We start from the raw sequence: 72,089 nt of genomic DNA on the forward strand, positions 1-72,089 counted from the left end.
ATTTTTATTTCAAAGCATAGTTGCTCAAAGGCACTTTCATTTGTTTTGCAAAGAATGAAAATGATTGTAAATAAAAATGCTGTTTTTGCCAGCAACATTCAATTAAAGATATCATTTGCAAATGCTTATTCGTATTTAGCAGATTACAAACAAGAAACACAGTGCGAAAGCAACATTACAATGGCGTCTTTGAAGCTTTGGTTGACACTCGAATAAGCCAATGAGAGGGCCTGAAATTTTCCTATGACCGAACAGGAGTAAAGGTAGCTTATATGCGACCCGGCACATCCCTACTCACAAACACACATGCCTACACACACACAACACACTCGTGATTGCGAAAAACATAATTTGAATTCAAGAGGTCAAAATTCAAATTATTTTTTCTTTTTTTGCTCATTCTATCAGCTTCAGTAGCTAAAAGTAGTACTTTTGACTAATGGAATGGAAACAACCTCATTGAAATTTCACTCACGAACCAGATTCAACGACGCAACAGCATAAGAGACATTTTGTTTTCTAGCACTCGTCCGCCAAAAAGCACTTATGCTTCGTCTGCCAAATCAGCGATTATTTAGCCAAGCTGTGGGCTGGAAGCTCCACAGGGCTTTGACGGTGAGGGTGTCTCTCCCGATTTCAAGCAGCGATACATTTACAGCTTTTTAAACTCTCGTTTTAATGAAGCTGTTATGATGTGTGGATTTAGCATAGGTAAGGGCGTAGACACTATTAAGAAATTTATAGAACATGGACAATACTCAATACTGGTAGCTTCAATAACAAGCTCATTTAATGCAATAAGGGTGATTCTCAGACAAGGTTTCTTCATGTGATTTGTTTATAGGAAAACTATGAATAAATGATTAATCAGAGAGGAAGAAAGCATGCTGAATTCTGATTTTTTTAAAGTATATAGTAAAAATTTGCCAATTGTTCGGCTACAGTCTTTGCTTTGTAATAGGAAGTATAAAACCGTTGGAAAATGATGCAGCAAGGATTGTTGTGCATACATTTTGCGTGATTAGTTTAGTAACATTATATAAAACTTCCTCTTGAGGCGTGTCAATGTCTTTGTGAATGTACATAAGAGCTAGGCCATTTAATCGTTCTTCTAAAATCGCTATAGGGAAGTTTAAAATCCAAGGGGAGAGTGTCATAAGCCTTAAAGGAGAAATATTTATTTATTTTACTTAAGTAGCTATTTATAACTTTCGTATAAGTGCATGTTGGTCGAAATCAAGATAATTCGCAACTCCAGAGGTCAAATACGCTACCCTTCCGGTGATTAACAATACTATCGAAAAAAGTAAATCATTCCACTCCACGTGTTTTCTTTAGGGTAAATTACTGGCTTTAGATAGTTTGTGGTATAATGTGATTTCAGAAGAAAAGAAAAGAAAGCTTACTAAAAACACTACAAAAAAATTTCTGTCATTCACTAAGCTTCAAAGCAAGTTTTATAAGTTACGGAAGTTGTTTGTTTTATCCTTTTCATCCGCCATTAGACAGTGGCTGCAACGCCCCTAGTTTATTGGAGTTGCGAATAGTAAGGTCACTTTGTAAAGCAGGATAATGACGGTTTCGATCGCTCGTAGAGAATTGGAAAGCTACCACAGAAAATCCGGTGCGGCAGGCATCAACTCGCTTGGTTTCGCTAAAAATAATTTGCGTAGCACTTGAAGGGCTCAGTAACCAGCATTCCCTTTTCAGTTTCAATAATGCCCTTTTAGCCCTCTTACTGTGCCATTTGGGGTGCTCACTAGAGTGGTTAAAAAAAAACTTTTTCAGCTAGAGTTCAGGACACCCCCTATTTTTTTTTAGACTTACTAATAGTGTTATGCTGTAAAAGTTTTGGCTTCTTACTCAAATTTTTTGAGGGTGCTCAGTGACCCCCTCAATTTAACATTAGGCGTAGCATAAAAAATGTCAAGTTTAGAAACATTTAATTTCCCCAGCAGTTTTTTTGTAAATAATTATTTTATTGCAATGTATATGCATATTATTCGTGTATATTATAATATGTAGCATTGTTTTCTCAGTTCAATGTATTTTTTAACCCCCCCCCCCCCACCCATACTTATGAGATAGGGGTTGAGTACCCTCTTTCAGTTGAAATAGGAAGCTAAAATTCTTCCTATACATTACTATCCACAGTCTAAAAATATTGAGGGGTGTCCTGTTATCTAGGAAAAAAAAATTTTACATTTATTTTTGAACCAGCCTATTGTTCACCCCAAACTATTATTTGAATGTTTAAGTATTGGAAAGTCATTTGTAATTGCTTCCTGATTCCTGATTGCAGTAAGCTGTTTTTGTTAAAACCAATTACGTTTAGGAAAAGTTTAAAAACCGCCCCCCCCCCTTTTTTGTGGGGAAATACGAATGTATTGGTGTTCTGGGGCGAGGTTTTAACCCCAAAATACCATCCGTAGCTGCTGCACTTGTATATACAGTTGACTTTCGTTACAACAACCCCTGCAGACCGGACAAAATCGGTCGCAGTAAAGAGAGGTTGTTATAACGCAAATGTGTATGTTTTTTAGTCAACTTGAGAAGAATTAGAACAACTTTTAAAAGTTATGCTTACTTAAAAAAGATAATCGGAAACTAATAATTTAACAAGTAATTACACACGCTAAGGAATTAATACTACACATAAATTGCACATAGCTTTAAAGAATACATTTAATGACGAAAATCACTGAAAATAACTTACAAAAATCACTTGAATTTTAGTTTAATAGAGATCATGGTTTGATGGTTGCCTCTGCATGGTTTGATATATTTTTCCAAAATGTCAGTTTATCCACCTAATTTAGATATTGTAAAAACGTTCCGCTTTTTCGGCTTTTTCTGGGAAAAATATTTCATTATGTCTATCGTTTGTGTCCGTTCGCGTACGGCTTTCTCCAGTTCTTTACCCCTTTCATCATCAAATAACTCCTTTCTGTCAATATATTTTGCTTTTAGAAAAATGAAATGGTTAGATATTAGTTTTAGAACAAATTGTCTCAAAAATTACAAATTAGTTGACACTTATTTGAAAGGATTGTTGACAGATATTTGTACGTATTTTATCGTTATATTGGAATGAACGATTCATTTTGAACGTTCTAACGGACGTTAAAATAACATTGCATGTATAGGCACGGGACTTCATGTATCGGTCGCTCTAAAGAAAGGGTCGCAACAATGGGGTCGTGTATATACATGTCAGGGGTGTCCACTCCCTAAAGGCAAGGGCTACCCCCTTCCGATTTCCGCCCCTATAAAAGTGAAAAGTACTCCTCACAACACCCCCTTCAAATTTCAACGGCGCAGCCTGTACTATGACCCCTACCCCTCGGTAGGCACTGGGCAACCCTGCGTATAGTAAACGTATAAAAAGAAACTAATAAAAGCGAGTTAAGGAAAAGACCCGTAACAGCTCATTGCGGCCCATTTAGGTCCGGCTAAATGTTTTAGTGTCATCTTTACTAATAATAAAGCAGAAAGTCTCTCTGTCCGGAGGATGTCTGGATGTCTGTAGGATGTTTGGATGTCTGTGACTGCTGTGACGCGCATAGCGCCTAAACCGTTCGGCCGATTTTCATGAAATTTGGCACAAAGTTAGTATGTAGCATGGGGTGTGCACCTCGAAGCGATTTTTCAAAAATTCGATGTGGTTCTTTTTTTATTCCAATTTTAAGAAAAAAACTATCATAAATAACGAAATTATCATAACGTGGAACCGTAACATGGGCACAAGCCAATTGGCGAGATACGAAATTATCATAACGTGGAACTGTAATGGCGGTACAAGCCAATTGGCGAGAAAATTCACCATACATTATTTGTAAATATACGAGCGAACCAAAAGACCTTTAATTTTTCTATTACGGGAGAAGCCGTGCGGGTGCCACTAGTGCTTCTATAAGAGTCTATGAAAAATCTACAAGTAGAGACGTGTTTTTACAATCATTGTAAATAAGAAAACGGTAAAAAAAAAAAATCCCCCTTAAGAAAAACCGCTCATAATTTTTGAACGATTTTATTTTTATTTTTTTATTTGGGAATTATATTCTCGTCTCTTTCTCAGTTACAACACAGACTTGTTTCTCTTATTATGTAAAATCATGGCCCCACTAGACGGCGCTGACGCATAAGTTGGGCCATGGTAAAATCTTCAGAAGTTGAGAATTTTAACTTTGATTGACGAGGGTTTTACTTTGTGACGGTTGTACGCAGAATCATGATACTTAAAGCAACGAAAGCGTTCGGTTTGAAAACCACTAATTAATAAATTTCAAAATGGAACAAAAAATAATTCCTTTTTTTAAAAATATTTTTAATGCTGATGATTTCAATTTGTCTTTCTATTCGACAGTATTTCTACGGAAAAGTCTTTTCCCCGAATCAAAGTTATCAACTTAAACAAGCAATTTGAGGAAAAGTAGTTAGAAAATTCAATTTTAATTTCCAATTTTTTGAGAACGAGCAATTAGTAACAAACTGAGAAACAAGTGAAATTTAGTTAGGCTTTTTTTGTAGAGTGTGCGCATTATTATTTTTTTCTTTTTCTGGTTTTTGCATGAGTTTTTGTCTCGTTCATACATTTTATACTCTGACACTTGAAACAGACTTTGAAGGTTATTAATGTGACATCCCTTGCTGAAAGAAATCTCTGTCAGAATGGGTCTATGAAGATAAAGTTAAGTTTTTGCATTGATAAAAAAAACTGTAGTTGTTGAAAACGCTCACATTAAGGGAAGGGTATTAATGCTTCGGGGCTGAAACTTTTATGGATGACTCTCAGTTAGAGATGCAATAAACCCACAATTTTTAAACTACGGGAACAAACCCGGGAATTTTGGGGAATAAATCCGGAACTTTGGATGAACATGCTTTTACATGAAAAATATGACTAATCTCATTGCTACTATCAAAGTGTGATTTATGTACAAGTAAATCATCTAAATGTTTAATTACATATTAGTAGTGTTCTTAAAAGTATTAAACATTCAAATCAATCAAATATATTTAATTGTGAACCAATAAAAAAAAATCACTTAAGGGTAGCTAAACAGTTTGTTTGGCATAATTTTTGTAGAAAAAAGTTACATAATTTGCATTTGCAACAGTAGCACTAAAATTTTGAAATCGTGTGAGGAAAAGGTTAAAATATAAACGAAGTTTTCCATTAAAAAAAATAACTTTAAAATTCTCGGAAATATTCAAAATTTTCGTCCCAAAAATCTCGGTTTATTCTGGGGAATAAACCCATGTTTTCCCTCCCATTGCAACAGTACTCTCAATCCATGCCATTTTACTCTTCCTCCAGAGTCTTGAGGCATCGGCCGGCCAGTGCCGAAAGGACATTTCAGCTATCATCCACGGACAGGTGCCTGTACCGTTTTTCATCCATTCGACCACCTGCAGTTCGTTATCAGCAAACCAAACGCTCATATCCACCCTTCTGATTTGTGCAAATTCTGCTACTAAACCTGTCACGAACACATCGTCAATCCACAAGTACGGCACTCTGCCAAACATTGCTGCATCGTACAGTTTGGACAATGTCTTTGACTTTGTCAAATAAGCCAATCCACTGCAATACTCTGGATAGCTGTTACGTGGGTATTCGTCTGCAGTTACGCCCCATTTCCCTGTTCGTCTTGGTGAAGAACCATCAGGGATGGTTTGGCACATTAGACTGTTTTTGCTTGGTGGGCTTGATTCAAGTTTATCTGTTACTCGCTTCATGTCCACAAATGCATCGTCATCCACTTTCATGACGTACTGAATATCGGGACAGTTCTTTATGGCCCATTTAAGTCCGGCTAAATGCTTCAGCGTCATGTTTCTGTAAGAATCTATCAGCTTTATCAAGACGATATCGCCGTGAGTCTTGGCTTCTTGCATGATTCGTTTCTCTATCATAGGTACTCCGGACTGTCCAACTATGAACACTGTTCTGAGGTTGGTATTCAAACGAAAGTCTGACTTCCCCCAAGTTCGACGTATAGCGGATCTGTGGGCCACGTGTGCCGGAGAAGAGTGGACAAGTACTAAAATCTTGCCACTTTTCGAACGACATGGTCCCGCTGTATTTGGCAAAAAAACAAATTCTCCTACTTTGGAAAACAACGGAGATGTTATAACTGGGTACTTTTCTACAGTATTTTCATTAACGATTTCATAATTGAGAAACAGGTCTTCTTCTCGGGGATTTCTGAGAACGATTGATAATCCACAAATTATGAGAATTGCTGGAATTATAACTACTTTCTTTATTCGAAGAGGCCAATGGAATGTGTGGAATATCATGAAACTCTTTTACTTACAAGGGCCTTTGCAAGTATACTGGTTTTTTTTTTCTTTGTCCTTTTTTTATTGCCGAAAGAATTTTGTCCTAAATCCTTAAGTATTCGTATGACCAGTCTTCTTGAATACAAAAAAACTTTAGTGACCTGTAAAATAAAAATAAAAAAGATTTCATTAAAAAATACAAAAAATGCAGTTGTAAAATCTAACATTTTGCTATAATTTGAAGTAATATTTTTTATAAAACAATTAATATTAATTGTTTTATAAAAAATATTACTTCAATATTTTTTTAAAATCAATTGCAAAAATTAAATAGATAAATAAAAATAAATAAATAAACAAAAATAAATAGCTAAATAAAAATAGCCAAATAAAAATAAATAAATAAAAGTATAAAAATAAAAATAAATAAACATAAAAAAATATAAATAAATAAATAAAAGTAAAAAATTTTTTGAAAAAAAAAAATAAATAAAGGTAAAATTTCACTTTGAACACGACGCTACATTAATTAACAGACACAGCACATATCTGAATCTAAAATATTTTCTTTGCTACGTTAAAATGAATTATGAGAGTTTCGTATTGACCAAGTTCCATTTCTATTTTTGAAATTCAGATTTTTACCTAGAGTAACCATGTTGAAGGCAAAACTACAAGTAAATAGCAAGTTCGAGCAGCAGAGGCTTGCTGTAGATAAGACAATCTAAATTTTCTTACGGATCGTCTCCACTTTCCACAGCACACTCCCACATTTCAAAAATAGATTCTAGGGAATTTCTAGCAAATGACATTTCAAAAAGTAGATTCTAGAGTTCTTAACAACATTCGTTACCAGTTTTGAAAATCCCCGAAATAAAAAAAAAAATATTGAGCCATTTCTGATAAGAGACAAAAATAAACACCTTTGTGCAGAAGGAAGAAATGAAAAAACAAAAAACAAAATACTTGGATGTACATGTCATGTGTTACAAAGTCTTTCTGTCCAATTCATAAAAAAAGATCCTAGTAATCTTGAATCACGTTGATTTAACCATTTCAGTTCACCTTATAAAACTTTCATAAATATTTTAGCAAATGATCTTAACAAACAACGTAAACTGAAACGTATCTGGTAATCTAAAATCACTGTTTCTCGTTTTTACTAGTTTTTTTCCCCCCTTGTCCTCTTGTGGCGTTAAGATCTTTGGTCGCATCATTTTTCAAAATGAAACCTCTCACGTTAGGAAAATAAAAATTGGCAAATGTGAAGCAAGCGGAAGAAATTGTGTTTTATTTAATATTCGCTAAAGAGATACTGTCTGACCACGGATTGTATGGAAAGACAAACATCCGTTTTACAGCCGGAAATGGACGAATCTATTATTTTTTTTACCGATATCAGGTTTTGCAGAAGCAGAATCTCATTCAAATGAGCAGAATACGCGCATCAAATTTTTACTTCTCCCCCTTATTCACATAGATTCGTCTTATCTGGATGTTTGAAAATTCCATGCAATCCGTGGTTGGACAGTAAAATATGAATACTGTATATACTATTTTTTAAATACACCCAAACCTGTTTTTATGCGGTGGATAGGGACCGCATAAAAAAAATCGCATTCATAAAATTGTTCGGAACTTCACGAGTAGCTTTAATATATATATATATATATATATATATATATATATATATATATATATATATATAAATATATATATATATATATATATATATATATATATATATATATATATATATATATATATATATATATATATATATATATATATATATATATATATATATATGCGAAGGATACAGAAAAGTCTCACATAGAAAATAAACCAAATGAATAATTTTTGCCGACTACTCGAACAAAATTTCCTGAATAAGGAAGTTTTTTGGAGATCAGAGTGACTTCACATCGGGGTGCCTATGTCGTCACTTGATGATATTACCTCGCACTCATTTTAAAAATAATTTCGTCAATTGAATCCCAATCTGGTTGAAATTTTAATATGCCGCACAAAAAAAAAAAAAAAAAAAAAAAAAAAAAAAAAAATCTCACAAAAAAACAAAGTCGCACAAAGAAAAAATAAATAAATAAATAAATAAAAACAGGTTTGGATGTAGTACCAGGCATTAGCGGTTTACAGTATTCCCCCCCCCCCCCCCCCCACCTTCTTAGCTATACCATTATCCAACCAATGAGGATCCTACCGATTACCAGATCGTACTATAAATTATAATAATCTAACAAACCTCACGGAGTTTAGAGCCAGGACTAGTTTAGAGCGTCAGTCCAACACTACTGCATCTAAACTTTTAATGATAAAGTGCCAGCGCGAAACGATCATTGAGGTAGTGAGAAGCAAAGAGATGCAAGTGGATATTTTCAAGTTTTGAGTAAAACACATTTAAAGATCAGATCCTAGGTAGGCTTTTATTGATTTTTTTTCTAAATCATGCTGTATAGCAAGATCTACCAGTGCTACTAGTACCATCTCTTGCCTCAAGACAGGGGAGAGGTTCACCTACCATGTGTACTGGTTATCTCCAAATTTTTAATTTTGCCACTTACATCCCTTTGCTTCTCACTGCCTCGTATATAATTCGGTTGAAAAACACTGTTTTTACTGTGACAAAATATACACCCTTGTGCGGATTAGTGAAATCAAGTTGGGAATTTTTAATTTTCCAATTTTTTAGCTTGTTCAATTTTTGTTTATAACAGCTGTTTAGCCTACCAGTTCATTAGGCGCTATAACCCACGGTCTTTTGTAATAAATATTGTGTTTTGTTTAAGTGTTATAAATTTCTATATATTTTTGCTATTTTTTCTCAATCCGGTCACTTTTTATCTTTTTGTTATCCATGGATATTTCTCCACGGAAGAGGCAGGCCATTGTGATATTCAGTGAAAATCTGATTGCAAAACAAAAGAAAAAATGATTTGTGCTTTGCTAAAAACATGGTTTAGAGATCAAGAATTCAAAGAAAAGTGCAAAACTCCAGTTGACTCTATGTCCGGTAGCGTGAAAATGGTGCTGCACAAAAAGGGGTGGCAAACTAAACGATGATTTTAATTTTATAATTAAATGATGTAAATAAAGGTCATTTTGTAAAAAAAATGGCTCGATTCCATTAATTTTCACAAGGGTGTACGTTGACCGTTGGCTTATTTATGGATTTGTTTTGATTATTGCCCACATTACCAGGATTATCCGGATTTTTGTTTATCCGCATTGCTTTTGGTTTGCCCAGTTAGTCCGGAAAAACGAATTTGTACTGTACATGTGGCCTCTTTTCAGACGAGTGAATCAAAGATGGTTGGTCAAACGAAAGGTCACTGAAGTATGAACAATTGTGTTCGCTACATTACGAAGGAAAAATTCGCAATGCAAACTAGGAAACGTAAAATAAGTGGGAGAGAAAAAGAAGATGAGGAATAAACAAAAAGAGAGGGGGAAAAATCATCATTGCGTTTAGTCAAAGGGCGGAAAAGCAAGAGCAGGACTTAGTCTATTAAAGACTTCTTTCCAAAGTAAAAACTACATTTCGACTCTTTTTAGTCATAACTTATCAGTTTTGAGTTGCTTATTAGTAAAAGGTAACTTTTTTTTTGCATTAATCATTTAACTTTTAAGTTAAATGATTAATGCAAAGAAATAATCAAGTGTGTATTATTAAATAAATACAGTACACTGTAAATAATACAGTGTGCTTTTAATTACGCACTGTCAAAAAATTCCGAAACGTTACTGAATATTTCCGTGTAAACTTTCGGGATTTCAATGGGTTTTTTTTCCCACTTCCTGGAAAAATCAAGTAAACTTGTCAAAAAGTTTCTGGAATTGCTACAAGTTGCACGAATGCAGACTTCTCACTGTTGTGAAAAATATTTTTGCTCCCAGTTTAAAGATTAACTGAAGAGTATTTTATTAATGTATCGGCTTCAATTCGATTTCTCCCCTTCCAGACTGGTTAAGCTCCGAAAGGGAGCGAATATGTCGATGGACTACTTAGCTTTACAAGAATTGCAGCCGAGTAAAATTCTTGATTCTTACTTGCATTTCTATCTTAGCTTTGGCCATGTTTGCAATACTGTTATTGGAACTTCCTTCATAAATCAGGTAGGTGCCAAGTTATTATGTTATACCTACCAAAGTTAACTTTAAAGTTCTAGAGACACGACTGGCTTTAAACAGGAAGATTTCTGAATTTTTCAGGAGGCTTCCAGGATAGTTTCAGGAAGGTTACTGAATTTTAGCGGAAAACGTTCCTGGATTTTTCAAGATATGTTGCTGGCAGAAATTAGGCACATCGGCAGCTCATTATTTTCCGGGATTCCAGGAACGTTTCTGAATCCTTTTACAATGCAGGTAAATCCTAAAACGTAAGTCAAAAATGAAGTGGCAGGTAGAGGGAAATAAAATGGTCGCGAACGCGCTACAAGCACACAAAGTCAGATACTGATGGATACGAAACGGGTCACAAATGTATTTCATAAACACGATGTCAAATAACGGTTTAGCACTCAAGAATGCGCTGTAAAAACAATTCAAAAACGTTCCTGGAAAATAATGGGTAGTCATTGTGCCCAATTTCTGCAAGTAGCATGTCTTGCAAAAAACAGGAATGATTTTTGCTAAAATTCAATAACCTTCCTGAAATTATTCTGAAGAATTCGAAATTTCCCTGGTTAAAATCAGTCGTGTCTTGGGAACCTTCAGAAGAAACTTAGGTAGGTTTACTATGATAGCTTTTCACCTTCCTGATTAAGCAAAACGGCTCCAAAAGCATTGTCCCAAACCGCAGGGTTCGAAAATATCATGATATTTTCGAAAATATTGAAAATATTCGATATTTTGATATTATAAGGGTGAGTTCGATCGAATCTGCCATACGAAAGGGGGTGATAGATGAGCCCAAGTGGAGCATAGAACCACCCATTATCGTGTCCAATCCTTAACCGTAACCGAGTTTTGGTAAATTTAAGGAAAATGAGTAAAAAAACAAAATTCTGAGAAAACGGCCGATTTCTGAAATTCTTGTAGGACATACAAGGAAAATAAGTACATATTTGAAAAGAGCAGACTAAATCCTACAAAATGATACCTTTCGCATTAAGATAGTCGCATTTTACCGAGAGCTACAAGCTTTGAAATATTGGACACACTCAGAATTAAAATGGTGCCAACATTTTTAATCGACATTTTCAAAAACAACCGTAAGAGCTACAATCGGGCAAATCTACCAAAAACTGGCCCATTCCATTAAATTTCAGATGATACAACAACAAATCATATTGGGCTTCATGTTCAGCTGAAATTCAGGCTTTTGTTTGAAACAGTGTAAAAATCTGCATTCGTTAAAAAAAGGAAAAACAGCGAAGAGTCGCACTTTTCTGTTTTGAATTTTCTGTTTCACGATAGCATGTTGCTTTCTTTGTTTAAGAAAATTATATTTTTATATAAAAATAATAGTTTTAACAGTTTAATAAAAAGAAAAAGCACACGAGATAACGATTCGTAGAAATAAAAGAAGCATTACTTTCCCGTGCTTTTCACAAAGGGGAAAATCAAGAACAAAAAATGTTACACCAACTTCAATTAGTACATTTAATAAACCTTCAAAATTTGCAATAGCTGCTGAAATTGGTCACCGCCACACCTGATACACGCTCTTGCCCTTTTGCGAACGGAAACAACCGTTGCTCTTAAAGAAATTTCATTCCTTAGTTTCCCTACTGCTTCAGCAAGCCGGTCGCTCAATCCTTGCAAACTTGCTACTTCTGTTTTGTAAACTTCTTGTTTTAAGAATCCCCAAACAAAGAAGTCCACTGGCGTCAGGTCTGGGGATCTAGGGGGGCAAGGGATGGGGCCCATACAACCAATCCATTGCGGATACTGTTCAGTTAGAAATTCCCGAACGGCATTTGAAGAATGTGCAAGGACTCCATCGTGTTGGAAAATGATTTCCGCTCTCTCCTGAACAGGAATAGTATCAAGAAGGTCAGGCAAATGATGTTCAATGAATTCTAAATATGAGCTTCCTGCATTATACGACCTTAAAACGTATACAGACCCATCAAAAGACTTCCGATTACGATTTATGATTGTGAAAAATATCGTCTGAAAATAAAAAGCATTTGTTTAACAAAACAATTAATGATAAAAACTAAACAGAATTATTCATTTGTCATAATATTTTATGTATCGTTTGCTTCTTTCTGATATTTTGTAAATGTGTTTCGAAAATTGCTAGAATTATGATTCTTTTTACAGTAAGTCAGTAGAGAGTGTGTTTTTAGTTTTTGAAAGTTTTCGTTAAAGTTTCTAAAGATAAGTTGCTATATTCTTTTCTCGATTTTTGGGTATGTCTCGATTTTTTAACGAAGAGTATGCTAATATGCATTTCGTGTACGGATTTTGTGATGGTAATGCTCGCAGAGCCGAGAAAGAATACCGGCTCCGTTACCCAAATCGTTCTGCATCTAATAGATGTGTTTGCCTCTATACATCGAAAGCTCAGAGAGACAGGTTCATTTGGTACGTTGTTCGAGAGGGGCCAGGATCACCGTTCTGCCAATGTTGAGGAGTATGTGTGCTGGACCGAGTAGTGGAAAACCAAAGTGTGAGTTCACGCTCGATTGCTATAGAAGGTGGACTATCACAACGTAAAGTGATGAAAACATTGCACCAAAACAAGTATCACCCGTATCATTTTACTCTAGTACAAGAACTGCGCAATTCAGATTTAGAAAAGCGGGTAACATTTTGCAGATGGCTACTAGCCCGAGACACTGAAGATCACCATTTTCTAAGAAAGATATTGTGGACAGATGAGTCGTTGTTCACTAGAGGGGGCATCATATATTTGCATAACTGGCATCATTATACTGAACATAATCCTTTCTTAACCCAAAACTCATCATTCCAAACTCGATTCAGCATAAATGTTTGGATTGGCGTAATAGGAGATCATTTAATTGGTCCGTATGTGTTTCGAGGTAACCTAAAAGGAAACACATATTTAGAGTTCATTGAACATCATTTGCCTGACCGTCTTGATGCTATTCCTGTTCAGGAGAGGGCAGAAATCATTTTCCAACACGATGGAGCCCCTGCACATTCTTCAAATGCCGTTCGGGAATTTCTAACTGAACAGTATCCCCAATGGATTGGTCGTATGGGCCCCATCCCTTGGCCCCCTAGATCCTCAGACCTGACGCCAGTAAACTTCTTTGTTTTGGGATTCTTAAAACAAGAAGTTTACAAAACAGAAGTAGCAAGTTTGAAAGAATTGAGCGACCGGCTGGTTGAAGCAGTAGGGAAACTAAGGAATGAAATTTCTCTAAGAGCAACGGTTGTTTCCGTTCGCAAAAGGGCAAGAGCGTGTATCAGATGTGGCGGCGACCAATTTCAGCAGCTATTGTAAATTTTGCAGGTTTGTTAAATGTACTAATCGATGTTGGTGTAACATTTTTTTGTTATTGATTTTTCCTTTGTGAAAAGCACGGGAAAGTAATGCTTCTTTTATTTCTACGAATCGTTATCTCATGTGTTTTTTCTCTAAATTAAATGTTAAAACTATTATTTTTATATAAAAATATCATTTTCTTAAACAAAGAATGCAACATGCTATCGTGAAACAGAAAATTCAAAACAGAAAAGTGCGACTCTTTGCTGGTTTTCCTTTTTTAACGAATGCAGATTTTTACACTGCTTCAAATAAAAGCCTGACTTTCAGCTGAACTTGAAGCCCAATATGATTTGTTGTTGTATCATCTGAAAGCCAATAAAATGGGCCAGTTTTTGGTAGATTTTCCCGATTGTAGCTCTTACGGTTGTTTTTGAAAATGTCGATTAAAAACGTTGGCACCATTTTAATTCTGAGTGTGTCCAATGTTTTAAAGCTTGTAGCTCTCAGTAAAATACAACGATCTTAATGCGAAAGGTATCATTTTGTAGGATTTAGTCTGCTCTTTCCAAATATGTACTTATTTTACTTGTAGGTTCTACAGGAATTTCAGAAATCAGTCGTTTTCTCAGAATTTTGTCTTTTTACTCATTTTCCTTAAATTTACCAAAACTCGGTTACGGTTAAGGATTGGACACGATAATGGGTGGTTCTATGCTCCGCTTGGGCTCTTATATCACCCCCTTTCGTATGGCAGATTCGATCGAACTCTCCCATATTTTCAATCAACACAAACTAATGTCTTTAAAATAGCAAATGCATCCTCAAATCATTCTTTAATTATTATTACAATATGTAAACTTAAAATTAAGGTTTATTTCATTATTCATATCTAATATTTCATTTTATATTTTTTTCAATTTTAATAGAGTTAATTTAGCTTTAACTGCTTCACCCATTTGCCTTCTGTTAGCTACTTTTACACAGTTATATGATTCAGATATAAACAAAATGCAATAGTCAGGAGGACAGTCATAAGACATTTTCTTTTTTTCCAACCAATGTTTAACATTTAATTAGGTACTTTTAATATGAATTAAAATTGTTATATTACTAATAATTTTATGAATATAAAATAAAAGTATGTTATATTATTTTGTTGTATTAATGATGTATTAATACATTATAAAAATATAGTACATAACATTTTGGTTATTTATAATAATAAATGAGGAATATTAGTATGATTAATATAATTTTTCTATTGAAAATACCGTAGTTGGAAAAATAAATATAGAAAATATCATGATATTTTCAAAATAAATATTGAATATATATATATCATGATATATATCCACTGATATATATCGGCGAATCCTGTCCCAAACATGACCAGAGCTAAGGCAGTGCAATAAAGTCTCAAGAATCTACCTCCCGTGTAATTCCTGCAAAGCTACGCAATCCAGAGACTTATTTGCTCTCATTGGGAGGGAGTTCAGACAATCAGGGTGGACCGTAATCGAACTGAAATCGATACACTTGATAAATACTGTCAGTTGGTTTTTAAACTAGATGTTAAAATTATTTTTCACAACACATTGAGAAGTCCTCATTCATGCAACTTGTAGCATTCCAGGAAACTTTTTGACGAGGGTACTTGATTTGCCAAGGAAGAGGATGATGACCTGTGGAATCCTGAAACGTTCCACGGTAATTATCAGTAACGTTTCGGAATTTTTTTACAGTGTGGCTTAAAACAGTTGGAGAAATTCGTGGCCTACAACTAATACACGCGCATCGCATTGACAGCACAGCAATCGGTAAAAGTTAATCAGAATAGCTAGTCATTGCGTCGGTTGCTGCGTTGTCATTGCGATCCGTGTATTACAGTTGCAGGTGATCTGGCTAAAGGGGCTCTCTGAACTAAAACTTCTGGGAGGACGAAAATTCTCAATTTGTCAAATGGAACTCTAAATTTCGGCGAATGATAATAATTTTACCGAACAGGATCCGAATTTCGCCGAATCATCAGACAAAATTTGCCGAATAAGAACATTTTTGGAAGGTCACAGTGACTTCCCGCCTGAGCGCCCCTGTGTGCGTGTAGCGTTTTAGTATTAAGTTTACGAGCAATATTCCAAAACGAAATCTGTTTATTTGGATCTCTTCTACCTGCCTTTCCCTTTTTGACACATATTTTACATGGATGTACATCAAGGTGGTATAAAAATACCTGTAAAAAAAGAAAGTTTTTCCTAGATAACAGGACACCCCTCAATATTTTTAGACTTGTGGATAGCATTATACTGGGAGAATTTTAGCTTCTTATTTCAACTGAAAGAGGGCGCTCGACTCCCTTCTACAAATTTCATGCGTATAGGGAGGGGGGGGGGGGGTTAACAATATACATTGAACTGAAAAAACAATGCTACATATCATAATATAAACCAGCAATATGCCTATACATTGCAATAAAATAAGTATTTACAAAAAAAACAGTTGGGGAAATTAAATGTTTCTAAATCTGTGTCAGTTTTTACGTTACGGCTAATGTTAAATAAGGGGTCATTGAGCACCCTCTTAAAATTTGAGCAAGAAACTAAAACTTTTACAGTATAATACTTTTAGTAAGTCTAAAAAACATAGGGGGGTCCCAGACTCTAGCTGAAAAAAAAAAAAATAATAACCATCTTAACGTGCATGGGATAATATCCTTAGAATGTAAGAATCTCTTACCTTCATTATATTTTAGGATGGAACTGCGCCCTATCCGGCGTTTTGTTATCCGGCACTTTTCATCCATATTAGGCGGGATAATCAAGAGTTATATTTAAAAAAAATTCGATACCTATTCCGAAAATTGACACTATATTAGCACAAGAAAAAAGAAATTTTTCGGGAGGATATTCCAAAATGCGAAATTTATCTTCACCCTAAGAAATAAGTTCAGATTTTACTTTTCACCCTCCCGTTCCCTTTTGTAAGTACAACTCTTTTATCTTAATCACTATAAGGAAGAATATCTCAAAACTAAACACAATAGAACAAATACTGACTAAGTTTCCTAATTTTGGATACGCCAGGTCAATTTCATCATACGTCAAGGTTTCTTGACCGAAAGGTCAAAGCGTGTAAGTACAATAAAAATAAAATGTATCCATAAGAAAAGCTCAAAAGCAGAAGCTTTGGAAATATTGGGAAACAATTTAAACTTTCTAATTGCTCCGCTGTTGTCATTATCCGCCGAAATTTCAAGTCAAAAGTCGCCGAAGAAATAATGATCAGCTTGGTGCAACGAATAGATGTCCAAAAAGAGGGAACGACCTTTTTGCGCGCAAAATAACTTCCGCGGAAAGGCATCAAACACGCTAAATTGTTATTTCTTTAAAAGTCTACTTAATTTTACGCTACTAAACATTATTGTGTCAATTTTTTTAAAATTAGCTTTCACTATACTTCCTCTGTCTTTGTGGGTGGGATAAGATTTTTAATCATGGCCAAGAACAAAAATAAATGATTGTACTTATGAAGTTCTTTGTTAATAAAGGTAAAAAAAGGATTTAAAGGTTGAATTTAAGCAAGCAAAGAATTGCGGTTTTGCTGCTTTTGGGCAAATGATGTAGGTTTTTAAAGTTTCCCTTGATCCTAGTCATCAGTTTGAAAGCATTTTTTTTTCAGATAGATTTATTAAATAGGAAAAGAAAGAGTCTGTTCTTTGGGTTTCGATTTCTAAGTGCAAGTTTTGACGCAGTTAGGACTGAAATATCTTAATTTTCGGTTCAATACACATTTATAATAGTAATAATAATTGTAATAGTAATAGTAGTAATAATAATGATAAGATGAATAGTAATAGTAAAAATAATAGTAATAATAATAATTAAATTATCTACAATAAAACTCAAAGTCTGTCTGGATCTCTGTGACTGGCATAGCGCCTAGACCGTCATGCGATTTTCATGAAATTCGGCACAAAATTAGTTTGTAGCATGGGGGGGGGGGGGTGCATCTTGAAGCTTTTTTTCGGAAATTCGATTTTGTTCTTTTACTATTCAATTTTAAGTGCATTTTTCACATACATTTCATATGGGAGAGAAATATTTCATTCACCTTTTTAAGTTTTTAGGTCATTCGAAAGCAAGGAATTTTCTGCTGAAGATGAAGTTTGTTTGAAGTTTCTACGAGTATTAGGAGAACTATAGGAATCGTTTAGAGAAAATCAATATTCAAGGCCAAACCCAGCAAGCCAAACGATCTTAAGCAAGCCAAACGATTATAAAAATTAAGCTCGAGAATAAAACCAAAAATTAAAGATAAATGGAAATTATTTTCGGAGCGGAATTTTTGATTGCTTCGTTACTGTTCTTTTTAAAAACATTTTTAAAAACGTGCTTATTTTGGCGATCAATTTTTTTCTTTCTTTATTGAAAATGATTTTAATCAAAATATTTTAGCTGTTATGAAAAAGTCGTCTGCTTTTATTTTCTTGGTTTTAATGAATTCGCAACTCCAACAAACTGTAGGGGGCAATGCAGCCACCGTCTAATGGCGGATGAAAAAGGTAAAACAAACGCACGCCGTAGCGTAGAAAATGCCAATAAGCCTTGAAATTTTTGTTTGTATGCATGACTTTTTTGTTTTATTCCTTTTTAATTAGTTTTTAAAGTCTTGTGGGTATTCTGGCCCACGTAGAAAGAAATGAGACTTCAAGAAACATTACTAAACGTCATAATTTAATGCAAATTACGTAGTTGGTAGTTCTAAGCAGCCATTTCCACGATATTGAATTCGGTATTTATCAATTCTTGGTGGAACTACATTTTCAGTGTGGACATAAGACTGACAAGAGTAACAATTAAATCTAGACAATTTAATTATATAACATTGAGAATTATTATCAAAAGAAGATTATACTTCTTTGCCTTGCTTGGTTAGCGCTAATTGTTTTGCATATGTAGCTGAGTTACTTTTCTCAAATTGCCGAATCGGTTAATTTAAAATTTTTCTGTTTCGTATGCTTCTAATTTCTGAATTATGAATAAATTCTGTCATGCTATGCGAATCATCAACAAAATTCTCACGGGTGTAGTTTTCCTTAATCCACGGTTTAAAATCCACGGTGGTAGTTTTATTTTTAATTGATCTATGTACAGTCATAGAAAAAAAAACGAAACACTTTTAATTATTCGGCCATAATACATGCTAGAAAGGAAAAAAAGATGTCATTCGACTTGGTTTAAAGTCTTCTTTAAAATTACGTAGGTAAAATTTTGATAAGGGACCATATACAAAGCAAAATGAGCACCAACTCTTGATTTTCAAATAGGAACCCCTAATTTTTGCTACATAATTATGTTAAGACCGCAAAATATAGCCAGGATACGAAATTTCACTGCATTCTATGCAGTAGAACAGGAGTTATTAACGAAAAACGTTTTAGGGACCGTCACCACATTGAAAACGCTTCTTTCAAGGTCACGGCTTATCAAGTAAAGGAATGTAAACAAAGAATGATCGAGATTATCCAGCTCAATTCATGATTTTTTGAAGTTTTATTTTTTTCCGTAATCCGATACTTTTTGCCGATTATGTTGCGGCAAAAAGCGATTTACGGTCGAAATTTTTTTTTTTTGAAAAAAAAAAAAGTAAAAATATTTACCGATTTTTGTCTATCTGGATTAACCTAAGAAAGACGGATGGGGTTTGGCTGGTCCATCGTATAGATCGTTGTTTAGTAAATCGAATAATGACAAATTAAAAGTAATGGAACTTTTTGCTTTTTCTAATATGAACCTATTGGATTGCTTATATAATCATTCAGCAAATTAGCCTCATAGAAATGTAAATATCCAAACTTATAACTAGAAACATGATGCGAATATGTTTGATAAATGTATTGCACCTATGTTACAGGTTAATTTTGGAATGAATAGAAAGTCTTTTGATGTAAAATGGAATTGCGCGTTTTTAATTTCGCAGAACATCGGCCGAAGTTTGAGTCATCGCACACAAAAATATAAAAAATATACCGCACTACGTGGGAAGACGCAGCATTAAATAAATTGGAGACTGGAGTGAAGCAAGGTCAATTTATTCCTTGAAAATTTGCTCTAAATACATAAAATGAACGAAATATCAATCTAAAAAATAAAACAGAAACAGGAGAATATAAATACCCGTTAATGAGCAAACCGTTCATACTCGAACTTTCTTTGGGAAAAATTTGGTTATTTGAATTAACCCAGTGGACAAACACAGTAATTGTTCTAGAGGCTTTTTTGTAATCAAAAAAAGAGAATTTGTTTTAAATCCAAATTTGATGCGAATGATCATAATGCGTGGTATTATTTAAAAAGCATAACATAATCGGCGGTTTTAGTTAAACATGTAATGGCTCATAAAAGCAATTTAGGAAAGTAATTTCCCAATGCTGTTTCTAGAAACGAGATTCGAGATGGTCCAACCCGTAATTATAAAAAGACAACAGTAATTTTAGCTCAAACCAAGGTGAACCGAAATCTGACTTCTTGTCATTTCTCCGATTTTGTAAGATTGCTAACAAAACCTCGCATTATTTGATTTTGTTTCACGATCTGTATACCTGCAAACTAATATTTTCTCTGGTATCAGGCTGGCGCACCTATAGCAATACATAACACTTCATACCCGACAGACGGGTTGATCTACCCAGAGGCTCCAATTTCGTCCTCGCTGTGTATTTCGCAGACTAGAATGCGCGATGCAGAAGTCACCTTATTGAAGCTGAGAGTCCGAATAAACTGGTAGTTAAAGTAAATTTATATGCTGTATGTTTACGGTATCTCACTGGTGAGATAAATTTTCTTCATCCATCAGTTTTTAGGCACTCTCAGCTTCAATGACATGATACCTGCTTCATTGTTCGGGTAAATCCAGTTCAGAGCTGTTGTGCTCATTATTATGACCCACAGCAGCCATCGAATGGGATAACCAAACCGCCATTGTATCGCAGTGAAGACGCGGGCCGCGTTCAGCCCGCGAAATTGGTCCATGCGGCCCGTTGGGTGTTCAAAGAATAAGAACAGAAAGTAGAATTAGCTCCAGTGTCATGAAGTTGGAGCCGAATATTCAGATATTGGATTCTGAAAAACATGTATTTAATAAAATAGGCATTTATTAGTTGATAACAATAATTTTTTTCACTTTCTTTCTTTGACGATATTTTCCCATGTTGTTCAAAAGAGAAGAAAATAATTTGAAATTTTAACTTTGTCTTGAGAGAATGATTTTAATGTGAAATGCACAGACAATGATCGATAAAGTAAATAGAAAAATAGTATTTAAATTATAATTAAGAATAGACAAAAACTCAACTTAATCTAACACGCAAATTAATGTTTTGTTAAATTTTTGACGAAGTCAAAAAAAAAAAAAAAAAGTTCACAGTTAGCCACAACTGCTACTTTTGTGCAGAATACAGCTCAAAGCACGCGTCCACCGATGCGACTGACATTTCCTTTCCTACATCTTAACACATTGAAAATTACTCAAACATTATACAAAAAAAAAAAAAAAATAATAAATAAAATAAAATAAAAATAATTCCTAAAAACCAGTAAACTTATCTAAGAGCAAATATTACTTTTTGACCCATCTGGATACTGTTAAAGGCGAAACTTCACACTGTCGGCTATTTTTCGAGTACTTTTTCCCGATTTAGACAAGGCAATAACTTTTCCTTTTAGTAAATTATCACCGGGAAGAGTCATTAATTTTACACTGTCTATTGCAACATGACTAGCAAGACAATGAGGTTTTGTTGTATGCTTCTGTGAAAAAGTTGTGCATGTTAATTTTTTTGAGTAATCACGAGTGCTTATTGCTTTCATTTGACTGTTTTTATGTGCTATGATTTTAGTTTCCCACCAGCACCCTCCGCAGCACCGTCGTCGGCCGGCCGTCTCACGATGCTGCTCCTCGGCGGAAACCGTCTCCAGGTTGCGTCAATATCCTACACACACACACGCATACATACACACACCTACACACACACATACACGCACTCCTACACACACATACACACACTCATGCCTGCACAGACACAAACACACATGACTACATACAAACGAACGCCTACACACACGCGCGTACACACTCATACGAACGCCTACACGCACACGCGCGTACACACACACACACACACACGAACGCCTATACGCAAACGCGCGTACACACACAGCACTGCATACACATCACGCATGCACATGCATACACAACACGCATGCACATGCATACACAACACGCATGCACATGCATACATACACACTAACGCACCCACACCCATGCGCCTACACAAACACACACACACATGTGCCTACACAAACACACACACATGCACCTACACAAACACACACACATGCGCCTACACAAACACACACACACACATGCGCCTACACAAATACACACACACACACGAACGCCTATACACACGCGCGTACACACACATACGAACGCCTACACACATACGCGTGTACAAACACACACACGAACGCCTATACACGCACACGCGCGTACACACACAGCACTGCATACACAACACACACACACATGCATACATACACACACACGCACCCACACACATGCGCCTGCACAAACACACACACATGCGCCTACACAAACACACACACATGCGCTTACACAAACACACACGCGCATACATACACACACACACACACACACACACACACTCGTGATTGCGAAAAACATAAATTGAATTCAAGATATATATATATATATATATATATATATATATATATATATATATTTTTTTTTTGAGTTATTATTTTACAAAAAGCAATGGCTAAACGCAGAAAAAAAAAAAAAAAAAAAAAACAGAAGTATTTTAAGTGTAGCTTTTAATTTAAAAAGTTCTATAAAATACTCTTTTATTAGACAATGAAATAGTGTTTCGCATTATTTACACATTGACGTTTGAACGATATCCACAAAAAACTGCAATATTGTGTTGTTCTTCTGCAGAGACAGTGAATAAATGTATGCCTTTAAAAAATTCATAGACGTAACTCTAATGTAGAAAAACCACGTTATAATTGGTTTGCTTAGTTTGTTGAAGAATTTTTTTCTTTTTTTACGAAGAAACCAACTTTCATAATTTCTGTTTTAAAAAAGTATACGGTCCCCTAAAGTAGGAAAAAATGAATTTTTAAGCATAGCACAAAAACTTCTGAATATTTTGAGCTCAAATTTTGGATTCCCACATAAAAGCTCTTCTAGATTGTTTTTCTGTTAAAATGTAATATGGTTTCAGATCATATTTTTTTCAAAAAATATTAAAATAATTCATAAAAAAACTAAAATTACATTTTAGGTGTTGTAAATTATGTTTTTATTATTGGGTCGATTCATATTTTGATATAAAAAAACAACCTTTGCCGTGCCTAATCTAGTTTTTATGTTATGAGTAAAAATATCAAAATTCGTTTTAACATTACGAGAGGAATATTTCAAAACTCGATTCCGAAGTAACGGCTGGATCGAATTAAACAAAACTTTGTATACAAAATTAAAAAAGGATGCTGATCGCAAATATGTGATAAAAAAAGGGGGTTCTCATTGAAAATTTTGAAGTTGATGCTCGTTTTAATATGAAGACGACCTCTTAACAACAATTTTTTACCATAATTATGTAGAACTTTTTATTCCTGAAACAATGACACCTTACACGTGTCTCTAGTATCAATAGTCTTTAAATACGATCGAGGGTTGCGTTTTTTTTTTTCTATGACTGTACCATTATTTCTTTTAACTTATCGAATTCTGTAATCTTTCTACCATTTTATTTCACTCATGATAAAAAATAAAAATGATTTAACTGACGTGCGAAATCTCACCAAGGGTTCTTTGCTTACACAATACTTTAACTATAACCCTAAACAAATTTTGATGTAACTCTTCAGCTGAGAACGAAACCAATAAAGTAAAGTTGGCACACTATTTTGGCGATGAGAATTCTCGGCTTTTGTTTTTGCTTCAAATTTCTTTCTCGGTTAAACATTTTTCATTTCGTTCTGCGATAATTTATCTAAGAAAATATTTTGCATACTGTCCATTTTAACTAAATACTGCAGTAGAATAAGGTTAGTTAAATTAATTATTTTTAAGCTGGGCGGAGATGAAAGCCCGAATTTTTCAGCTAATGTTATTAAATCCTTATTTCTAGCTTAAGAAAGAAAAAAAAAAACCCATATTCTTACAAATTCACACAAAACACTAAAAAATTTTTACCTGGTATAACGTTATCCTCTTTCAAAAAAAAAAAAAAAGCTTCGAAGAGACGAGCATATTTGTTTTAATTCATGACTAGTGGTACCCGCCCGGCATCGCCCGTAATAGAAAAATTAAAAGGTCTTTTGGTTCGCCTGTATATTTACAAATAATGTATGGTGAATTTTCTCGCCAATTGACTTGTGCCCATGTTACGGTTCCACGTTATGATAATTTCGTAATTTACTCGTCCATCTTATGATAATTTTGTTCTTAAAATTGAAATAGAAGAAGAACCACATCGAATTTTCGAAAAACCGCTTCGAGGTGCACACCCCCATGCTACAATCTAACTTTATGCCAAATTTCATGAAAATCGGCCAAACGGTGTAGGCGCTATGCGCGTCACAGAGATCCGGACATCCAGACATCCTCCAGACATCCTCCGAACATCCAGACGGAGAGACTTTCAACTTTATTATTAGTAAAGATAAAGAAAATGCGAAATTTGTTAATCCAGTGTTTTCTTGTGTTTACGATTTCGCCATTTCCGACAGACAATTCACTTTTTAGAGGAAAATAATGAAAAGTAACGTAATTTTGAGAAGCTCGAGAATACCATTACGAGAGGAAACAATTTCCGAATTTCCGTTGCTGAAAGCTAAGATACAACGAATGCGTTAATAAATACTCATAACAAACTGCTTATGTTTACCAACTGACACACGTGGAACGCAATGTTTTACCTTTTTCTTTAATTTTATAAATCACCGCAAGGTAGCGTATTCCAGCGCTGGAGTTGCGAATTGCGTTCAATAAGTTATTAAAATATTTCTATTGCAACCTTTTTTCTATAAGGTTTAGTTTTGGAAAGCAAGGAAGGGAAAATCTTCCTTCCTCTTTTAAAGTATTTCTAAGACTTTTGCTAGTTTCTGTTCAGCTTCGTGCTAAGTTTTCAAATCTGCCATATCTCCAGGTGTAGATCAAAAAACAAGGCTGTCTTTGGGGTCATATCCAATCGGTTTAATCACGTGTAGGGATAGGTATACGGGGGAACCTGGAGTAGTGTAGTGCCTTGGCAGAAGTGCTATATTTTAGTTTATGTGTTACTTTATCGAAAATTGTTTTCGTCCCTATTTAAGGATAATTTAATTTACTTATGTTAATGTAATTTAATTTAGATTTAGGCCCTCTGCTCTTTTTTTTTTTTTTTGGTACCATTTAAACGAGATGGGTATTTATATTTGGCTATTTTACCAGAAATTCGCTTGCGCGTTTTTTATTTAATTAATTATTTTATTGAGCAATCACGAATTGCTTATTGTTCTCATTTGACTGCCCTTGACGTTACGTGGATTTTATTTCCCCTTCGCCTCCCTTTGCAGCACCACCGTCAACCGGCCCCTCCCGATGTTGCTCCTATAACGAAAACCAGGCGAACCAGGTTGCGTCCATATCCTACACACACACACATACATGCACGCACACTTATGCCTGCACACAGACACAAACACACACGCCTACACACACACACACACACACTCGTGATTGCGAAAAACATAATTTGAATTCAAGATGTCAAAATTCAAATTAATTTTTTTCTAATTATTTGATTTCATTTCCTAGTTTTTGCTGTTAAACTTATTATTCAGAATCGCCAATTTTATCATTTTTTTTTTTTTTAAATCTAACTACGTTCCTCTATAATCAGTAAATTACCGCCCATTAGCATGGGCTATAAAAACCATGCAAAAGGTACTGAATCTAGTTACAGCAATGTCTTATACCTTGAAGATGTTCAAGAAGTTTCTTTACAGGGTCTGTCCACAAATGATGTCACGTTTTGAGGGGGAGGGGGGTGGGAGCTCGTGAAATTGTGAGTTTGTGACAAGAGAGAAGGGGAAGGGGTTAATAAGAAGTGTGGCATCACATTTTTTATAAAAATATGTATGAGGTTTGAGGAAAAAGCGCGTTTTGGGAGAAAGGGGGTAAGGGAGCAAGGTGAAGTATGACAGTTTATGACAGGGAGGGAGGGGCGCAAAAAGGTTGAAAAAAATTCGACATCATTTATCAACATCTCCAAAGCGTTTGTATTTGAGTAAATTTATAATGTTTTGCATTCATAATAATCCCGATTAAATTAGTAAAACGATGTGTGCTGATCATATTCATTTTAAGCAGGTCAGAGTCTTGGTTTCAGAATATTTCAAAAAGCATTGTCTTAAACACACAGATCTGCCTTAATTAAATAATGTGAACGAGCAAGTAAAATGTATTTAAAGTCTTTTTCGTTACTATTTAAACTACACTTATCTGGGACAGAATTTTGTTATTTGTTCAGCAAACACAGCTATTTTCCCTATGTCATAGGGTTTGTTCCTGGTTTGACAAGACTAAAGGCTTGAAATTTGAGGTCCAACAAGCATTTTTCAAGAACGTGCAGAAAAATTGTATTTTAAGAACGAAGTTAAAAGCCCGAAAAGAGCTGCTCGTTGTTATTTTATTCTATCTCCTCTCTTTAATTTCTAATTTTCATTTGCTGTGGCGAAAGCTTCAATAAAATCGGAATTGATATTTTTTCTTATTATATAATAAAAATTGTATTTCTTTTTCTTTCTTTTTTTTTCAATTTTTTTCAGCAAGTTATGGAATTTTCATGTTTTTTTCCCTCAAATTCTATCAGGAAATTTCTATCTTTATTTCGGCGAAAGCAAGAACGCCCATATAGGGGACAAGAGGTGGTTGCTCTAAGCTTTCTGGAGCTTTTTTTGGTAAATCAGGAGAAGATCCTAATCAATTACACTAAACCTATACTTAAAGAAAGTTCTCGAGACATGACTGAATATAACAGGGGAGATTTTGCAATTTTTCAGAAAGTTTCGAGGTTAATTTCAGAAGTGTACTGACTTTTAGCGGAAAATACTCCTGGTCTTTTCAAGATATGTTACAGGCAAAAATCGGGCACATCAGCTAGCTGCCTGTTATTTTCCAGGGACGTTTCTGAATCGTTTTTACAGTCGCAATTTAAGTATTTCAGCAATTCCCAACTGTCGGCATTTTTTTAATATGAAAATTTTAAAACCAAGTCTAGTCCTCCAGTATAAAAGAATGTAGATCTGAATCTCAGGGAGAAAAAATTCCAACAAAAATTTCACAGAAAACTTTACAACCGAAAAGGCAAAATTATAAATAAAGGAAGAAATTAATATTTTGCAAGTTAATCTGCGTCTTTCTTAGAATAAACTAAATTCTTAAAGAAAAAAAAATAGTGCTTCTGTTTACTGATGCTTCTGTGCCAAGTACAATAGTGATACAATCTGTAGTCTAGCTCAAACTGAGAGAAACATTGCATTTTAAAGTTTTGCGTCGCCGCGTCGTGTATTTGATTCAGATGTCCATTTTTCAAGAGCTTTTAAAAAATATTTCCAGTTCTCTACAAAGCCTACCTGCTGACAATGATTCCATTTTGTTAAAAATACTACCTTTGTGCTTAGCAAGACTGGAAATAGTAAATTTCAATGAAACAAATTCTAATAGTAATATTTAAGAATGGAAATAAACGAGCTCCAATGTGGAAATCAATATTGCTTGAAAAAATCATTTATTTTCGTGTCAAAAATGAAGAGTTTGAAATTTACCGGTTAAAAACCGCCCACTCAAACAGCCTGTAGCCTATCAACTTTTAAAATTCTAAGAAAAAATTAATTTCATTTTCCCTTGTCAAATAATAATAATAATAATAACAAATCTATTTAAATTCCCGCTCGCATGCGTGTGTGTTTTCTTATAATTAACAATTCGGTGACTTAATCTGTACGCATTACTGTACAAAGTGTACAATATAACGATAGTAATCAAGCCTCTGATTAGGAGGCTTAGATCTCGCCATAGTTATATCACCACACATAAACAAACAGACAGACAGACACACACACACACACACACACACACACACACACACAAACATACAAATAATCTGGCAACGATTCTATTTGTTACAATAGGGGTGAGTAAAGCTGATTTGCGGTTCGATAAGGATTATTGGCTGTGTGCCAACCTAAGAGTTTCTCCTCTTTCAACCCAAACATAAATGAGCTCGTCCGAGATCAAGCCTCGCGTTACCAGAGTCACGCTGTAGCAGTTTCTAGAAGATGAAAGTTAATATTCTTCCTCAACATGTTTTTTCCCTACTTTGATGAAAAACAACTAATGAACGCGTAAAGAGCCGGAATTGTTCAGTACCTTTTTCTTCGAATATTTCATTAGACTACAGATGCACGGGCGTCCCTCGTAACACAGTACTTTTACAACACGGTTTCGATATTACACGGTACCAAATTTGCGATTGTTATAACACGGTTTCGATATTATACGGCACGAAACTTGAATTTAATACTTCATGGTTTTGATGTAACCAGAATGTTATATTTATGTCGATGTTTTCCGATACTTTTTGTATGTTGATAAATGTTCGGAATTTTCAAGTTTCTTAAAGTAAATTTTTAGCAATTGTAATAGTCTGTATTGTCGGCATTGTTTTGCCAATTAACGTAACTTTGAATGCTAAAAATGGAAACTTTAATACTGAAAGCATTGAGGGTTAAACGTACTGGTTTAAGAACTTCTTTTACGAAAACTGCGAATGTCGTAAAAGTTGAGTTAGGTCAGGAAGAATTTTCCTCAGATGTAGTGCGAGATAAAATTACTATAAGTTAAAAAACGTACAGTTAGAACTTAAAATACTTGATAATCAAATTCTTGATTTGTTGGTTTCTGATGAGAATACTTTAGAGGAAGATGTTAATAAAGAAATAGAACAGTGTGAAATGTATCCTGATGAATTCATAACCTTGTTGTTGTTGTTGTTGTTGTTGTTGTCGTGTCCAAAGAAGTGCAGAGTGCGAAAGGTTTAAATGGCTCCAAAAGTCTTAAAAACAAGATCCGCTAATTCTGGAGCCCGATGACTAAAGGATTTTATGTGGTGGTGCTCCAAGTTGGAGGAGGGAGCGAATAATGGCCTGGCAATTAAAGACATGGTCCGGGGTTAGTTGTGAATAGAGACAGTGCCTGCAGATGGGATAGGATTTAATATTATTTGGTAGAATCTTCATGCCCTTGAAATGTCCAGTACGAGCCTAGCTATTGTAGAAGAGAGGTTTCTGGGGCAGTGGAGGTTAGGGATTGTTGCCTTGCTGAAAAGCTGATTATAGATCCTTCGCCTGGCTACAGCATTAACGTCTTTGAAAGTGGCTGTTAGTGGTTGGTCTTGGTCTCGTGCCTCCTTTGCAAGGGCATCTGCACACTCATTTCCCTCGATTCCGACATGAGCTGGGATCCACTGGAGAATGCAGGTTGTCTTGAGTGAGTGGAGAAAAAAATTAATTTCTTGTGTCCGGCAAGTAAATGAAAAATTTCAAAATCCTAAACACGTTAAATTAGAATCGAGGTCAACTAATAGTGCTGACTTTTCGTTGAATAGGATTAAACAATATAGACTTCCGAAAATTGAATTAAAAAAGTTTGACGGGGAATTTGTTAATTGGTTGCCGTTTTGGTCCCAATTTGAAAAGAATCACAGTGACCCTGATTTGTATGTGAGTGACAAATTTGCCTATTTAATTCAGTGTATGAAATTCGGTTCTCGATCTAGAGAGTTTATTGAAAGTTATCCAGTTACTTCCGAGAATTATGATAAAGCTGTTTCAGCTTTGAAAGAACGTTTCGGAAAGCCGGAACTATTAGTAGAAGTATATGTCAGAGAGTTGATTAAATTAATTGTTTTTAATGTTAAAGCAAATAGCAAGGATAAATTATCGCTCGATGAACTCTATGGTAAAATTGAAGCTCATTTGAGAGCCTTGGAATCTTTAGGTTTAAACTCACAGCTTGGTTGTTTCCGATGGTGGAATCATGTCTTACCGAGGATGTTTTGAAAGCGCGCTGGCAAAGAAGTTCGCTCTTAAACGAGCCTGAAGGAGTTGATGTTTCTAGCCTTTCCAATTTAATGAAATTTTTGAAAGCTGAAGTGGAGGGTGAAGAGAGGCTAAAACTGGCTCGCAGTGGGTTAGATAATTTAAGTCATTAAGAGGGAAGTCGTGAATTGAAAGGAAAATTTAAGTTTCAGAAACAAGCTCACACTTCCACTGCTTCAAGTTTTCTTAGCATTAAGGATCGAGATTGTCTTTTTTGTGATAAAATGCATGATTGTAAAAATTGCTATGGGGCACGTGCATTACCTCTTAATGAAAGGATAGCTAAAGTTAAAGAAAACAAATGTTGTCTAAAATGTTTAGAGCCAAATCATATAGCAAAATTTTGTAAACAATTTATTAAGTGTTTTTCTTGTGGTAAAGCGCATTTAAATATTTTATGTCCAGAGTTAAATAAAACAATTCAGCCAATAGAGGAAAAGCCGGTAGCTGAAATATTGCATACAACTACAGTCGGGCACACTTGTACCCCGGAGGTAGCTTTAATGACTTTGTGGGTAAGAATAGCGGGAGTTAAAGGGTGTAAAGAAATAAGAGCCCTTTTAGATTGTGGTTCCCAAAAATCATACATTTTGGAATCATTAGCCACAGAGCTAGGATTACCCGTTGTGTCAAAAGAAAATGTAGCTCTTACTTTATTTGGGGGCCAAATAAAGTAAGAGCTACATTACTCTACTGGTTAACCAAACCAAAGTTGCATAACAAGTACAGAGAAAAATTGTGCTCGGTCAGCTCGTATAGGTATCCAAATCTAGAATTTGAATTCTTGGATCAGAAGGTAATTTGTGGGCATATACCTCGGGTACCAAAGGGTCCGATATTGAAAGAATTAAAGTGAAATCGGATTTGGTTGTCGGATTTAGGAGAAAATTGTCCTAAAATAGAAATGCTCATAAGTAGTGACATTTACGGGAAAATTCTTACCGGGCGAGTTAAACAATTGAAAGGGAGTTTAACCGCTATTTGTACAAAATTGGGCTGGACAGTTTGCGGTGTATCAGATGATTTTCATAAAGGGAAAAATGCTTCTGCCTTTTGTACGAGTTTAGCAATACAGGATTTCAAGATTTCCGATCTTTGGAGTTTAGAAACCATCGGAATTTTGGATGCTAATCTCAACGTAAATAAATCTTTAGAGGAAAAGATAGCACGTGAGCAATTTTTGAATTCTCTCTCGAGAAACGAGGAGGGTCGTTATAGTGTGGGATTGCCTTGGCTGGGGTGCAATGTAGAATTACCCTCAAATCGTCATATAGTCGAAAAGAGATTGTTCAATGTCATCCATAGACTTAAGTCTTTGAAAACGTATGAGGAATATGATAAAATTTTTAATCAGTGGTTAGAAGAGGGTTTAATTGAAGCGGTACCAAATAATGAATTGCATTTTAAAGGGCATTATTTACCCCATCATCCAGTCTTTAAACCTAGTAGTGTTACGACTAAGATAAGACCCGTTTTTGACGCGTCATGCAAAGTTAATGGATCACCATCCCTTAATGATTGTTTGGTTAAAGGCCCAAATTAAATCGAAGAAATTCCATCCATTTTGTTGGGTTTTAGAGAGAAAAGTATTGGCGTTACGTCCGATATTCGGCGTGCATTTTTGAAGATTGAGTTGAGGAAAAAAGACAGGGACTTTTTGAGATTTTTATGGTGGGAGAAAGGAAAGTTGAAAGTTCTCTGTCACACAAGAGTCGTGTTCGGGGTACGGCCGAGCCCATTTTTACCGGGGGCGGTTATTTCCTTCCATTTGTCAAAAGTACCGCCTGATCAAAATGATATTGCGCGAAAATTAGACAGATCATTTTACATTGATAATTGCGTGACTTCAGTAGATAATGAAAAAGATCTTGTGGATTTTGTAAAATCCTCTACTGAAACTTTAGCTGAAGCTCGAATGGACTTGCGTATGTGGACATATGGTCCAGTAGAGAAAGATATTGAATTGCTGCCAGGATATTCGACCGCGGATTCCCCGGCAGAGAATTCCGTTCTAGTTTTAGGAATTATGTGGGACAGAAAGTTAGATAATATTCACGTAAAAATTGAGAACGTAGCGGTTTCTGAGAAAGTGACTAAAAGGGAGTTTTTGTCTTTAACGCAATCAATTTTTGATCAATTGGGATTTTTGACACCAGTTTTATTACCAGCGAAGTTATTACTACAGGAAATTTGGGAGATGAAAGTGAACTGGGATACCCCTTTACCCCATAACACTAGAATTTTTTTTAAAAAGTGGTATAATCAACTGAAAATTCTGAATGATTTGCGAATACCGCGGCGTATAGGGTTCGGAGATCGAAGTACCTGGTCACTTCATATATTTTGTGATGCTAGCCAGCATGCATATGCAACTGTAATTTTTTTGAGGTCTGAGAGTGAAGCGGAAATATTTGTCAGATTTGTAGCGGTCAAGTCAAGAGTTGCTCCATTAAAAGGAATTACTATTCCGCGTCTAGAGCTTATGTCGTGTGTGTTAGGTGTGCGCCTTTCTAAATACGTGTCGGAAGCACTCACATTACATGTAGCGAAATATTTTTGGACAGATTCCAGCGCAGCATTATTTTGGATTCAAAGAAATGACGCGTGGGGAACTTTTGTGGGTAATCGGGTTAGAGAAATTTGCTCAGTTACAAATACAAATCAGTGGTCTCATATTCCAAGTCATTTAAACTTCGCAGATTTACCTTCACGCGGTTGTTTTCCTCTTCAGTTTTCTAAATCAGATTGGTGGCGTGGGCCTGTTTGGCTTAAAAGTTCTAAAAATTATTGGCCGAAATCTGAAGTTAAAGCAAGTGAAACTAATTTTTGCAGAACGCAAGAAAGACATATGTTTACATCTTAGTGCCGTTGTAGAAAGTGATAGAGTTAAATGGTACGAGAAGTTTTCTAAATTTTCAAAAATGATAAGAGTTTTAAATTGGGTAAAAAGATTCATTAAAAATTGTCAAAAAATAACGGTAATTCGAGAACCTTTCTTGCTAGATTCCGAAATAAAAGAATCTAAAATGGCGCTTCTTGCTTTTGTTCAGGCAGAAAGTTTTCCGGAAACGGGAGACTCTATCAGTGGCATTTTGACCATAAGAGATCAAAGTGGTTTAAGACGAGTAAGAACACGAATCGTCGAAAGAGAAGATTCCTATGAATTCCGGTATCCTATTTAGTTGCCATCTAAGCACTACATAGTGAACTGTTTAGTCAGAGACTATCACTTGAAATATGCACATGCTGGAACTCAAGCATTGACTGTTATAATGAAAGAATTCTGGATAATAGGTGCTAGACGCACTATCCGATTAATTGTTAAGAACTATGTTCGATGTAAAAGATTTACTGCAAAACCTCCAACTACTGGATCCATTCAGTTACCACTGGACAGAGTTCGTGATGCTTTCGCCTTTGTGGTCACCGGGATACATTTATGTGGTCCGCTTATTCTCCGGAATAAAATTAAGTAGTATTGTTTACGTGTGCGGTATACCGATGCGTACATTTAGAGTTGGTGTCATCCATAAGCACAGAGACCTTCATACAAGCACTTCGGCGTTTTATAGCCCGAAGAGGTCGTCCGTCTGTTGTGTACACCGACAATGGGACTAATTTTGTTGGAGCGTCAAGATTGTTGAGAAAAATAGATTGGAAAAAAGTGATATCGCTGGAAACGTTAAGCCCCATCACTTGGAATTTTATTCCGCCCACAGCTGCGTGGTGGGGCGGATGGTGGGAGCGACTAGTACGGTACCACTAAGGAATTATTAGTGCGAGTCTTGGGACAAGCATCCGTAACCTATGAGGAATTATTTACTCTTCTATCCGACGTGGAGTCAGTAATGAACTGTCGTCCTCTAACCTATGTTTCGAACGACACGGAGGATTTAACGCTTTTAACACCTTCTATGTTTATACAGGACATTAAATTTTCAGGTACCCCAGATTTGAACCTGTTAGATCGAGATAAACTTTTAGTCCGCCAACGTTTTTGCCAAGAGTTGCGGGAACAACTTCGAAGTCGTTTCCGCAAGGAGTACCTCGGACAATAGGGAAGTTGCAACCTATTAAATGTTCATATTTTGACTATTGGATATTGTTAATTGACCCTCAAAACTAAAAAAATTCACCATCGCCGAATTTTAAAACACCGTGATTGATTTTTAATGAATTTTTAAAAATCCACGCGGAAAAGTGCGCTCTTCTGAAACGTCACGAGCTTATGTCACAGGGCACTAATGGGCAACCATCCGCCGAAGATCTCTTGTTTTCGTACGGACATTTTGAACGCGCTGATATTTTTATTTTTTAGAAATTCAATAATCCTTTTGAACACACTATGGAGGCCGGATTCGTTAAAGCACAATCTAAATAATCTTCCTCAAGCAACATCAATGATGATATTCGAATATTTCCGAGAGGATGAGAGATTTAATGTTCCAGAAACGCGAGGAGTTAAGTGCGAGGAGATAAGCCTTTTACGTTTCGTCTTCGAAGCCAACTACAAGTTCTTCGGCTTCTCCCGTATCGGAAGAGCGCATGACGTCACTTCCTATGCCATTTGACGTCACAAGCGCTTGAACTTTAAAAATTAATTTAAAAAAAAACTACTTATCGTATCGCAAAAAATTTTTCACCTATGATGTTCATACATGTTACTCTATCATATAAAAATCAAATTGGAAAATCGAAAACTTCCCTATTAGTGCAGAGACATGGACAAACTCATTGTGCGCTGAAATTAGGGGACATTGTATTGGTCGGAAGCGAAAATCTCAAACGAATTAACCGGCCAATTGCGCGTATTCAGGAACTGTGTTCTGGAAGAGATGCACAGGTAAGAGTTGTTAAAGTAAAAACCCAAAACGGTACATTGGCGCGTCTTGTACGAAAATTGAACCCTTTAGAAGTGTGCTCCTGTTTTAAAAATAGCATTATTTAATTTTTGATTCAAGCAAATCAAAAAAGTGGGAGTGTTGTGAAACTGATCAGAAAAGAACTTTGAACTGTTTTCTATTTTTAATTATTCAATTCTTTTATTTATTTTGATTTATGCAAATTTTGATGTAAAGCAATTTATCTGGCAGGTGGCGCCAGATAAAATAATACCTTCTGTTGACAGGTCGTCGGCTGCTTTTTTGTATTTGCGGAAGCGCAACTCTGCGCGTTGTAGTGTGGATGGCAGACATCAATAAAGTTCGTATGTAGATATTTTGAGTTAGTTCTTGTACCTATGTGTTCAATCTCACAGATAAAAATATGGTCAGAATGAAAGCGAGGAGTCTCCTAACACGTGGTTTTAGTCTTTTTAAAATATTAATATATGTTTCAGTGCCATAAGATGCACTACTTTAATGTTAAAAATATAATTTAAAGTGTGTACCAGTATTTGGATATGAAAAATCCAGTTTGGAATTTAAATAGAAACTCACAAAATTTTATGCACTTTACTAGTGTTTCTATTTTATTACTATTTTATATTATTATTTTTATTAAATGAGTGGGGGGGGGCGGCACTTGTCAATATCGCCTATTAGGGCGGGAGAACTACTAGAGCCGGCCCTGCGAGGGACACCTGTACACAAATATTATTTCTCTTGTTTAAATGGGAATAGAAGAAAAAACTTCAACCGCCTTCTTTTTGAAGTCGTGATAATCATACATTCGAAATCAATTAGACATGCTTATGAACTCCTACGACATTCTCACTCGATCTCGTTACAGAGCACAGAACAGGTGCTTATTCATAAGGCAATATTATACGGTATCCTCTTAGGGTTGGGCTGGAGGTCGAAAGTGGGCAATAGCCTTTTGGGTGGCAGCAAGGAAAAGGCCGCAATTCAAAATCGATCAGTGCATGCTAAGAAAAGTAAATTTAAAACTGAGCTTTGTGTTGCATGATGACGATTGTGTGTTGAAAGTGAAGGCTCAGAAATGTAATATTTCAATCTCCATATTTAATAGTCTTATGTGTGACGAAAAAAGGCCCATGTTTTTTTCTTCCCATTGACAACGATTATCTTATTTGTAATCTTTTGTAATCAAAAAGGTCTTTACATGTACAGTGGACTCGCGCTACAAAGCAATTCGACTTACGCGTAATTGCTACAACGCGCGAGTATTTTACGAGTAACGATTAGAGCTCACACGAATTCCTCGCAAAAAAATAAGAATAAATAAAATAAAAAATAAATAACAAGAAGTTCTGTCTAGAACTAGACGAGCCTACTTTCCCGTATACCCATACTACTTTCTAGTACTTGATCAACATTCTCAAAAATAGCTACAATCGCAAATGTTTTCAAACATATTTTTAAAATAATACTTTAAGCTGATTTCTAGGAATAAAACATTCCTCACTCATCTAAAAAATTAGATGCGTAAAAAAAAAAAAAAAAAAAAAAAAAAAAAAAAAAAAAAAAAACCTGAACAAATAAAATAGCAGCAACTTTTAAACAAAGCAGCTAATACACTTTTTTCCATTAAAAAAATCTTTAACAGCTTTCAAAACGAGAATATAATAATTAAAATTAATAAGCTCATTAAAATAAATACATCATATCAAAAAAAAAAAAATCGTTTCTTTTTTCCCGGTTGCCAAAAACAGTTCTTCAAATGAATTAATGCACTTAGCAAAATAAATAAAAACAATAAAATGTCAACTTAAAGAAATAATTTTCATTGTCAAAAAAAATCGTCTGCGCATATCTTTATGTAGAAACATAAATGACTTCGAGTTTATTCGCCGAAACTTGAATACCTAAATTAAAACTTTAGCGTAAAAATAAAAACAAGTCAGATCAACAATAATTATTTCACAGCCAAAACCATAACTGCGGAGTCGGAGTCGGAGTCAATCTCCTTTTGGGGTAAAGAAGTCGGAGTCGAATATCTAAGAATCGGAGTCAGTCATTTGTCCTTCGTGTATAAATTTTTGCCAAAGCTACGAAGTCAGATTCAAAGTCGGGAAATCGGACTCCGAGTAATTTTCGGGCACAGGAGTCGGAGCCGGAGTCAGGTGCGCCAAAATTATCGGAGTCGGAGTCGGGAGTAGGTCGTCAAGAGCTATTTCCAACAAAGTTTATTTGAAGTAAATCCGCCTTCAAGTACGGAATCTACATTGACTTTCAGTTTCCCCGTAGGCGCTAATGTTAAAGGATTTGAACTGTTCAAAATTGAACGGAAAATTGTTCAAATCAAAAAGATATTTTATATACAAGTTTTTCATCAAAAGCTTTTTCCTACAAAGTTTGTTTGAAGCAAATTCGCCTCACAGTTCGCAATTGCCTTGAATTTCCCCGTAGGCGCTAATGTTAAGTTTTTTCGAACTGTTCAAAATTGAACAAAAAATACTTCAAATCAAAAAGTGAAATATGGGAATGAGGTGTCCTCGCCGAGATCTTTCGAACAAAAAAAAAGTTTGTTCGAATCGGACTATTCATTCGAAAGTTATTAGGGGGGGACAGACAGACAGACAGACAGACCGACAGACATTTTTCCCCATCTCAATACCCTACTTTCCAATTTTTAATTTTTCGATATTTATTTAATTATTTTGTTTATTTTTGACTTTTTTTTTGTTTTTCGCGATATTTTTAAGATGCATTAAGCCTTCTTTCATGCTTTTTTCTTCTTTTTCTGACTTTTACTGGGAAAGTAGGCTAAAAAATCACAAAAGGAAAAAAAATTTATATTAATTTGAATTTTTGGCATCTTGAATTCAAATTATGTTTTTCACAATCACGAGCGTTTGTGTACGAATGCGCGTATGTGTTTGTGTAGGCGCATGTGTGTGGGTGCGCGTGTGTGTGTGTGTGTGTGTGTGTGTGTGTGTGTGTAAGAGTGTGTGTTTGTGTCTGAGCGCAGGCATGAGTAGGCATGAGTGTAGGCGTTGTGTGTGTATGCGTGTGTGGGTAGGATATGGACGCAACCTGGAGACGGTTTTCGCCAGAGGAGCAGCATCGTGAGGCCGGTCGACGCGACGGTGGTGCTGCAGAGGGTGCTGGTGGGAAAATAAAATGATAGCACATCAAAACAGTCCAATAAGAACAACAAGCAATCGTGATTGCTCAAAAAAAAAAAAAAAAAAAGAAATTTTTCTAAAAATTCACTGAATAATTTTTTTACTACTCTTTTAATTTATTTTCTTCACTTTTATTTTTTTAATTGTTTTTGTTTGCGTTTAGTAGAGGGGCTATGGTAGAAAATATAGCCGGAAGCTGCATTTTGTGATAAAAGCATGAAACTTGGCAAGCATGTAGACAATGTCCTTACAAACATTTTTAGAAGGAGAGGCATTTCAAAATCCCCCCAAAGCCCGCTGGCGGCCATTTTTGGTCAAAAATACAAAACAACTTTTACTTTTTATTTTTATAAAAACACCAACTGTATCTTCTTTTGTGAGTTCTATTATGCTTACTAAAGAGTGAAAAGCCATCAAAATATGTCTTAACCTCCTAATTTTTATAATAATTTCAAAAACTTTGATTTTTTTAAACGAAACTTTAACTAACTAAAGTCTTTAACATTTCTGGAGTGGTTGTTTGAGAAATGTTTTTTAAAGCACTACGTTAAAGAAAATCAATTCATTTATAGTGGAACCCAATAATCCGAACTCCCGAAATCCGAAACACTAGAAAATCCGAACATATGTTTTAAAAATTACTGATAAAAACTGATTACAAAACTAAAAATAAAACCGGAAATAAAAATCATAAACACAGCTAGTAATTTTTTCAAAACTTGAAAAAAAAACATTTGAATTGTTATTTAAGAATGAATAAAATACCTTGATTAGTTAAAACGAAAACAATTTTCATTATCGGCAAAAAAAAAAAAAGGAGAGAGAGAGAACTTCAAACACTTTTTTTCGCAATTTTTTGGAAGTTTCACTCACATTCTGCTGTTTTATAAATCATATTTGCACTAGCAAAATGAGGGGAGAGACACGGATATTTTGTTCATAGAACTCCACAACTTAATTATTAAAAGCTTTGAAACAAATTTTAAGTTTTTTTCTTTTTTGATTAGACAATTTGAAACATTTGTTCAATGTCTTAAACGATGTAAGAAGACTAACATTAATTACTGCAATAAGAAGTTGAGTGCTATGTTAATAAAGCTAACAATATTGTTATTATAAATAAATTATTATTTATTGAAATATAACTCACTATTACGAAAACTACAACTTAAAACTGCAAAAAAATCTGAGTAAGTGATACGTAGTACAATGATTATACAGAAGGTAATTTAAAACGATTGAATTTACTAGTAATTTACACAGATACATAGCATTTTCCATTGCAATATTTACACATCGATGTGCAGATAAGTTAATTTTTGAAGCATCCACAAGTTATTTGAGAGCAGTTGTTTTTTACAGTTGCATGACATAAATTCGCTTTAAGCACTTGAAACTGCGGACAAACTCAAACAAACAAGAACGGAATGCATGTAGACAATGTCCTCACAAACATTAAACCCCAATCATGAATTTAAGTTCAGGCTTAATTTTTAAGCATAGTGCCTCATTGATATCTACCTTGATAAGCATTAAATATAAGTTGCCTAAGGGCTTCAGCTGTGGGTGATAACTTCATCATTCATCTTTGTTTGCTGGTGGAAAAACATTTTCTAGCTTTATTTACGGACGGAACTTACATGAAGACCAGTAGCAAAGACTCGCTAAGATATTTGAAATTTTTAATTAGGTATACTTTTTTTTGAAGTGGGAATAGGTATAAAAATGCACCAATCAAGATAGTCTTTCCATCTTTTCCACATCGTCACTTTTCCCCGACCTGTCCAAAAAGAGGTCATGTCACATCCTGAGAATGAGTTGAACCCTCTTTGAGCAACTGCTTTTTGCTGACCGAAATTGTGAGCAAAATCTTGGACTAGTATTAGTGAAAAGTGTTTTCCAGCAACAAATTTAAGCTCCATCTTCTTTCTCCCTTTTTTGTACCGCTCATGGAAGTATGATATAAGCCTAAAATGACAGCGGGGGCCAACAGTTCTTTTTCATATGCTTCTGTATCCTCTTTCTGCAACGTGTACGAAGATCCTACAATTAGCTTCCTCGTGATTTAATGGAGCTTGAGCTGTTGTATTCAATGAAAATCACTGTCGAATCATTAAGAGCAAAACAAGATGGTATAGGCAGTACAATCATGAAAAACAACTTTGTCTTCTTATCTGCATTCCAGAGGAAACTGATCCAGTTCTCAGGAAGCAAACCATTTTCTTCAAAAAAATATCTTTCTCCTATTCCTCTTACATGTCTTGCATCTGTATCCTGAATAGGCTTCAGATACTCCAACAAAAAAATTTCGATCCTAGGTCGTTTCATGTGAACAATGAAAGAACCATCATAGACAATAGCATCACAATGTATCTCTGCAGTTATTCTAAAAAAATTGGCATTCATCATTTTCATCTTCAGCAACCCTTCTCAACTCGTTTTCGTCTTCTCTCGAATAGTTTTCATCAGTAGGAATACTATTACTTAATTCATTGAGCAGGAATGTTAATGACTATAGACTTATTTCCCGTTCAAAGAGCTCCATTTTTTGAAATCGCTGGCGGGTGAGGTTGATTTTCATAGAAGAGAAATTCATCCAGGTTTAAATGTACAATATTGCAAATAATGAAAATGAATCCGCATCGAATTTTAATCTTTTCATTAAACAGACTTGCTGGTTTTTCTGTTACAATGAAAGACTAAAAAGGTTTTTTTTCTACCCGTGAATATGAAGTGACTTTTGAGTCACAATTCCTTTCTCTGTGAATTTGTTGTAACTGTTTTTTTTCCCAACTTGCCCAATATTCATGAGTTGCTCCATATATTTTTTGTCTACTGCTATATTCGTCTCTAATGAGAACAATTCTTTCGATGTTTCTAAAAAATGGATTTCCATGTTCAGCTATTTCTCTTCAAGGCCTGACTCATCAAGACCTTTCTTAACAGGCTTTGGAAACTTAACATTTCTTCATTGCGCATATACAGCGTTTCTTTAAACGAGTCGAGGTGCAACTTTTTCAAAATGTTTAACTAAATCGATAACTTTAAGACCAACCAACGTCCATCTTTTTGGATCTGACGCAGTTGGATCTGTGATAGACCAAGTACACCCCCGTTTCCTTTCACCACTGCATTGTTTTGCTTGTAAGCATGGTCCAATTTAATTACAGAAGACACGTTCATTGCCTTTTTTACAACAAACATTCCTTCTTCGATGCCTTTGTATACGCCTGGAAAGTTAGTGGATTAAAGAAGATCTTTTACGAAAACTGGTTACCATCGAGCATAGTTACTAAAAAGTATATGTACATCGTTTAGTATAGTGATAAAATGAGAAAAGAACACAGAATCAACTCCTTCAAAGTTTCAGTAATAAAGTTCGTTGAAAGCTATGATCTATTCAACATAAAAACTAAAAAAGCCCCAGCTTTAATACGGTACTCCAATATTTGAACATTGGGGGATGGTGCTCTCAGATTTTTAAGTTATAAAAACTTCTCTGTCAAAAGTGTCAACATTGCATCGATGTGAATCTTTTTGTAAGAAGTAGTTAGAGACATTTTATTTTACACTTCAGGTATGTTTTTTTCTCATAAAATGAGTAAAATCTTACTAGTGATCAATTGGGTAACGAAGAATTAACAACAGCAACAATAGTAATAATAGTAATAAGAAGAAGAAATTTAAAATATAAACTTTAAATTTCTTTCTATTAGAAATATGTAGTCTTGACATTAATTTTACCCATTTTTCTTCAAGTCATTCTCTTATACCCTTTGGAAATAGTTACGATTCTGCGTGCTCAGTCATAAAAAACGAGGTGCATCATGGCCGGATAATTGGACAGTTCGGGCAATTAGAGTTCGAATAACTGGAACCCTACTTTAATACAACCCTAATTAAATGTATCTTTAAATTCAGAAACCAGTAATTATGTTATGAGGGTGGAAAATTCACGTCTGATAATTTATAATTTAAAAATATCGATTTTTTTTAAAAAAAACCACTTTTTGTGAAGTTATTTCTCAAATTAGACGTTTAATGGAGCTTTAAACGGTAAAAAATATAATTAACATCTATGGAGTGATACAACCAATGATTTAAAAAATTATAGTTTTTTTTTTTTTTTTTAATCGCCATTTTCGGTTTTGGACCAAAAATGGCCGCTAGGGGGGTTTTGGGGAGGATTTTGGAATGCCTCCCCTTCCTAAAATATTTGTATATACAATGTCTATAAACATGCCAAGTTTCAAAATTTTATCACAAAATGCAGTTTCGTAGCCCCCCGACTATTTATACTACTCATTTGTTTATATATTTATTTTAAAGCGAATTCTGAGATGTACTATTTTCATCTTCGTAATAATTCTTAAATAATTAAGTGCTATTTCTGTCAAATTCATCAATGTGTAATTTTGTAATTTGTCTCTTGTTCAAAATGAGTATAATTTTACTTATTTAATATTGATAATCATTTTTAAAATTTAAAAAATAATAATATTGAAAAAGTATTAAATCAATATCACTTTAAAAACTATTTTGTTTTTATTTTACCCATTCTTGTTCTCATAAAAGTATAGCTAGAAATTCCTTTAAAACAGCTAATTTTTCTTTGAACAATTCCAACCAGATTTGGAAAGTTTTTTCTTTTTTTTATGTAAAATTCCGTTTTTCATATTTTCTTTCTTCTTGCAATTGCAAACTTTTAAATAGTTTTATTCAACTAAAATTATATGAGAAGATCATTTACAAACCAGAAAACTGTAAAAGTTAAACCATGATAAGGCAAGCATAAAAAAATAAGTAATGTTTGCAGTAAGGAAGGAGCAGTAAATGAGGTTTGCAGTGCTTACTTATAAATAGTAATTTTAAATACAACGTTATGTTAAAAAATTAAAATAAGCACAGAAGTGGAAAATTAAGATCATAGTGATAATAAATTCAATTGAATTTTATTGGTACGCATAAATTGTGAAGTAGTTTGACATGAGTTAAAGAATAATAATTCATAATCACCGTATCAAGGCTTTTTAAGTTAAATAATAATGTAAAACATATAGAAATAATTTTCAATAATAATTTGTTAATTGATACACTGGAAGCATGTGATTTTATTTATTTTTTTCAAATCATGGGAGCCCTTCTTTAAATATGTAAAAAAAATTAGCTGACCAAACTTTTTCGAGAATGTTCAAAATGTGTCAAAAGTCTAAACTTAAGAACCTTTTTTTTTCATTTTGGCAAAAAAAAAAAAAAAAAAAAAAAAAAAAAAAAAAAAAAAAAAACATTTTTTTTAAAACATAAAATCAATTCATTTCCTATTTAACCATTTTGACCACAAAACCTCGAATCTTAAAAATTTCTCAAACTTTGAGAGCAACAACTATTAAAAATTTTAAAGGCTATTTTTCTAACTTCTAACTGTAGACATTAAAGGGAAAAAATATAAATTATTAATTTAGCATTTTCAAGGCGTGTCATTTCAATTTCTTCACAAATCCATAAAATTGCACGGTGTACAAAAAATACTGACATACATCAAACTTTTTAGTATACTTTCCTTTAATTATCAAGCAAAATAACGTTAAAATATCAAAAATAATCACTTCTTACCTTTTCACAAAGGAACAATCTTTAGTTATTCCTTCCCCGGCAACTCTAACGGAAACGATACCAAAACTACAAGTGGATGTTTTCACTGCGGTGACTGCGCTGCTTCTGACAATAGCACCTGCGGCGGAAAACAATTGGACTGCTCGCTGACGAAACCCACTTGCCTTGATTTCGGCCGCGAAAGAACAAGAAAAAGAGTTTCGGCGGCTATTAGAAGGCTTCGGTTCTGCTTTGTCTTTTAATAAGGCAATTCCGAATCAGTTCTCTGTGTTTAGGATTGCGGGACACCGTCGTTTTGCATGTTTCGAAAGCCGTATCCAGAGAGGGGGGGGGGGGACTGGCCCGGGTCCCTCCGAAACCCAAGTGTTTTGTAACGTAAAACAGAAGAAAGTTTTTTTTTTACTTTCTTATTCCAGAAAAGAAAATAGCAAAGTTTTTTAAATTCTTAATTGTGTAACTAATAAACGAGTGAAAATTTGAAGAAATACAGAATAAGCAATTCTAGTTCTCATTAGCTACAAAGCATACTTGAAATTTAGACCCTTATTTGGCCTTCCTGCTGTCTTTCCGAATTCAATTCAGGGCCGTCCAAGGCCAAGGCAAGTAGATCTCCTGTCAGTTTGGTAGATTTCCCCTCCTCCCCCCCCCCTCCTCCCAAAAAAAACTCATATAAAACTTATACAACGCTGATTTTGGGACTCCCAGAGGTTCGGGCCCCTAATTTTCGATTAGGCTAGTATCTGATTACCATGATGTGCCTAATTCAGCTCTTTGATACATCTTGCGTAAAAAATGCAAAAATCACGTTTTTCGCGTTTTTGCAGCATATTTTTCAAGATACATTTTTGTGAACTCAACTATTGTTGTATGCATAATTTTTAAACGGTTTTGTTTGCTAATTTTTCTACACATTTTTGTGGTCTCAATTACCCTATATAAGAGATCAAAATACAGATTTTCACATCAATTTTTAATAAACTTTCTCGGGGGAGAAACTCTCAAACCCTCTGAAATTTTGGATATTGTACATCCCACTTAAAGGGCCACACTCCTGTTAACTTTCTCACTACAAGATGAATAAAATATACAATAAGAAATTAAAATTAAAATAAATTTAGCGGGAGCATTAAAAAACGAGACAAAGACGTGTATATTGTTACAAATCCTGTAAATAGTAATTATTGTAGTAACGTAACCTGTAAATAGTTTCCCGTAATGAATATACAACCCCTTTTCATTCGGCTAAAGTATACAATCCCCCTATTCTTTTTTTCTTATTTCATTCACTGATTTTATCAATGAAAGTGTAGTTGTAGAACGTTGTAGCATTTTCTGGAATCTTTGAGACATTTCTTTTCGGTGTGTATATAAACCGTTAGCGATGGATAAAAAGGGAGTTTCGATTGAGAATTTGTGCTGTGAGTGGATTAGCTCTGTTTATTGCGAGGCATTTCGCTGTGTTGTTTTCGTATTTGGAAGTAAATACGTGTGTAAACGTTGAGTTTACGGTGTTGAGTGATATTGGTTTAATTGCTGATGATTAATTTAGCAGTTGTTGACGCTCTTTCCTGTACATAGTGTAAATAAATTTCCTGTATTTTTAATCAAGAACTGTGTCATCCTTTCGAGAAAGTTGGAAGCCGCAGCGAATCCGTTACAATATGTATGTGTGTGCATTATAGGGCAATGCGAAAACGGGCCCCTCCGGTTATTCTGGATACTAAAATTCTAGATACGGTCTTACATGTTTCGGCATCGTACATTTTCTTTGGATTTTTCAATTTGGGGGAAGGAGGATTTCGGGGATTTTTTTCGTTCAGATGTTGAAAGAAAAAGTGTATTTTCTTAGAAACAAGTTTCAAATTTTTTCTTGAAAACGAACTCAGATTGGTTAATACTGGTATGCCGCATAAATAAACTATTTTATGGTATAGTACGCGATTATTATAACAATCCTCATACATATAATTGCGAATTCACTTATCGAGTAACGCTCCTGACGTCCCCAACAATAAAACTAGCACCACGGCATTGATAATCTTTTTTTTTTTTTGGTAATGTTTGACATTCAGGGATATATGCTTTATTTTCACAAGGCTGAACTGGATCCGGTAACGTAACTGTTTTACTGGTAAGACTGTCATTTTAGGTTTTTAGGATAACAAAAAAACGAAAAACGGGTCAACAATGAACGCTATTTACTGGAGTTTAGGGTTAATCCACAGGAGTTAGGGTTAAAATTTCAAGTATCACAATATCATCAAACAGGCAATTGCTTCGTTCAAATGTAGGTACAGTTTCTACCCGTCATACCTTGAAGGGCAATTTTCTAATTCTCTCCATACATCAAAAACGAGAGAGAAAAAAACGTCAATGAAACTGCGAGACTCTTTCTGTGAATGTGTGAGTCTAACGAACATTTAATGCAAATACACAACTTTTCCCACCACACTGCTGCGCGGGGGCTACCTTGTAGTGCGCTCCCCTAGCACTGCCAGGCCTGCAGCAGGCCTGGATCTACGTACCCGCATCGAGGCCCACGTCTTTGACGGGCCTCGGCCCAAGAAACCAAAATAATTATAATAATGATAATAATAAATAAATAAATAAATTGTTAAAAAAACTATACTCAATTTTTAACAATTGAAAATATTTTTGAAATATTTTCGTAAAACTGTAACGAAAATTGAAACTCAACACATATTACTTAAGCACATAAGCGAGGGGGAGGGCAATCTAAAAATAAGAGAGATTTGTTTTCTTGCTGACATAACTTATAAATAAAATGAGTTTCCGAAAATCAGAATAAGAAAAAAACCCACGCTATTCAGAAGCGTTTAAACAAGTACCGTAAACGCTGGCTACTTTGGCCCTAGGGTCCTTCTTAGGCCCAAATGGAGAAAAAGATACAACGTCCTCTGTCAAATTTCAGGGCGCAATTGTTTCAATATATTTTGACAGATTACACTAGGGAGCATCCCCAAGCACTCACTTATGTATACCAAGCAGTTCTATAGCTCACTGTAAAAAAATTCCGAAACGTTCCTGAGTGTTTCCTTGTAACGTTTCGGGATTTCAATTGTTTTTATCCACTTCCTGGAAATATCAAGTACCACTGTCAAAAAGTTTCCTGAATGGCTACAAGTTGTCCAAATGCAGACTTCTCTCTGTTGTACAAAATATTTTTAGCTCCCAGTTTAACGATTAACTAAGAGTATTTATAAGGTGTATCGGCTTCCGTTCAATTACGGCTCGTTCATGCTGATTAAACTCCCAAAGGGAGCAAAGAAGTACGGACTACGTAGTTTTGCAAGAATTGCAATCAAGCGAGATGCTTAATACTTGCAATTCTGGCTTAGCTTTGGCCATTTTTGCAAACTGCTTTTGCAACTGCCTTGATTCACGAGGAAGGTACAGTCGTAGAAAAAAAAACGAAACACTCGATCGTATTCAAAGACTATTGACACTAGAGACACGTGTAAGGTGTCATTGTTTCAGAAATAAAAAGTTCTACATAATTATGGTAACAAATTGTTGTTAAGGGGACGTCTTCATATTAAAACGAGCATCAACTTCAAATTTTGCAATGAGAACCCCCTTTTTTATCACATATTTGTGATCAGCATTCTTTTTTAACTTTGTATACAAAGTTTTGTTTAATTCGATCCAGCCGTTACTTCAGAATCAAGTTTTGAAAAATTCCTCTCGTAATGTTAAAACGTATTTTGATATTTTTACTAATAACACAAAAACTATATTAGGCACGGCAAAGATTGTTTTTTTATATCAAAATATGAACCGACCCAATAATAAAAACATAATTTACAACACCTAAAATGAAATTTTAGTTTTTTTATGAATTATTTTAATATTTTTTGAAAAAATATGATCTGAAACCACATTAAATTTTAACAGAAAAACAATCTGGAAGAGCTTTTATGTGGGAATCCAAAATTTGAGCTCCAAATATTCAGTAGTTTTTGTGCTATGCAAAAAAATTAATTTTTTCCTACTTTAGGGGACCGTATACTTTTTTAAAACAGAAATTATGAAAGTTGGTTTCTTCGTAAAAAAAGAAAAAAATTGTTCAACAAAATAAGCAAACCAATTATAACGTGGATTTTCTACATTAGAGTTCGTCTATGAATTTTTTAAATGCATAAATTTATTCGTTGTCTCTGCAGAAGAACAACACAATATTGCAACCGTCAGTTTTTTGTGGATATCGTTCAGACGTCAGTGTGTAAATAATGCGAAACACTACTTCATTGTCTAATAAGAGAATATTTTATAGAACTTTTTAAATTAAAAGCTACACTTAAAATACTTTTTTTTTTGCGTTTAGCCATTGCTTTTTGTAAAACAATAACTCAAAAAATAAATAAATAAACATGCACAACTTTTTCACAGGAACATACAACAAAAACCTCATTGTCTTGCTAGTCATGTTGCAATAGACAGTGTAGAATTAATTGCTCTTTCCGGTGATAATTTACTAAAAGGAAAAATTATTGCCTTGCCTAAATCGGGAAAAAGTACTCGAAAAATAGCCGACAGTGTGAGGTTTCGCCTTTAACAGTATCCAGATGGGTCAAAAAGTAATATTTGCTCTTAGATAAGTTTACTGGTTTTCAGGAATTATTATTATTATTATTTATTTATTATTATTTTTTTTTTTGGTATAGTGTTTGAATAATTTTCAATGTGTTAAGATGTAGGAAAGGAAATGTCGGTCGCAGTAGTGGGCCGCATGTTTTGAGCCCGAATTCTGCACGCAAAGTAATTGTTGTGGCTAATTGTGAACTTTTTTTTTTTTTTTTTTTGACTTCGTCAAAGATTTAACAAAACATTAATTTGGGTGTTAGATTAAGTTGAGTTTTTGTCTATTCTTAATTATAATTTAAATACTATTTTTCTATTTACTTTTTCAGTCATTGTCGGTGCATTTCACATTAAAATCATTCCGCAAGACAAAGATAAAATTTCAAATAATTTTCTTCTTTTTTGAATAACATGGAAAAATATCGACAAAGAAAGAAAGTTATAATAAATTATTGTCATCAATTATAGATGCCTATCTTATTATATGCATGTTTTTCAGAATCCAATATCTGAATATTCGGCTCCAACGTTATGCCACTGGAACTATTTTTACTTTCTGATCTTACTCTTTAAGCAAACAAGGGGCCCCACGGACCGGCTTCGCGGACTGAAGGCGTCCTGCGTCTTAACTGCGATGCAACTTCGGTTTGGTTAGAGCCCCTTGAAAAAGACAGGCTGACTTATCCGACATTTTGGTTCCAAGACAGAATTGGATCCAACCTCGTTTCTAGTATTTATAAATACGTCATAATATTCGCTGGTTGCTAAGTCGTAAAATAATTGATGATAAGTTGAGTAAAATGTCACTTTAGGTAAATTTTGAAAGATAACTTCGTTACAAATTCAGCTAAAATGTATCGGGAAATGTTTACGGTAATAAACCTCATTTTCATACCTTATTTGTTTTTAATTTGTATTAATTAAATTGTATTCATCCACAGAATAAAATAATCAAACATCAATCGGGCAACACACCTAAAGTTTGGACACCAGTTTTCTGCAATGAGGCTTTTGTACAAATGTTTATTTTTTTCGCCCGATAATTTTGGAACCAAAATGTCGGATAAGTCAGCTCCCCTTATATAGGAGCCTTAGGTTTGGTAATCCCATTCGATGGTTGCTGTGGGTCCTAATAATGAGCCCAACAGCCCTGAACTAGGTTGAACCGAACAATGAAGCTGATATCGTGTCATTAAAGCTGAGAGTGCCTACAAACTGGTGGATGAAGAAAATTTATCTGACCAGTGAGATGCCGTAAACATACAGCAGATAAATTTACTTTACCTACCAGTTTATTCAAAATCTCAGCTTCAATAAGATGACTTCTGCATCCCTCACGATTAGTTCCAATACCAGTCTGAAAAATCAATCATGAGGACGCAATTGTAGCCTCTGGATAGATCAACCCGCCTGTCGGGTATGCCGCGTATAGTATTGCTATAGGTGCGCCAAATCTCAGCTTCAATAAGATGACTTCTGCATCCCTCACGATTAGTTCCGTTCCAATACCAGTCTGAAAAATCAATCATGAGGACGCAATTGTAGCCTCTGGATAGATCAACCCGCCTGTCGGGTATGCCGCGTATAGTATTGCTATAGGTGCGCCAACCTGATACCAGAGAGTTTACAGGTATATAAATCGCGAAACAAAATGAAATAATGCAAGGTTCTGTTAGCATTCGGTTCACCTTGGTTTGAGCTAAAATTACTTTTGTCTTTTTTTAATTACGGGTTGGACCATCTCGAATCTCGTTGTTAGAAACAGCATTGGGAAATTACTTTCCTAAATTGCTTTTATGAGCCATTACATGTTTAACTAAAACCGCCGATTGTGTTATGCTTTTTAAATAATACCACGCATTATGATCTTTCGCATCAAATTTGGATTTAAAACAAATTCTCTTTTTTTTTATTACAAAAAAGCCGCTAGAACAATTACTGTGTTTGTCCACTGTGTTAATTCAAATAACCAAATTTTTCCCAAATAAAGTTCGAGTATGAACTGTTTGCTCATTAACGGGTATTTATATTCTCCTGTTTCTGTTTTATTTTTTAGATTGATACTTCGGTTCATTTTATGTATTTAGAGCAAATTTTCACGGAATAAATTGACCTTGCTTCGCTCGAGTCTCCAATCTGCTGCGTCTTCCCACGTAGTGCGGTATATTTTTTATATTTTTGTCTGCGATGACCCTAACTTCTGCCGATGTTCTGCGAAATTAGAAACAAGCAATTCCATTTTACATCAAAAGACTTTCTATTCATTCCTAAATAAACCTGCAACATAGACGCAATACATTTATCAAACATATTCACATCATCTTTCTAGGTATAAGGTTGGATATTTACATTTCTATGAGGCTAATTTGCTGAATGTTAATATAAGCAATCCAATAGGTTCATATTAGAAAAGGCAAAAAGTTCCATTACTTTTAATTTTTCATTATTCGATTTACTAAACAACGATCTATACGATGGACGAGCCAAACCCCGTACATCTTTTTTGGGTTAATCCAGATAAACAAAAATCAGTAAATATTTTAACTTTTTTTTTTCAAAAAAAAAAAAAAAAAAAAAAAAAAGACCTTAAATCGCTTTTTGCCGCAACATAATCGGCTAAAAAGTATCGAAGAGAACTTCAAAAAATCATGAATTGAGCTGGATAATCTCGATTTTTTCTTTGTTTACATTCCATTTAAGCCGTAACCTTGAAAGAAGCGTTTTCAATGTGGAGACGGTCCCTAAAACGTTTTTTGTTAATAACTCCTGTTCTACTGCACGGAATACAGTGAAATTTCGTATACTGGCTGTATTCTGCGGTCTAAACATAATTATGTAGCAAAAATTAGGGGTTCCCGTTTGAAAATCAAGAGTTGGTGCTCATTTTGCTTTGTATATGGTCCCTTATCAAAATTTTACCTACGTAGTTTTAAAGAAGACTTTAAACCAAGTTGGATGACACCTTTTTTTCCTTTCTAGCATGTATAATGGCCGAATAATTAAAAGTGTTTCGTTTTTTGTTTCTATGACTGTACCAAGCTGTTATATTATCACTACCTAAGATTACTCTGAAGTTCCGGAGAAACGACTGGCTTTAAATGGGAAGATTTCTGGATTGTTCAGGAAGGTTACTGAATTTTATCGGAAAACGTTCCTGGTTTTTTCGAGATATGTTACTGGCAGAAATTAGGCACATCAGCAGCCCATTATTTTCCAGGAACGTTTCTGAATCGTTTTTACAGTGCTTTGCTCAAGAAGCAACATTAGTGTTTCTGCATTCCTTGTGCTAACATGTGCTTTCATAACCTCTCAAACTTCTCCACGTAAAGCAGTTTTGCATCAGTTAAGAGTTTTTTTATTACCTATTTATGAGCACTATTTAATACTTTATGCCGTAGTATAGCTGTACTTCTCATTTCTGTTTAAGTTTAAAAAAAAAAATTGACAATGACAAAATATCTCTTAACCTAAAAATTACGGCCTACTTTAGGCCAGCATAAAAACTTGAAAATATCCGCCAGAGAGATTCGAAAAAGTAAAGAATAGCTAAAATTAAGACTCCAAACAGGAAAAACACAGGAAAAAACCTGAAATTCTCGGCAACGGATAAAGAGAGAGATGCAGACTCAATTCAGCTGGGATCTATTACATGACTTTCATTATGTAAGATGAAGAGGAACTAAAAGTTGCAGGAGGTTTAGAAAACGTTGGCACAGTTGCAACTACTTCTTACAAATTTTGTTAAATTTTTGAAAGTTTACGGAATTTGATTCTTGTAGAATGGAATGAGCTCAGGTTTCCAAAGATAGCTAGAGAAGAAGGGGCGAATGTTGAGAGGATGGAAACACCAAAAAGGTTTCGAAGTGACCGAAAATTTAGGATCCTTTGTGTTTTACGAATGATGTTATCTTAATAAAATTATTCAACCTCTATAGCTGATGAAAAGATGACTGTTCTCCGTCGGTCATTTATGAGACAATAACTAGCTATGCACACACATTATATACATATTTTTAATTTTCCCGAAAACAAATATGTGTGACTCGATCTTCTTGTAAAATATATTTTTCTTTCAAATAAATAGTTTCTTCCTATGAATACACGTCTTTCTTTGGCTCTAGTTAGGGCTACAATGATTACAAATAGGGAAAACCACTTTGGGACAAAGTAACCCAAACGCAAGGGTAACATTGACGCAAATAAAAAACAATAATAAAGGCTAAAAATATTTGGAAAGAAACTGATCCCTACTCAAAAATTAAATTAAGAGATCTCTAGATGCTTAAAACAAGTTTCCACAGCTTGGAAATATGAATAGTTGTAAAATTATTGAGAAAAGAATCAGAAAAATTCCAAAATCTGGGCCAAAGTAGCTCACGTTTATGGTAAGTTGAAAACCTTACAACAATAATAAGATCAAATTCAAAAATATTTAAACAAATTAATTCAAAATTTCAGCAGAAATATTGAAGTAGATCAAAACATACAACAGTCACTGTTAAAAAAAATCGGGTTTTGAGCAATCACATTGCTTATTGTTCTCATTTGACGGTTTTTGGCGTGTTTTGATTATGTCCCCCCCCCCTTTCCTCTGCAGCACCACCGTCGACAAACTTCTCCTGATGCTGCTCCTCTAGCGAAAACCGTCTCCAGGTTGCATCCATATCCTACACACATACGCATACATACATACACCTAACTACACACACACACACCCATATACACACACATACCCACACACACATGCCACAGGCCTGCACACAGACACAAACACACACTCGTGATTGCGAAAAACTTAATTTGAATTCAAGATGTTGAAATTCAAATTATTTTTTCTCTTTTTTTTGGGGGGGAGGGGGTGGGGGTTAGAAAAATCCAGTAGACGTTCTGGGACTCTGCTGATTTTTCGCAGGGATGTCCCAAAATTTATAAATCCGGGCCTGGCTCTGCGGGTATGTAGATACTGTAAGAAACCTGTACCTACTTTACCTTAAAAAAAGGTTGGGAACTACTGGTTTACTGGATTGTCAATCTCAAAAACAAAGCTCGAAATCAAAAACAAAAGAAAATAAAACAGTAACGGTGACGTCGAATTTAATCAGGCAATTCATAATCAGCTATTTACGTTGAAGGAGCACGTCAATTTGCACGGTTTGTGGTCATATGCTCATCCCGGATCTTTATTATTTCCAGCAAAAGTGTATTTATTCGTTTTCCTCCAAATGCTTAAGCAATATGCATGAATGGCTTGAGAAAGTTTCTGGATTATAAATCTTGGAAAAAAGAAAGAGAAAAAAAAATCGTGTGTTACGACAAAGCGTTGCCAGAAGTCACGCAACGGTATTTTTCATAAGACTTTACGAACACTAATAATATGATTAGTTGCAGAAGATCTACAATAGTGATTAGTTGCAGTCTTTAATGTCGGAAAAGTAGAACTAAGGAATAACGATTGTTTTTTGAGAATACAGAAATGTTTTAGTCGTGGGAAGGTAAAGCGCAGTATCTCTGCAGAAATGAGGATTTGAGACATTTGAAGAAACGCTTTTTGTACTCCATAATAACCATCGTGAAATGTTGTGAGTTTTTTTTTTTTTTTTTTTGATCAATCACGAATTGCTTTTTGTTTTTCCTTGACCATTGAACGACGTTCTTTCTTTTTTGGACCGGGTCCACTGCGAACACCACAATTTACCGACCCCTGCTGGTGCTGCTTCTCTGCTGCTGATAGTTCTCCACCAGCACCGCTGTCCGAAGGAATCCGCTCCTCCTGGGTGGTTGTATCCATATTTTACACACACACGCGTACACGCCTACACCCCCCCCCCTACATGCCTAAACACACACACACGCCTGCACACACACTCGTGATTGCGAAAACCATTATTTGAATTCATGGTATCAAAAATTCAAATTTATATATTTGATTTTATTTATTTATTAAAACTATTACTATCATTATCATTATTTTTATAATTATTATTTTTGCTTTATTTTCAGCGGAAACCAAATATGCAATCTAGTGCAATGAAAACAAAGTACAATAGATGACAAATATGCAAAAAAAAAAAAAAAAATTTTTTTGATTCTAAGCTTTACCTTCCCACGGCAGTACTGAACTAACGATGAAGTTAAAAGTTGTTGACTATGAATAACAATTTCTCTACTTTTGAGTACCTCACTCACATTGGTTCATTCAATTTTTAGACATAAAATGGAGGAGACCCTTCCAAACTATTGTTAACCACAAACGAGGAAATAATAATTATTAAATTCATTTAAAATGAATTATTAGTCTGATTTTCAGCTCCCCAGCCTTTAATGTCACTTAGAGACACCAAGGAAAGGGGATGAAAAAAATAATAATTTCCAAATGTTTAAAACCTCCCCTTTTGTACGTCACAACATCGCAAGATAACTCAATCTCTTCCGCGGCAAGTGACAGTTTATTTTAGTCCTTTTACCCCTGGATGTTGTCTGAAGAGCAAAATGGTTTCCCCTGAATGTCCTGCATCTACTATACTAGTATTGAAATGGTATACAGTCACAAGTCCTATGGTAACACACACACACGCGCGCGCACACACACACACACACACACACACACACAGATAGAGACGTGCACAGACTTTGTACGCGCATAGGCACAGTAGGGTGGTTGAAAAATACATGTAAAAAAATAAAAGTTTCTCCTAGATAACAGGATGCCCCTCAATATTTTTAGACTTGCAGAAAGTAATAATATTCTGGAAGAATTTTAGCTTCCTATTTTAACTAAAAGAGGGTGCCCCCTCCCCCAAACTTTATTAGTATGGGGAGAGCGGTTAACAAAATACATTGAACTGAAAAAACAATGTTATATATTGTAATATACGTGAGTAATATGCATATACATTGCAAGAAAATAATTAATTACATAAAAACAAACTGGGGAAATTAAACGTTTCTAAACTAGTGGGATTTTCTATGCTACGGCTAATATTAAATTAAGGGGTCATTGAGCACCCTCTTAAAATTTGAGTAAGAAGCTGAAACTTTTGCAGCATAGTAGTAAGTCTAAAAAAAGTAAGGGGTGTCCTCTGTGGACTCTAGCTGAAAATGCTTTTTGGAACCACCCTAAGGTACAATCCTGCAGGCCTTTTTTGCGTACAAATCTATTAAAAAGACAAAATAATGCATAGTACCGCCACACTAGTCGTTTCCGTGTAACTTTGGCCAAACATTGCCAAATAAAAATAAAATGCCATAAATAAAATGGAAAACAGCAACAGAAATTTTAAATGCTCCTAGTGTTGTAAAATGCTACCTGCAACAGAAAAGTACTTGTTAACTTAACAGAAAGGTCGGAAAAACCTCCAGTTCAAATCCCCGCTGTCTCCTGTCGTTTATTTTCCTTTTTCCGGCATGCTAATTGCGTTTGTTCACACAGGGGATCCCACGCTCAGAAGACAGGCTCCAAGTCATGAATAATGTTTCATTGTCGAAAGCACACGCATCACAGAATCGTCTAAAAGTGCCATACATAACTGCAAACGAGAGTTCGGTTTTCAACACTATTAATTTACCTGATCTAATTCTGTACAATATATGGTTCTCTTATCGAGGTTCAATCTATTGTCCCAGTATTCACCAAATAAAATTGTTAAAAAAAAAAATTAATTTGAATTTTGACATCTTGAATTCAAATTATGTTTTTCGCAATCACGAGTGTGTGTATGTAGGTGTGTGTGTTTGTGTCTGGGGGCTATGTATGTTTGTGTGTAGGGGGTATGTGCATGTATGTGTAGGCATGTGTGTTTGTGTCTGTGTGCAGACATGAATGTGTGGATAGTTGTGTGTATGTATGTGTATGTGTTTGTGTATGTGTATGTGTAGGTGTCTGTATGTATGCGTGTGTGTATGTGTTTGTGTGTGTATGTGTATGTGCGTGTGTGTGTGTGTGTGTGTGTGTGTGTGTGTGTGCGTGTGTGTGTGTAGTTGTGTATGTATGCGCGTGTGTGTAGGACATGGATGCAACCTGGAGACGGTTTTCGCTATAGGAGCAGCATCGTGAGGCGGCCGGTCGACGGTGATGTTGCAGAGGGTGCTGGTGGGAAAATAAAATCATTGGACATCAAAACAGTCAAATGAAAGCAATAAGCAATCGTGATTGCTCAAAAAATGAAATGCAGCCAATCTTCTTCAGAACGACCCTATTTTTACAGCGTCCCTTCCGCTATGTATAAGTGTGTATACTGCCGTGGACAGGTTAACGGCAGTATCAGCAGAAATGAGAGAAACTAAAAAGAAAAAACCCGTTTTGAATACTATAATTCTGAAATTTTGGAATTAGACGTTTTTCTCGTGATTTTTTTTTTTTCAATGGAAACCAGATAAGCAAGCTTGTACAAAAAAGCTAACTTCCAATAGATGACAAAAATGCAAAAAAAAAAAAAAAAAAAGAAAAAAAAAACTCATATAAATACTAGCCGATGATTGAGTAACCCGCGTGTTTCAACAATGAAACTTTGGCCACGGCATGATAATTTGATAATATGTTCTGGTAATGTTTGACATGCAGGGAAAGGCTTTATTGTGACAAGGCTGAACTCGATCCGGCAACTTAACTGTTTTACTGGTAAGACTGTGTCATTTCAGCGGAATGAAGAAACGAAAAAGCGGTCAACAATGAATGCTACCTACTGGAGTTTAAGGGTTCATCCACTGGAGGTAGGGTTAAAATTTCAACTATCAAAATATCACCAAGCAGGCTGGCTTCGTTAAAAGGTAGAAGTAATTTTCACCCGTCATAGCTTGACGGACGACTTTCTAGTAATAATAATAATAATAATGAAAAATAAAAAATTTGCAGTTTCTCTCCTTTATCTGCTTTCGGCAGTTTTAATTCCAATTATTATTCAATAAATTTAATGTTCTTTTTAAGTCCACTAGACCGTCTGAAATAAACAATTCATTACAATTTTTTGTCCAAAATAATGTTTTTTAATTCCTTAGAATATTCATCAGAAAACAAACATTTAGCAGTTTTTTGTTACTAAATGCTAAATTAAAAGTAGTAGATGAATTGAAAAGATTAATTTGATGGCTAAAAACGCCAAAAAATAAATTAGTAAATGTTTAAGTTAAATACTGCATTCAAGGTTAAAAAAGTATTTTTTAAATTTAAGTAAGCAAGGGCGCAGCGATGGAAGGGCACCCCATTGGTTTTAAAACATATTACCAATTCTAGTTTGGTGGTTTTTTAAATGTCAGGACGATAATAACTAAAAAACTCCTCCCAGAAGGTAAATTCAGGTTGCATTAGTCACGGCTACCTGCGATCTTTATAGGTAGCCATGCATTAGTAGTTAGTAAAGAAGGGGGGGGGGTCAACACAACAAGAATTTTGCGGCCCTACATATACAAATTATGTATTTGTTATTTGAATCATGGCACTTCACGTAATTTTTTTCCATTTTTTGAGTAATCACTAATTGTTTATTAACCTCACTTGACCAAAGTTGATGCTGCTCTGATTTTTCAGATTACCATGGAGACAGTTGTTTTTAATATTTACTTAGATAGCGAAATTTTCGTTGCCATAGATACAAATCGTATGCGGTTTGATTTTATTCATATTTTTTTCAGGGCTTAACTCACGCAGACGTTACAATAAAATGGGTATTTTTTTGTGTAAGATTACATTTTTTCAGGACAAAACACCAATAAAAATGAATTGAAGCAGCAAAACTTCATCTAAATTCAAAATTTCCATATTATTATTTCCCATCATTTAAGATTGATAAGAAATAAAAATACATTTCGCTATGCGCAGTAAATAATCTTTATTATAAGTATACTGGTGGATATCGGTCATAAAATCTTGTTTTTTACTACCACATCCTAATCACCACTTCTTTTATGGATATGCCTCGTATTACCCATTCTAGAAAATCATCAGAAATATGACGGGTGCATATTTCTTGGACATTTCCATTCGATTCCATTTGTAGAAACAAGAAACCGAACCAGTAGGGTCCTATTGCACTTCGTGATTGCGAAAAACATAATTTGAGAATTCAAGACCTCAAAATTCAAATGATTTTATTTATTTATTTTTCGACTTGTTCGACCATATTCTTTAGCGAAGGTCAGGCTCAATGCGCACCAAGTTTCTGACCCTTGTTCGCGGAACTCCACCTCTGTGTTTTCTGTTGTCGACTTGTCATGTCGGCCACTCCTTTCCTCAGAATAATCAAAACATTGATTCCCACGCCAAATGAGTGGCAGTGGGAAGAAATCAATTACGCGATGCTCATGTTCTCAGGGCGTTAAGTCAAAACACGTTGACTGATTGCTGCCGAGTGCATAATTGAGCTGCAGTTCATAAAAATCTGCAGAGCTGTGTCCAGAACCCACGTATTATTGATGCTGACTCTTACTAGTCAGAAGTGAAAAGACATGGAACCCACAAATATGTGCGGAACTTAATTTGGGCATGGTTAGAGCCCGACTAACTGAAAGTGAAGCCCAAGGCCAACAATGCTTTGGAGAACCTATTCTATAATTTTGAGCTAATACAAAATAATGTTTAACATTATAACTAACGAATAAATACCTTTGTGGGGAAAATTAAATGAATCAATTAACAACGGCAACGTTTTGAAGAAAAGAACAAAAATTGCAAATTACTGCAGGCACTTGTTTTGGTGTTACAAGGAACACCTTTTTCAATGCAAAGAAGTGTAAGCTTCTGGATGAAAAGTCATCCGAGAAAGCTTTTCAGCAAACAAATCGACCAATGTTTCCGGTTTTTTTTTTTTTTGGATCATATGAAATTTTGGACTCGAAACTTTAATGGGTGCAACTTTCGTCCAGCAGATGCGACGAGAGAAAATTTTAACCGTTTGGCTGAAATAAGTCGATTTGCCACCAAGCATGAATCGTTATCGCGGTTTTGGCTGCAGACATGACTTCAGTTTCTGAAGCATTTCGTAGAGGCTACAGAGATTCTCTCTATTCTTTCTTTTCACTTATCCACCAAAAACAAATACATACATAAGATTTTTAAGAAAACCGAATTGAAAATGATAAGCGACTTCACCAATTTCTTTACATATTATGTGTGCGTGAATGAAAACAAAGTGAATGACAAATTTTAACTTTCACAAGAGAAACGAATGAGCGAGGAGCATTACTTTAAAAAATCAGTTTTCTTGAAAAAACAAAAATTCTATGATAATTGTTTTTCAACGAGAGAAAATTCGCAAAATAAATAAACTTCCATTGCTTATTGTAACGTGCAATAAAAAAAGAGTTCCTCTTGAAGCATATAAGGAAACATAATATATCTGTAGCTGGGCGGTTTAGGGCAAGTCACCCGATTAAAAATCGAGACTTTTGCACCATCTTTCTCAACATTTTAAACTCTATTCAGAAGCATAAGAAGAATTATATGCGAAGATTTCAATGAACAAATTTTCATTCTTTAAGCTCATAAATGGCAATCCAATCGAGTAATAAAAATTATCAGAAAAGAAAAATTTGCAACTCGTCTTTTGGCTTTGTTTTTGTGACTAAATTCCATTTGCCTCCCAGGTACAGACATATGCATATGAATAAGTCTAATTAATTTCTGCTATATCCAACTTTACGAAAACAAGAATTGAAAAGACCAAAACAAACTAGACACAACAAACTAAATACAACTATGCTACAACAAGGTGACTGCAAATTTGCATGAAGTTGAATGTTTTACGAAATGGTGATTTAATGATATTTTAATCTCGTGAATAGATACTCGTTTCTTGAGTTTTTTTCGAAACAGTATGAAAAATACTGAGTTGAATTTACGTACTTATAGCATTTACCTACATTATGAATGTGAATTATTTAAATTAATTTTAAACGTATTTAATTTTGAAGATTCACACTGCGAGTTATTGGTAATGAGTTTCACATTTTTTTCCTTTTTTTTTTTTTTTTTTTTTTTTTTTATCGTTTCTGCGTCTAAACAATAAAAATGTGCTCCAGTATCAATTTTCTTCATAATGAATCATAAATAATAAGCAGCTTCAAAAATAACTAATATATATTTTTTTTTCTTACAAACAAGATGTATTTTATTTTTATTCCAAGATAATTATTTCATTTGAGTAAAAATATTACACGCTGAAACCCATTTACAAGCAAAACTAACTTCCAAAACCCGAAAATCAAACGCTCCTGGAAGAGGAGAATGGTTGCCGTAACGTTAGTGAAGCCAAAAAGCCCGCCAACACTAACCGAATCCAAAATCCCAAGATCAATGCTCTATAAATATAAATAAATCAATTTCTCGCTTAGAGTTGCAAAAATGATAAAAAGTGATAGTCTATCCATTTATATACTTGAGACATAAGGTGAAATGTCAGTACAAAACTGATTATTTACAACAAAAAAAAAGCGTTTTCTGAGACCCATAAAATTTTCCTATGTTAAATCTACGAGACTTTCGTCCTCAAAACTTTTTCATGGTCCCCTGACAGATAATAAGAGTTCAGAATAAGGGTTGTTTACATGCGATCGGCAGACTGGTCCAACTTCAACGCCGTATGTTATACAACTCTTCCGCAGGCATGTTCTTAACCACGCCTACGTTTTAACTGGAATTACCGGAGAAGCTACAATTAAGCAGCCTTATACAATTAAGTTACAATGCAATTTTATATATGAGTGCTTTCGTGCAAGTTAAAAAACTGGTAGTTAAAGGCGTCCAGCACTCGAACCTTGGTCAAGCTATAGTGCCTAGAAAGAGTAGTGCGCCGACCGGCGCTTTTTTCCCCACGATTCTTGAAGACAAATTGTATGAAAACCGCTAGAGGGCAGTGCGGTCGAGGTGCACGTTCAATTTCGCGGTGTTTACATTCGTAGACGCGGGATTTTGTTACAATTTAGTTCCGGGTTTCTCTATTTTACCTTTATTTCGTGAATATTTCATGAAACAGCGTTTAAGGCGTTTAATGGAGGCATCAAAGTTGAACATTAGAAGAAATAAAGCTTCATCTTGTTTCGTACCAGGGTGCAAAAGTGGATACAAAACATTCAAGGGAAAAGTTACGCTTTTTAAAGCTCCAGCCCAGCAGGTGAAGAAAAACTAAAGTAGAATTCGTTAATTCCCAGGTTAGATAAAGTTTTTGATAAATATTGCTCAATTTGTGCTCTGCATTTCGAAACACATTTTATTGAAACGCATTTTAAGCATATTATAAATGGTGAGGAAGTTTTGATTCCTCGAGGAAAACCTTTTTTGAAAGATGAGGCAATTCCGACAATTCTGCCAACATACTTTACTAAAAAATTACCAAAGAAAAGGTCCATCAGGAATTATGCAGTTAAAAAAATGTTCCCTGTTTGAAAAAAAAAAAAAAAAAACTTGATCTTTCCGCAGATGAAACTGAAATAACCACGTATAAATGTATTATAAATGAAATTGTTCATATTAATTTGCCTAACGAATATTGGGTTTGTATAAAATTTAAAAAATCTCCAAATATTGTAGTTTTTGTATATAATGAAAATTATGTTTAAAATAATATTGACGATAAAAAGATCATTATTGACGTAGACACAAAGACAATGATGTTTTCAAAACACAATTTTACACAATTGGCTCTGAAAATTTGATACTTATATTTTAAGGCAAATGTATTATCAATCGAGATGGCTTAGGGCCCAGTTTGTTGTTGTTTTTAATGCCACTTTCGAGACTCAAGCCCCATTCATGTAGCCAGCATGAGTTTAAAGCAGAAAGGAGCGACCCCTGACTCAATGAGACCCCTAAATGAGAAAGAGCAGACTCGGGCACGGTATATGGTAGCACCACCTCTACAGTTTATAGGTCTGGAAAATAGGTTGGAAATCTCCAGCAACGCTACGCCTGGTAACTGTTAGCGACCGACCGTAAGACTTTCGGACAAACGGAATCAACGAGCACGTAGGTTATATTTAAAAAAAAAAGTTTTTTTTTTCCTTGAATTTCAGCCATTTAAAATCCTGTACAAAATTGATAATTATTATTGTTAGAAGCCCTCATAATTTTAATTAGCTTCAGGAATTTAGAAGCAGTTTTATTTTGAAACTAGCGGTACCCGCAGGACTTTGCCCGGAGGAGAAAATTAAAAGGTCATTTGATTAGCCTGTATATTTACAAATAATGGACAGTAGCGGATTTTAGGGGGGGGGGGCACAAGGGGCCCGTGCCCCCCCCAAAGATGAATTAATTTCATTATTTTATTTATTACTTTTTAATTGACCTTTCATATGCATTTTTTACGTAGTTAATTAAAAAGAACACAAAACACACACAGCATATTTTGAATAAAAGCATTTTTGTTTGCTAAAGAAGTATTACTGGAGTCAGAGGCCCAGAATTGCAGAATACATTTAACTCACTGGTTTTGAATTCAAGAGACCGTATTATCGCGATTCTTCCACTAATTCCTCTTTGATGGAATCTATAATTATTATTATTATTTTTTTAATGTGAAGGCGCACCGAAAAGAGTCATTTTGATCCAGGAACCTATTTGCGAAATAATAGATTTCTTTTTCTGCTTATAAAAAAAGCAAAATGAAAGAAATCATATAGTAGTTTCTTGTAAAAACCATGATTTTTAATGGAAACGGCATGCAGTATCACTATGTTATCTCAACTGTATCATGGCTTTAAAAAAACTGTTAAACTTTTAAACAACTGTTTTGAAATTCACACAGAAATAGTTTCTGAATTCTTCAGTAAAACTTATATGTTATGAAGTTATGATTTTCTCTATAAATTAATTTAAAAAAAACTCAAATGAGGTATGGGTTTATTTAATAACCTTGCCTTCGTGTTATAATCATTATGACAATGCTCCTAAGTAAAGCAGCTCATTGTCCAGCATCTCGATGACTGGGTTTCGTATTTAAATACGGCTTGAAACGTTAAAGATGTTTTCCGTCCACATTCAAAGTACGTTAATGCAAAATATTTATGTACTTAGATGTAGATTCATTGACCTGAAGGAATCCTAAAAAAATTAAAAAACACGCACGTTTAAAAATAAAGTCATTAAAACTGAAACATCAAAGGCGGGGGGGGGGGGGCATTCAATTTCCCGTGCCCCCTCCAAAACATTTTTCTCTATCCGCCCCTGATAATGGATGATGAATTTCTCGCCAATTGGCTTATTAAATTCACATTATTAAATTAAACCTTTTGCATAAAGAAATAGTTACTGAAAAGTTAGAATCTAAACTGAATGTTTTTTTCAAAAAAAAAAAAAAATTTTTTTTTTTGATGTAATATTAATTAAATAAAACATGCCATACACAATGCGACTCTTTTATTATATTTTACACTATAAATTCTTAGTAAAACAAATAAAAAACATCTTATCCTAACACGTTTCTTACCTTCCAGACGCAAATGGAACATAATCTCTGTCAAATCACTTGTTGACCGCGCAATTTCTAATGTACAATACTGACTTGGAAAATATTACGTAAGAATGAGTTTGACTCCCCCCCCCCCAAGTAAGGGTACGTAGAGGCTTTTCCAACCCCCCGCCCCCTCGGAACCCTTACGTATTTAATGAATGGCCCCTTATTGTCTACTATTTTCATTGAAGATAAATTAGCATAAAGTAATTTTATATGCTTCAAAAAATAAATGAACACCCATATAACAATTAGCATTTATTATAGAATTTGTCTTTTGCGCCGAAATAAGTTTAGTCCGAAAAACGGGGCTTTTAAATTGCGAAATCAGAATGCAATCGCGCTGATTTAAAACGAGTCTGTTTCAGGAGCATAACGTACTCCTCGGCCGCAGCGCCATCTGGATTTTCCTCAGATCTGACCTCACTTTTTCCCCGTCGAACGGCACACTACTCTTTCTAGGCACTATAGTCAAGCTGAACCATTCTACGAGTAGTTGGCTCCTGTAGTGAGATGTGATTTTTCTTATTGTTTTGCTTTTGATAAGATACTCTGAGACGGAATGTTTGTTTGCTTTACCGCAACATTTCTGAAGGAGAATCAAATCTTTCATTTCATAAGATGATCGATCATTCTAAATTATCTTCCTTTTAATCAAGACTCTTTTTTTCAAGCATCGAGATTTAATTCATATTCATCAGTTGATCACCCCAGCATTAAATATCAGGGGTGCCCAATCTTTCTTTACCCGCTTACCAGACATCATATTTAGATGGTATATTGCGGGCCAGAACGCATATAAAATTTAAAAAAAAAAATGAATTAGGCTGCCACCGTTTTTTTTTTTTTTTTTTTTTAACAATGAAACATTTCTAATCAATGCAACTTTTTTTTTTTTTTTGGTACAAAATGCACGACGCAACGCAAACCTACTAAGTTCTTCAGAAATTACTTGGAGAAAAAAATCCCAAAAATTTCTGTTTGTATTTTTTTTTTTTCAGTCCTTTTCACTTCAAAATAGTTAAAAGCATATTTCAGCCATAACTTCTCCTTCCTACTTCATTTGCTTGACTAAGATTTTTTAGTAATATATCGTAGCTCATTGAGGTACATTGCGTATTGTATGTAATTCTTCATTCTAAAGAATTTTTAAACAACGAAAAAAAAAAACGGAAATTTGAATTTTTGGTGTGGAATTCAAGTTATGTTTTTCGCAATCACGAGCGTGTGAGGCGTGTGTGTGTGTATTCGCGCGCGTTTGTATGTATGTACGCGTGTGTGTTAGCGTTCCCGTTCGTGTGTATGTGTGTGTGTACGCACGTGTATATAAGCGTTCAGACGTGTAGGCATGCGTTTGTGCAGGCGTGTGTGTAGACGTGTGTGTGTGTGTGTGCAGGATATGGGCGCAATCTGGAGACGCTGCTGGCTAAAGGAGCAGCATCGGGAGGGGCCGGTCGACGGTGGTGCTGCAGAGGGAGGCGGGGGGAAAATAAAATCATAGGACATCAAAACACTCAAGTGAGAACAAAAAACAATCGTGATTGCTCAAAAAAAAAAAAAAAAGACAAAAGAAAGACAAGTGAACTTAGAGTGTAGACGTAAAAAAGCTATTACACACATGCTTTTTAACATTATACTTTATCCAGCACAGAGTCAGAGCAAGAAGTGTTCAAAATAGGTGCTACTTTCTTTTTATAGAAAAATCACCTCCCCTTCCCCCCTTCCATACACAGATACTTCTTTCTATAAATTGGAGCTTGAAACTTAATCGCATTTGTTTATGGAAATATTATTTTTAAAACTTAATAAATAAATCAATAAAGGTCCCATGTTTTAGAATACGTTTAATTTAATTGAGAAAAAAAAAAAGAAAAATTAATTTGAATTTTGACATCTTGAATTCAAATTATGTTTTTCGCAATCACGAGTGTGTGTATGTAGGCATGTGTGTTTGTGTGTGTGTGGGGGGGGGGTTGTGTGTACAGGGTATGTGTGTTTGTGTCTGTGTGCTGGCATAAGTGTAGGGGGGGTATGTGTATGTGTGTGTGGGGTGTATGTGTATGTCGGCATATGTGTTTGTGTCTGTGTGCAGGCATGAGTGTGTGGGTAGTTGTGTGTGTATGTGTATGTGTGTGTAGGTGTATGTGTGTGTAGGTGTATGTGTGTGTAGGTGTATGTGTGTATAGATGTATGTGTTTGTGTGTGTGTATGTGCGCGCGTGTGTGTGTAGTTGTGTATGTATGCGCGTGTGTGTAGGACATTGATGGAGACGGCTTTCGCTATAGGTGCAGCATCGTGAGGAGCCCGCCTGTCCACGGTGATGGTGCAGAGGGTGGCGGTGGGAAAATAAAATGATAGGACATCAAAAACAGTCAAATGAAAGCAATAAGCAATCGTGATTGCTCAAAAATTCATTTTTTGACGGATTGCTTGGATTCTCCTTTAAGACTAGTAAATCAGCTGTCAAGGTATGATGGGATGGGTGAAAATTGCTTCTTCATTTGAGTAAAGGAGGGCCTGTTAGGGGATATTTTGAAAGTTGAAAATTTAGATCGCCAAATGTTGGGCAATTCATTGTTTCTTTCTGGATCGAACGAGATCGAAGCATATTGAATGATTTGGGTGCAACAAATATGGCAAAAATGGAGAAGAGTAAAATTAGCAAAAAAATTAGCTACTGAAATGTTCTCGTAAAAATGGATACAAAATTCAGCCAGCATTCTCAATTATAAAATAATTCATGATTTAAAGTAAAATACCCATTAAGTAATAAAAATGTGTCAAAAACTCAACAATAATTTTGTATGCATAATTGGGAAAATTATAGTAAAGTGAAATACTTGATGAGCTTTCACATTTGCAATCGCAATTTTTTTACCACACGTTAAGCACAAAGTTAGCAACATATAAAGTATGCAAAATATGCAATTTCACTTAAACAAAAAGAAAGGTTGTTTTTGTTGATTTATAAAAGAAATTAAAAATTATTTATAGCTACTATTTATAGTGTATCGCCGAAATAGTCGCCTTAATCGTTCAGTTTACCGTCAAATAAAATTGATCAAATCTAACCGAATTGACAAGCCATTGCCTTACCTAATATTAACTCGTCTCATAAAACAAATGATCATGACTCACAAATAATCACAAAGCAAAAAAGAAAATAACACCAAGCTACAGCAAAAAAGAATCAAAATGCGATACTGATTGACAAAAAAGAAAGAAAGAAAAAAAAAAGGCTATTTTACTTGCACAGTAAAATTACGTATAAATTAGGCTGGGTAGCGGTTTAATTTAACTTTGTCTTCCATTTTGGTAGACGTTTGAATTTTACTTAATGGCTCATTTTACTGATTTGTCAAATTATTTTTTACTAGTGGTACCTGCACGGCTTTGCCCGTAATAGAAAATTAAAAGGTCTCTTGGTTCGCCTCTGTATATTTACACAAATAACGTATAGTGAATTTTCTCGCCAATTATCTTGTGCCCATGTTACGGTTCCATGTTATGATAATTTCGTAATTTACTCTTCCATCTTATGATAATTTTGTTCTTAAAATTGGAATGGAAAAAGGACCACATCAAATTTTCGAAAAACCGCTTCGAGGTGCACACCCATGCTACAAACAACTTTGTGCCAAATTTCACGAAAATCAGCCGAACGGTCTAGGCTCTATGCGCAGGGATCCTGACAGACAGAGATCCGGACAGAGAGAGATCCTGACAGACAGAGAGTCTTTTAGCTTTATTATTAGTAAAGATGAAAGGAAACTTTTAATGGTTTCAGTTGGCGAATTGTATTTACTTTGTGGAATCTTTAAATTTTAGTGAACCGTTTGGAATGATTGCGGCGATAAAAATTTTTAAAGCTCGCCAAAAGAATGCATTGAGGTAACTATGCTATAAGTTAACTATAAAATAACAAAATGCTATTATATTTTATTTATACAGATTTTGCAATATTTTAACGTATATCACTGCTTTTTTATGCCATCTTTCGTTGTTGTCGTGAACTTCAAACCAAAAAAAAGGAGAAATATTCCTATTCCTTCTTGAGATCGCACAACGCTTACGTCGCCAACCCTCACGCCCGCCTTCGTACCGCGGGACTTGCTGTAAATTGAAACTATAGTTTTTAAACATACCATTAAATATAGAAATTTCTAGACATGATGAAAACGTCTACACAATAAAAACGATACAGGAACGTTCCTGGAAAATAATGGGCAGCTGATGTGCCTGATTTCTGCCAGTAACACATCTTGCAAAAACCAGGAACGTTTTCAGCTTAAAATTCAGTAACCTGCCTGAAATTACCCTGGAAACCTTCTGAAAAATTCAGTAATCTTCCGTCTATAGCCAGCCGTGTCTCTGGAACTTTAGAATAACTTAGGTTGGTACAAAATAATAGCTTCACACCTTACTGATTTATCAAGAGAGTTCAAAAACCAGTATTGCAAACACGGCTAAAGCTCAGAGAGAACTGCATGTAAGTATCAAGAATATCACTCGCCAGTAATCCTTGCTAAGCTACGGGGCCCACGGACTTTTTTGCTTCCTTAAGGGGGTCCGGGACACATTTTGAAAATTTTTTTATTATGTACTTTAGAGTTTTGAAATTTTTTGAACTGATTCATCATTTATTTAATAAGCAAAATCATAACATAAATATGAAAAAAAAAATTTTTTTTTATTTAAATTTAATTAGTTTTTTTCAAAAAATGGGGTTGCTTTAAATTGCTATAACTCAAAATATTGTTGGTCAATTTTCAATTTTTTTTCAAAAAAGTATGCACAAATATCTAAGCTTTAATTTTTATTCGGCGATTTTAAAAATATTGATTCAATAAAAAATAAAAAATATTTGAAGAAAAATTTCGAAAAATTCGAAGATACTTTTTTTTAAAAAAATCATAATTTTTGCAGTAAACTTTTTTTCAAATTCGCCGAATAAAAATTAAAGTAAATTGCTTGAAAAACATATGCTCCAAGTTTCATTACTTTATCTCTATCGGTTCCTGACTTATAAGAGTTTGAATGCAAGAAATCGGAAAAAATTGCATCATAGAGAAAAACGCGTTTAAAGTTTTAAAGTTATGTGCACATTCGTTAGATGCATGCAACAAAAATAACTATAACTTTCGTTCTATTTAAGGTAGAAACAAGATTCAAACGTCCTCTTAAGCAGAAAAAAACGGAGCAATTTTTCAAATTATAAAAAAAATTGCAAAATTTGAGGATTTTTGTGTCCCGGACCCCCTTAAGCCTTGGTTTCCTAGAAGCGAGCTCGCCTATCGTCGGTGTCGCTCCTCGCCGAGAGGAAAACTTGATTCTTCTGCGCATGCGCACCCGAGGTAAATCGACTTCGTGAACGGCCACGCCGGAATCCACTTGACTTTGATTTCAGCGTCACGGCGATTCGTTCTTAGGGAACTGAATCAGTCTGGACGTGCCGTAATCGAAAAGAAGCCGATACACTTGAAAAATACTCTCAGTCAATCTTTAAACTGGGAGCGTATAAATATTTTTCACAACAGTGAGAAGTCTGCATTCGTGCAACTTGTAGCAATGTAAGAAACTTTTCGACAATGATACTTGATTTTTCCAGGAAGTGTATGCAAACCATTAAAATTTGGAAACATTTAACGGAAATACTCAGTAACGTTCTGAATTTCTTTACAGTGTACTAAGATGTAGTAGGAAAATTTTTGGTTCTATAATTGGATTTTAAAATCAAAATACAGCAACGAAGTTGGTTTCGAGAATAAATTTCATTTTTGTACTCTAAGTACTTTTGCCAAAATTTCTGCTTTTCCACACTCAGTTGTCTAATTGTTCCTGAAGGAACAGTAACATAGCGCATGCGCATCACGGACTCATCCCAACACCAACCTACATTGGATGACTTAACCAATGAAGTCCTACTAGAAATCAGTTCTTTCTAAATACATCACCCACGTCTAGCGCAGTTTTATGTTCCCATAATGATCCGTTTCCACCGAGTAGGCAACAGCTGAGAAATGAAAACAAACACACGTGCTAATGTTGGCTGCCGTAGATTGACAAAGTTTTACTTAGAAATTTGTTGTTTTTATAAAAAACTCTAGCGGTACCTGCACGGCTTTGCCCGTAGTAGAAATCAAAAGGTCATTTGTTTCGCTTGTATATTTACAAATAACGGATGATGAATTTCTCTCCAATACGCTATGTTAATTTTCTTATCCATATTATAGTAAATTACTTGTCTATTTTATGGTAATTCACTCGATATTGATGTAGAGGAGTTAAACCCACCAATGGTGGCTTAAAATTAAAACAGAAAAAGAACAAAATCGAATCTAATTTTGTGCCAAATTCCATGAAAATCGGACGAACGGTCTAGGCGCCATGCGTGTAACAGACAGCCAACGATACAAACTTTCAACTTTATTATTAGCGAAGAAGAAAGCCTTATCATCAATCTCCGAGATAAAATAACTAATTTTATTATTATTATTATTATTATTTTTTTTTTTGAAAAATTCAATTTTTAGTATATTTTTTTCAAACTTTCAGCTTCATACGCGTACTGAAGATCTCAACTTAAAATCTTTCTATTATTTTTCCCCTACTGAATATACCAAACTACAACTTTTGAGAGTAACGCGATTCCGAAACAGAGAAATCGATTTTTTTTTTCGAAACACCCTGATAGGATAAAGGTTCAACCATCCCATTTTCTTAGAATGAACTTAAAAATTTGCTGCAGTGAGGGATAAAAACTTGTGACCACTTGTGACTTTTTATCTTTTTCAAATCTCTATTATAAGCAAGTAAATAAAGATTTTTTTTTTGGGGGGGGGGATGTCCATCAAAAAAAAAAAAAAAAAAAAAAAACACAATATTTCACTTGTTCTACCTTTCTACTGCGCTACCGACGAATATAATATTATTTCATTTGCCTGTACCGCACTGACATGATAAAAGCGACTACACACCTAATAGCACTTTGAAGATTGATTATAAAACAAGATAAGTTCTGGAAAGCAGTGATCAGAGCATGTTTAACAGGTACATCCATTTTTTTTTTAATAGTTATGATTGGTTTTCACAGCAGCTTTACTGTTTTTATCCCTAAAACAGAAATTATTTTATTTATTTTGTGCATATTTTATCCGAAAAACATAATCAATGTTCTAATTTTTTTGCTGTGATGTGACAGTAAACTGCAAAGTAGACTTCTCATTTAATTTATCGAAAAAAAAAAAATGTAGCTTTAAAACAATTCAAAGTTTTCCAAAATTAATGATAAAACGAAAACTTCGATTTTGAAAGCTTTTCTTTTGGAGCAGCCAGCTGCGTACGACAGTAAACACCGCACGATTCTTACGTTGATCACGTGGTGAAATGAAACCTTTGGCTGTGACGTCACTTGTCCCATTTATATATCCAGATAAAGTGTACTGACCATAGAATCTTGATATAGATTGCTCCACACCTACCTTTAACATTCTCTTAATTAGAAGCAAATATTCGCTTTATCACCGCTACATCTTTAAAACCATGTCCATAATATTTATTATCCAAACAGTAGAAAAATAATTAATTATTTTTTTCTTTGACTCCCAGTTGAAAGGGATCAATTTTTATATAATTAAACGGAGTTCAACTCCTTGCGATGATTATTAAGTTTTTCTATTTTCGTGTAAACAGCTCTTCCGCTTCTGTAAGATTATAAGCTCAACCAACGATGGCTATCGCACGGTTCCTCAGCGATTTCGTATCCACACCGAGCACGCTCCAATACAGTTGATATGTACTGCCATCTACTGACGACTCTGGTAAATTATAGTATGAGCAACTATTTGAACATATATGACTTGTTACAGATTTTGACCATTTCGAATTTTTTCTTATGATGGGGGAAAAAAAAGAGAGAGAAATAGGATATTTGAGTTAAAATATCATTATCCTTTTCCGTAACTATTAGAACAGAAAGGAAAAAGGAAGTATCAAAAGTATTTCAGAAGAAAATGAAACTAATTTTTTTGGAATTTTTTTTAAAATGGGTGATTTTATCATGTTGGATTTATATCGAAGAATTTCTTATTATCATAAGGTCATTTTTTTTTCGGCTAAAAGTTTCAAAACTCTAAAGTTTGAAATATAAATAAAATGCCTTATGCATCTTTTAAATGATTTGAAAATTGTAAGAATTATTACACTATTACAAAATAAAATGCATTTTAAACAAATGGTTATTAGACGAAGAAGATTGAAATTTAGAAATATAACCAATTTTGTTACCAACACAAATTCTTCAAAAATCTTTCAGTGCTAGTTAGCAAACTTTTAATCGTATTCTTCAAAATAAAAAAAAATCATACAGGGTGAGTTTAAACTCTTGTGCAAAACGTTAAGGGGAGATAATACACACTAACCCAAATAACATTTAATAAAAGCTAAGAGTCCCAAACGTCCTC

At 34.6% G+C, this 72,089-nt stretch overlaps 1 protein-coding gene across 1 annotated transcript; it reads right to left on the reverse strand.

The window, feature by feature from the left end:
* Positions 1-5,045: 5,045 nt before the first annotated feature.
* On the reverse strand, positions 5,046-43,672 carry LOC129227891 (beta-1,3-galactosyltransferase 5-like). Its single transcript, XM_054862510.1, has 2 exons — positions 43,589-43,672; positions 5,046-6,449 (listed from the first exon to the last, which is right to left on the reverse strand). Exon 2 carries the CDS (start codon positions 6,304-6,306, stop codon positions 5,242-5,244), a length of 1,065 nt encoding a protein of 354 aa, XP_054718485.1. The 5' UTR covers positions 6,307-6,449; positions 43,589-43,672; the 3' UTR covers positions 5,046-5,241.
* Positions 43,673-72,089: the final 28,417 nt, after the last annotated feature.

This window comes from Uloborus diversus, chromosome 8, assembly GCF_026930045.1.
Source record: "Uloborus diversus isolate 005 chromosome 8, Udiv.v.3.1, whole genome shotgun sequence".
NCBI classification, from domain to species: domain Eukaryota; kingdom Metazoa; phylum Arthropoda; class Arachnida; order Araneae; family Uloboridae; genus Uloborus; species Uloborus diversus.

Coding starts and splice junctions, on each gene's coding strand:
- LOC129227891 (XM_054862510.1), bottom strand. CDS start 6,306: ATGATATTCCACACATTCCATTGGCCTCTTCGAATAAAGAAAGTAGTT.